The 61026-nt window shown below is 39.5% G+C and overlaps 3 protein-coding genes, 1 long non-coding RNA gene and 1 pseudogene across 5 annotated transcripts; 4 read left to right on the top strand and 1 right to left on the bottom strand.

Annotated features, from left to right (window-relative positions):
* Positions 1-10091: 10091 nt before the first annotated feature.
* On the top strand, positions 10092-11876 carry LOC113335885. Its single transcript, XM_026581906.1, has 2 exons — positions 10092-10863; positions 10981-11876. Exons 1-2 carry the CDS (start codon positions 10092-10094, stop codon positions 11874-11876), a joined length of 1668 nt encoding a protein of 555 aa, XP_026437691.1.
* An 11571-nt stretch (positions 11877-23447) lies between these two features.
* On the top strand, positions 23448-27577 carry LOC113335994. Of its 2 annotated transcripts, none has more exons than XR_003353579.1 (2): positions 23448-24699; positions 26750-27577. It is a non-coding gene; the product is annotated as an uncharacterized LOC113335994 (long non-coding RNA). The 2 variants fall into 2 exon arrangements; XR_003353580.1 differs by having other exon boundaries at positions 23448-26046.
* Positions 27578-36438: 8861 nt separating this feature from the next.
* Positions 36439-42882, top strand: LOC113335884. Its single transcript, XM_026581905.1, has 4 exons — positions 36439-36508; positions 41455-41868; positions 41966-42215; positions 42399-42882. The coding sequence occupies exons 1-4, from the start codon at positions 36439-36441 to the stop codon at positions 42880-42882; spliced, it is 1218 nt and encodes a 405-aa protein (XP_026437690.1).
* Positions 42883-43946: 1064 nt separating this feature from the next.
* LOC113335883 lies at positions 43947-45659 on the top strand. The gene is made up of 2 exons (XM_026581904.1): positions 43947-44622; positions 44818-45659. Exons 1-2 carry the CDS (start codon positions 43947-43949, stop codon positions 45657-45659), a joined length of 1518 nt encoding a protein of 505 aa, XP_026437689.1.
* Positions 45660-50365: 4706 nt separating this feature from the next.
* LOC113335882 lies at positions 50366-57614 on the bottom strand (annotated as a pseudogene).
* Between the last annotated feature and the right edge of the window lie 3412 nt (positions 57615-61026).

The following is a 61026-nucleotide window of genomic DNA, read 5'->3' as shown; positions in this document are numbered from 1 at the left end:
ACACCCAAGGGTTCACTTTATTCCATCTCAAGAGGGATCCAAGATCAACGGCAAGGGTTGGTACAACTAAGGGTTGGTACAACTGACGCGGATGTGACAGGATGTGACAGGGGTGGCAGGCAATTAGCTGGAGTGTGCAGACGACCCAACCATCCGCATTAAACACCCTAGATTAGCATACTTGTCAACCAACCTGTGGAGGGTGAAGAGGCGATTCATCGTCACAAAGTATAAACCGCTGGGGCATCGGCTCAGAACGAGAATATCAGCGGGATCTGCATAAAGAACAAGAAGATAAGATCAACTGTCTCTGACGGTGGACCCCATGTACCACTACTATAAATCTCCTCTGACGGTGGTGGATCCCATGTACCACTATTATAAATATCCTCTTCACCAAGAAAGAAGGGGTCGGGCGCGGATCTTATGTCCCAAAAGCCCAAAAATTCCCAATCTCTGTCCCAACTAATAAAATTTCGGCATGTGTTTTACTTGAAATTGGCCAAAATTATTAGTATTTTGGTTATTACCAAATTAAAAGGATATATATATAGTAATTACGAAATATTATTTTTTATTTTTATCTTTCCTTTCTCGCGGAATTTGTTTTATTTGCTCTAAATTAAAAATCGTTCTTGTTCAGGGAATGGCTAAAAAAGAATCAGTCCATTACCTCCAAGTAAAAGGGATAAAGGTGAAAGAAAAAATAGTTCCTGCTACTGCTGTAAGGCCACCGAATGCTTTGGAAAAGATCAATCAAAAGAAGAGACCTCGAAGCGCAACATCTATTCCACAGAACACCAGTATTGGATATCAGCCGATTCTCAATGGGCAAAGTCTCACCTTCCGATGACACCCCAGATGGGAATGGTATGGTTATATTTTTTAAGTTATTCCCAGTCTGCATAATTTTCTTGTATTAAAATTGAACAATTGCTCATTGTTTACGATTAACATTCCAGATACGATTATGGAGACAAATTCATGCACCCATATTTTCTTTTGATCAGTTGGATGCTTTTCTTGATATGAATTATGGGGGAACTATTATGGCATAGTATCAGTTTGCTTGTGCGACAGATCTTAAAAAGATAACTTCTCGCCATTACTGTTGTCTTTGAAAATAAACATAAAAACAACAATAATAAAAATGAAAATTACTAAATATATATATATATATACATATATTTCCTTTTAATTTGATAATAAATACGGTTTCCTTATTTTGTGTAACAACCAAAATACTAATAATTTTGGTCAATTTCAAATAAGACACGTGTCGAAATTTTATTAGTTGGGACAGAGAGATAGGGAATTTTTGGGACAGAAGATCCGTGCCCGAAGGGGTCGACCAATTGAGAGAAAAACTAGAGAAGAGTTTAGGAAAGAGAAATAGGAAGAGTAAGTATGGTTTCTATTCCCCATAACATCGTTATTCACCTAAAAGTCATTCGACTATCTTTGTAATCTCTCCATACATAGTGAAACCCTCAACCCGATGATGTAGGCTTTAGTGCTGAACCACGTAAATCATTGTCTCATTCACATTCCAGCACTTACTTTCTGTTATCATTATTATGGCTTGTGATATATATGCTTCGGAACTGTGTAGAATAATTGAATCGATCCCTCACGACTAGACAAGGACGAGTCTGAAGACTCTTAGTCGATGAGTCAACGTGATCCGCGCAATTTTATATTTACATTATTCTACGTATTGTTTTATCGGCTCAAGCGAATATTGTTTGTGAACACGTGGATGCCTTCGTAATTTAGGCACGCCGACGCCTTGGCATACATATCATCCATGCTGAAAGATGAGAGTGTTAAAGCCATAAAAATATCAAGGGTGTGTGAACCTTCGATCACCCTACAACAGTCCTTTGCTACAAATCGTGAAGACGATGTAGGGGAGGACATTGGTGACGATGATGTGGGGGAAGCCATTGTTGAAGACTTCATCGAAGACGAGATCATGACAAGGGCAAACGAAGACTTCAGCAATGAAAAAGACTGGAGAGCCGAGATTCACCGTTATCTTGAAGAAGGGACGTTGCCAACAGAATTGAAGAAAGCTAGGAAAATACAATCAAAGGCAGGGAGATACGATCTTCGTGATGGGATATTGTACAAGAATCCCTTTATTGGACCACTGCTACGATGTCTATCCAGAGAGGAGGGGCATCGTATTTTGAAGGACATCCATTACGAGGACGCAGGTAACCACAGCGGAATGACATCACTGGCGGATAAAGCAAAAATGCAGGGATACTATTGGCCCCAGATGATCCGAGACGCAGCCAGAATGTCCAGGAGATGCGAAGAATTCCAGCGGTTTGCTAAGAAAATTCACGCTCCTGCCACAAAGTTGAATTCGGTGGATAGTCCCTGGCCATTTTCAAAGTGAGGTGTATACATCGTTTGCCCCTTTATCGAAGGATCAGGGAAAAGGCGATTCTTGATCGTAGCCACAGACTACTTCAGCAAGTGGGTAGAGGCCAAAGCCTTAGCTAGAATCCGAGACGTGGATGTGTTCACATTCATTTTTCAGAACATCATTTGCAGGTTCGGCATTCCTGCAGAAATTGTCTCGGACAATGGCAAGCAATTACAGGGGAAAAACATAGATATGCTCTTCGACACTTTCAAAATCAGGAAGAACAAATCAACCCCCATTTACCCCCAGAGTAACGGCCAGAACGAGGCTACAAACAAGACCCTTGGCCTCATTCTCAAAAAGCAATTGGACGAACATAAAGGACGATGGTGCGAACAATTACAAAACGTTCTATGGGCATACCGAACAACACGAAGATTTTCCACAGGTGAATCACCTTTTCTCTTTACGTTCGGAGCCGAAGTAGTCATCCCGACAGAAATAATCATGCCAACTACGAAAACCGAAGCCTGGGAGAAGAACCTCACCACGGATATGATGCTGGAAAGGCTCGATGATCTAGAAGAAAGAAGAGAGACATCACTTCAAAGGATGGAAAACTACCAACGAAGGTTAGCCAGAGAGTACAACAAGAAGGTTATGCTTAGGAACTTTGTAGAAGGACAGTATGTGCTGAGAACCATACCACAATACCAGCGAGAGAAAAAGTGGGGCAAGTTAGCACCATCATGGGAAGGACCGTTTATAATACACGACATTGTCGGGAATGGATCCTACTACCTGGGTAATCTAAAAGGAGAAGTCCTTAGACACCCATGGAATACTAAATACCTTAAGCCATACTATCCGTAAGGCAACGCAGTTCTGCACCTGGGTGAAGAGTACCAGAAGAAGAAGATGACATCATATCCGCTCGACGTGTTTCTATCTCTGTACGAGGCGTAGCAAACCTCAACCTATCAATTAAACGAACGAACTTTTGCAAAAACTATTGGGTAAAGTAGTCATATACTATCTCTCCGGACTCCCCTGTCAGCGTCCATAAGTGTAGGAACATGGGGAAGGCATCCAGCAGAAAGAGATACCCAACCAATTACAAGGCAGTGGTTCAGCGGAATGAGTGCATGTAAATATTCCTATAACGCACCACATATCCGAGGACACTGCCCCGACCCCCACCGTCTAGAAATCCTCTGGACAAGGATTAGCCAGCGGGGTGACAGGTCCAAAGACGATCACGAAGGTACATACCTTCAGCATCGTTATCAAACACTTTTTGTCATTTTACTTAGTTCACTTCTTATTAGAGTTACCTCTATCAGAAAAGAACAACCTGAACTAACAATGCAGGTAAAATTTAAATTGTACATACTCAAGCAAACAATGATCTATTCCATAAAAGTTGATTACAAGATCGGGAAATGTACATAAGAAACACAAGATATATCAAAAAATGGCCCGAAGCCGAGTAATCAACAAAGATCAACTTTCTGTGACAAACAAGAGAATCTACTTTTATTTTGATGTTTCAACATGACCTGCGGGGTTTTGTTTCTGCGACGAAGGTACGCTTCCACCCGAAGAGTGAGTCAATGGCTCAGGCATACGACGACGAGGGGTAATTCTTGACGATGTCATGTTCTATCTGGAGGTCATGCTCAATCCGTGCAAGAGTCTTGTTAATCTCTTCGGTCAGCTGGCAGCGAGCCTTATAACCAATAACGATGTTCTTCAGCTCAGCCTGCGACAATAGAGATGACAGTCGGTTGACTTCTTTAGCCGCGTCCTTAGCCGCTGTATCCCTAGACCCTGCTAGACCCTTGTAATACGTAGTCTGGCTCTCCTGCTGCACTAAGGAAGATTGAGCTTTTTCAAGTTTTTCATTTGCAGCGAGAAGATGTCCCTCGAGCTCTGTAGAGAAAAAAGATAACACCAAAGGTTAGAAGGCTGGAAATACAAAACCACACACGACCAAATAAATGTATACCTTCGACATGGGCCGAAGCTATTTCATATTCGTTAACTACAGCGTCCCGGGATTCGTCAAGGAAATCATACTCATCTGATACCTTCTTATAATCCAATCGAAGGGTCGTGAGAGCAAATTGACACTCATATAACTCTACCTGCTTCATGGAGTCCAAATGACGAAGGTGGTTGACTTCACTATTTATCTCTTGTATCCCTTTACTAAGCATGTACATATTCATTTTCATACTTCTTTCAGACTCGACTAAACGAGCAACATCGTCCCGGGAAGAGGTCAAAGCATTGCTAAGGGCAAAAGCCTCAGCTCTGGCATCATCCCTCTCACGAACAAGTCGTTGTATATAATCCCGGACTTCAGGATCGTGGGAGGATCTATCTTGATGCAACTCTTCTCCCAAGCCGGCTACCTTAGCTTCCAAGCAAGAAATTTTCTCATGGACCTCACGAAGATTTTCCCGAGTCCACAATAAAGCACCATTAAATAAGCGGCGGTCAGAGTTATACTTATTCTGCATATCAACCATCTGTTCCCGCCTTTCTCGATGTCGTGCAACCAGTTCGTTATGTTCATCAGCTCGGGCATCCCACTTCTCAGCTTCACCCTTAATCTTCGTCACTAGTTCCCGAATTCGAGAGGCTTGGCGAGTCCTCTCACTTTGAAGCCATTTTAACTCTCTGACATCACCCGCTGAAGATAGCGCGGGGAGACTCAGACAACGTGCTAAGAAGACGAAAGGGAGATGAAGGGGAAATTTGAATAAGAATACAAATCTTTAAAGGACGAAGCATCGTCACGAGCCTTCTCCAACTCACTACGAGCCTTGGCAAGTTCAACACGAAGCTTTTCCTCTTCGGCTCCAAGTTGTTCTTTCCCCTTCAACTGGTTCTTTAGTTCAAGTATCTCTTTATTTCTAGCAGAGATAACAGCCTCGTCGGCGGACAATTCTTCCTCCCTATGACAAAGCTTGGCCTCCAATTTTAGGGATTTCGCCTTGAAAAACTGATACAGAGTATGGTTACAATGTTCGCTTCTCATCACCTGCGTTCCAAATAAGTAGATGATGATTATAAGTGATCACGACAGAACACCAGGCAATTTATGAGGAATTACGATGACTTACCTCAAGCATCCGTTGCTGAGGACAACCATACTGATATCCATCAGCTATGGCCATCATATCAGCAATGGAAGACGGGGGATCAACTAGAATGCTAGCGGAAGTGGCCCTCAATTCCTTGTCCCACACTTCCACAACTCTCCCTTCAGAAGATCGTTGCATCATCTGGCGAGTAAAAGCATCGGAATTCTTCTCACCAGGGATTATTGGAGCAGGATTGGGCACGAACATCAGGTTCTTTTTCTTCAACCAGTCAAGGATGGCATCATCACCATCACACATTAAGGATTGTGGAAAATCCTCGGAAGTAACTCCAGCGGAAGTCTCAGTAGCAACGACATTATTTCCATCATCGGAGTCCTTCTTAGCTTCGGGATTTCTCCCAGCCTCTGTTTCCTTGTTAGCAAGAGCCTCTGCATCCTCGCCATCAGAACTCTCTTCCGCCTCAACATTTTTCTTACCAACGGTCTCACCAAGAACATCCCAATCATCATTTTGGGAAAGTATAGAAAACTCTGAAGCAAGCCCCAAAGCAGCGTCCATGTCAATCAGCTCACCCACAAAATAGATCTTGCCAAAGGAGAACTCTTGACATGCGACAGGAACAGATAGCGGAGGACCAACGTTTTCGTCCATTGGTTCCGTAGAAGAAGTCAATCCGACGCCTCTACCAGGGGCAGCTTCTGTCTCTACAACTCCACTACCTCCAGGGGCAGGCTTTTTTTCCACATTTTCACCATCACCAGGGGAAATATTCTCCTCAGCAACATCATCATCAATGTTCCGGCCATCCTCGTGATTAGGAGGAGAAGTATCATTACGTTCCTCGTCATCAGTAAGATCTTCATCTTCCACGATGAACTCTTCGTTCACGGGGCTGTTAACCTCCTCAGGAACCTCTGTTTCATCAGCCGCAGTAGTGGAAGATTGAAGAGGCCCGATTTTCTTCTTCTTGGTCATCTAGAAAGATTACATGGAATTATTACGACGGCTATTTCCTCCTTATTTTGATTAAAAATCCAAACAAAGAAGAAAAGGGGCAAGTATACGGTGTAACAAGAAGCCATACCTTGACAGCAACATTACTCTTTGAAGGAAGAGTGGCATCAAAACTTTCTTCTTCATCCATATCAGCGGCATCGCAGGCATAGTCAAATTTCATGCCTTCAAAATTCAACTGCTAAGGGAAGAAATTACCATAACGAGTCGGGGCACTCTCACGAGCTTGACTGTCAGTAGTGGGACGCCATCCATGCGGACCAGGCACCCAGCCATAAGACCAAGGACCAACAATCTCGATAACGGTGGCATGCCACTCATAGTCATGATCACGTTTTATCCTCTCACGAGTAGGAAAAATCTTCCTGTGGGGAGTCCCTTCGGTACCAGAAACATACTTCAGCTTTGAATCACTTACTTCACTCAAGAGCCTAATCTCACCACGAGGAGCAGCAATGGTTCGAAGGCCAACGCTCCATGGTTTACGGTTCCTACCATTAACATAATTCCTAAAGGAATTATTGAAATTCTCAGGAGTATACCAGTCTCTATCATCAGGATCATGAGTGTAGCAGGTCATTATCGTTTCTCCTTTGCGCCGAAGATAACACTCCTTAAGTGCACGAAGATAGTTTCCAGTCAGCTGCACCACCGAGCGGCAACGGGTGTGAGGGGTGGAGCCCTCACGATGAGCCAAGACGTCATAGTAGAAATAATCTCCCGACTTGTACAAAGGAAACATGAGGCCAGCTTCGAAGGCTCCCACCGTAGTTAACAGGTGGAACTCATCGTATTGATAATTCGAAATCAGATCATAAGTGAGATCATCATCGGGAGCGTAAAACCTAACATCAAAAGCCTCGAGTTCATGTTTCTCCTTGAACGCTGCAAGATCTACGTGCTTGAAAGTAACCTTCTTTTTGCCAACTGTGACGCTTCGTATAAGTGGGGCAGTGTCTGAATCGTCAGTAGGATCCGACGAAGGTCTCTTCGGGGGACTCATATCTGAAGCTTTCCTTTTGGTATGATGATTCCTTGATAGATCATCCTTCGGTGCGAGACCCTTAGTAGATTTTCCTCTCACAGGAACGGTAGAAGGTGGAGCTGTAGGTCTCTGTATGGGCATCGTAGGTGGAGCAATAGAGCGAAGAGGCTGGACGTTCAGCGGCTCAGTACGATGAGGCGAAGGGGTCTGCGTATTTGATGGCACAACACGTTGAGAAGCAGCAGGGAGATTAACGGCATACCTAGAACCCTGAGGACCCTTCGTCTGATCCCCTTTCTTGACAGATGAAGCTCTTGGACCATTAGTAGATGAGGTCCTCTGAGCATGAGGGTCTAACTGCGAAGGCCTAGACGAAGCACCCTTCGGCGGAGATATATCAGGACTCCTATGTGGGGGAGACCTATAAGGGCTCGGTGGCGGTGTTTGATAGGGAGCCCGCTGACGATCAGCCATATCTACGAAGAAGCATAAAAACAAGATAAAGATACAAGTAGAGAAGCAAATGAAGATCATAAAACGTGAAATTTGTCAAAACTTCTACCGTCAAAGATATCAACTGAAAACCCTAAATTCATCAAAAATGAAAAACCCTAACTTAATTGGGAACATCGTGGACAAGCTTAAATCTTCGAGTACGAATCCGTTAGTTTTGTGATAAAGAACAGAGGAAAGTATATATACTTTGTATATTTGTTCTTCATCACAAAACTAAAAACACAGTAACAGAAGATGAATAAACAATCGAGATCGAAGAAAAAATAATCTAATACCTGTATCAAAAGCCTTATGAGCTGAAGCGTGCGATGTGAAGACAATGAACAACATCAACAGTCAAACTTCGAAGAATCCTAGGAAGATCTTACCCACAATATCAGCAGCAGAAGTGAATGGCTAGAAAACAAGAAGAGAAGAATAAGAAGATTCAAAGGAGAAAGAATTATGAACTGACAAGAGAATGAAGGAATGAAATTTATTTCAAATTTTTAGCATTCTCTTTCCTATTTATAACATTAAAGAAGATAGAAAACGTCCCTTAATCCAAGAAGAAGTTATTACCAGGAGTTGGAAACGTGCCCATAATCCACGGAGAAGTTATTACCAGGAGTAGGAAACGTTCCCTAAAATCTAGGGGAAGTTATTATAGAGAGATGGAGAATATGTGAGGACGATTTTCCTCTAACTTCAACTGACACCTTAGTCAGAAGAAAAGGGGTGGTCCAACTGACGTAGATGTGACAGGGGTGTCAGCCTGTCAGGCAATTAGGTGGTGTGTGAAGACGACCCAACCACCCGCATTAAACACCTTATATTAGCATACGTGTCAACCAACCTGTGGAGGGTGAAGTGGTGACTCATCGTCACCAAGTATAAACCGCTGGGGGCGTTGGTTCAGAATGAGGATACCAGCGGGATCTGCACAAAGAACAAAAAGATAAGATTCCAACGGCCTCTGACGGTGGACCCCATGTACCACTACTATAAATACCCTCTCCACCAAGAGAGAAGGGGTCGACCAATTGAGAGAAAAACTAGAGAAGAGTTTAGGAAAGAGAAATAGGAAGAGTAAGTATGGTTTCTATCCCCCATGGCATCATTATTCACCTAAAAGTCATTCGACTATCTTTGTAATCTCTCCATACATAGTGAAACCCTCAACCCCGTGGATGTAGGCCTTAGTGCCGAACCACGTAAATCATTGTCTCATTTACATTTCAGCACTTACTTTCTGTTATCATTATTATGGCTTGTGATATATGCTTCGGAACTGTGTAGAATAATTGAATCGATCCCTCACGACTAGACAAGGACGAGTCCGAAGACTCTAAGTCGATCAGTCAACATGATCCGTGAAGTTTTATATTTACATTATTCTACGTATTGTTTTATCTTCAAGCGAATATTGTTTGTGAACACGTGGATGCCTTCGTAATTTAAGTGTTCACACTGCCAAAGTTCCAATATTCGCTTTAACACTCGTCTACAATGTTAGGCCACTATAATTACCATTGTTTCTGAACTGGTTCAAAGAGGACACTAAATTTGCTTCATATACAAACTGGAAATGACCACCATACACTGGTAGTTTGCACTTGAACTGCAAAAGCAATTTTTGTTACTGAGTTGTGAATTGCCAAAGCACCAAAGCTACAAATTACTTATAAATAATTTAAAGATTCAACTATGTACTGAGTGGCGAATTGCCAAGGACCGACCCGGATTGAACATTGTTCTGTTACAGTGTTACTGAACCGCGAAACTAATTCCAAGGAACTTGGGTACTGCTCTAGGTATTAGGGTTTTATGCAAATTCCCCCGGGTTTTATGCTCACGTGATATATCAGCCAAAAATAGAGATGGGTCCATAGGCCCGTATTTTAACCGCAGGACCATATATACCATATATATAGGTTTATCCTTTCTTTGGCAGCAAGTTGCTGGAGTCGCATTCCTCTTCAGAAACGGAAGTAAGATCATCTAGGTCTAGGGTTTCTCTAGTTATTGAGTTTTTGAGCTATATATATACTATTTAGCTTGGTAGATTAAAAAGGTTGAGGTATTCTGCAACTTTGGTGTTTAAGAGATGGAGGGGATCCGGTGGCCACCTACATTGGTTATACCTGAATATATTCTTGATCCAATATTTCATACTGCATATTTAATCAAATCTCTTAAATCAGAAGAATACCTTGGGAACAATAACATCTGTGGAGATTTAATCGAAGCTCTTAAATCAAAAGAATACCTTCAACATAACACCTATGGAGATTTTGATTGGTACGAAGCTTTGAGGATCAAGAAAGCCCCAGCTGAAGCCCTTGGAATCGAACAAGCCCTTGACATGCTTATTGAAACTTGTAAAACTCCTGAGGGTCGCTTCAGACTTGGTTGCGTAAAGTTCCTCCCTGTAGTTGTTGAGCTTGTAAGATTTCTGACTTCCGCAAAGCCCTCAACTCATTATCCTCTTTACTTGTCTTTAAAACTTCTAAGAAACCTATGTGGTGGAGAAATATTGAATCAGAATTGTTTATTAGAAGTAGATGGGCTTGACGTTGTTGCTAGGGCTGTTGACACGGTGAAGGGTAAAAAGAACTATGGTTTAGAGGTTGTCAAAACTGTGTTGGAGCTTCTAGGAAATTTTTGTCGGGCAGGAGAAGAACATATGAATGCTGTTTGGTTTCGGTTCTTTCCTGGTGCATTCAAAAAGATGGCTAAAACTCGGGAACGGGATTTTTTGAACGTCTTGTGCATGGTTGTCCATACTTGCTGTGATGGAAGTTATGAAATAATGGGACAGCTTCATGGGATTGAAGGGGTACAACTTGTTGCTGAGATGCTTGGAACTTCTCGATTTGGTACGTTTTTTGTGTTAACTATGTAATCTTTTGTTTTCTGATATATATCTATCTTGTTGAATTTTAGAGTTTATGTTTTGTACACTAACTTTCTTGTTTTTCTTTTTCTTATTTAAGCTGGAGGAATCTTAGAGGATTGGCTGCTGGAGCTTCTGGATACAATCTGCCTCAAAGGATCCTGTTTAGTGCCATTGTTTAAAGAATTGAAAAGGCAATTTGATGCGTCCATTGATAATGCTGTCAAAAAGTTGGGTGATTTGAAGGATGATGACATTAAACATGCACATACATATCTATTGCATGTGCTCACTACCAGATTGAAGGAGGAGAAACGCTCAGAACCTAATGTGTCTAAAGAGTTTGCCATCTTTGTTCTTCGATTATTCAAGACTGCAGGAGCTGATTACTTTGCGAAAGTCAAACATGGTTTAATTTATATGAATCCTATGGATATTAGTCTTACACACAACTACAATAGTACCGTTCAACTTGTACGACATTCAATCAGTATTGTGCACCATTTATATAAAAGTGATTTGAAAGTCATTCCTTCACCTGGTACAAGTAGTTCAACAGATGAAGATTCAGTATTCGAGTTGTTATTGTCGTCAGGGTTGGTAGATCATCTTTTATATTATCTTGGTCAATTTGGGCCTCCCTATGTCAAGAGATTCATCTCTTCTGAACAACTGGAGGAGATCACTTTTGAAACGTTGCGTGTTAGTACAGTTGCACTTATCGGTAACTGTTTGGAAGGAAGAAAGCACGTACAAGATGAAATGAGGCAGAAAGGTTTTATCCTTCTGCTATTGCAACAGTGTGATAAAGATCACCCGCTGTTAAGAGTGACTGGACTAAAGACAGTGGTGAATTTGATTGATGGAAACATAGAGAACCAGCAAGAAATGATTAAATTGATGAAAGATGGAGGTAACGGTGTGCCTCCACTTACTGGACCCGGGGGGTTGACGATTGAAAAGGAGACTGGACGTGCTAGGATAAGAGATTGCTAACAACCAGTTAGAACTGGTAAAATTGCACTCCCTTTTCCTAGTAATGATTTGCAAGAATGAGGTGTAGGAAATTGTACAGTTTCATGTTATTTTTCTTTCGTTACTTGGCATTTAGCCTTGAGAAAATTTTGTCATCTTGTTTTCTCTTACTCCTGTGATAAAGTTTGTATGGAAATTTTTGTCTTGGTTATGTCGGTGAATCCATAGAGTGCCCAATGGATCTAAGTTATCATTATCAACCCACATTTTTGTAGTACTTCAAAATTTTCAAGATAATTTGATAATTTACTTAAGATTATTTTCTTCTTAAGACTTAAGATATGGGTTGATTAATTAGCTCAATAAAGTAAACGGGTCTATTTATAAGCCCGTATTTAAGATAACAGGCCCCTATTTAAACCGAAAAATCCACAAAATAGATTCTCTCTATAAATAACATATATAGGTCTTTTTTTCCTTTTAAAATTACCAAAGTCGTTCTTATTGAAAAAAACACAATAAGATTATAAGGCTAACGACCTCACCAATTCTAGGCATCTGCATGAAATTCATGTAAGTTACCGGATTCTTTTTGTGAAAATGAATAAGTTAATCTAGGGTTTCGCTAGTGGTTGAGTTTTTCAGCTACATATATATATTGTGTTTAGATTGAGGTTGTCTGCAGTTTTCGTGATTAAGAGATGAAGGAGTGTAGTTATGAGCAAGAGAGAGGAGAGCACACGCAGAAGCAATAAAACGATTACATTAATTATCAGTTTGGTGTTGTCTATGTGCAAAAACCGTTTCTGCTGATTTTGATAATTTCGGTGAGTTGGTGAGAAACAAAGCTAAACCCTAAAGAAATGTACTGCACGGGAGTACTTTAGATTCGATAGATCAATCTATACAAATCTGGCCTAAATCAAGAAATTGCCGTTCCGGATTTGCTTCGGTCACAAAGAGGAGGAGAAGGGCTGGTTTAGGGAGGGAAGCGAAGAGAGTGTTGAGACCAGAGCAGTTCTGGAAGAGTAGTACTTGACTTGTATCAGAAGATGAAAGCTTTGACAAAGCTAGCAAGAGTTGCTTTTCTGAGTGTTGTATTTCTCCCTGACCAAAAACTTGTGTCTAGGTGGAAATAGGTAAAACCTATTTATACAAGTCCAAGTGAAACGTACTCTGGCCCCGTAAGAAAATAAACGGATGAGTTAAATGGGAAGAGGTGGTAAAGCCTGTATTGATGGAATTGATGTTCCACAATGAAAGAGAGTTTCACCATTACTTCCTACATTTACTAACCGTTTTATTCTTATTACACTTTCTTGAAACGGGCATTTGTGTATGCCACACGTTGTAGACCGCCAAACCAAAACCCTAATGAGCATCCCCAAGTTTGTGACATACGTTTTGATGTCTCGAGTGTTTTTGTGGAAAACATGTAGCATGTCGCTGGTGTTCGATAAGTCGAGCTTGAGAGACTTGCCGGCTCAGTGGCGACCTTCGACGGTTGAGATTTTGCATAAGAGGAATCGTGGCCTTTGATGTAGGCGCGGCATGCTAAAGTGCAAGGGTTGCACGACATGTGCCAATGGCATGTGTGGCATGCCTCGGCCCTGGGTTGCATGTCGGGTGCAAGTGGAAGTGCCAAAGTGCAAGTGTTGCATGGCATGTGTCAATGGCATGTGTGGTATGCCTTGGCCCTAGGTTGCACGTCGAGTGCAAGTGGAAATGCCAAAGTGCAAGTGTTGCACGACATGTGCCAATGGCATGTGTGGTATGCCTTGGCCCTAGGTTGCACGGCTTAGCATGCCAGGTTGCAAGGGTTGCACGGCATGTGCCAATGGCGCGTGTGGCGGATTTGGCCCTAGGTTGCACGGCTTGGCATGCCAGGTTGCACGGTATGTTCCAATGGCGCGTGTGGAGGCTTTGACCCTAGGTTGCACGGCTTGGCATGCCAGGTTGCAAGGGTTGCACGACATGTTCGAATGGTGCGTGTGGCGGCTTTGGCTTAGCATGCCAGACTGCAAGGGTTGCACGACATGTGCCAATGGCGCGTGTGGCGGCTTTGGCCCTAGGTTGCACGGCTTGGCATGCCAGGTTGCAAGGGTTGCACGGCATGTGTCAATGGCATGTGTGGCGGATTTTGCCCTAGGTTGCACGTCTTGGCATGCCAGGGTTGCAAAGGTTGCACGACATGTGCCAATGGCGAGTGTGGCGGCTTGGCATGCCAGGTTGCACGACTTGGCATGCCAGGTTGCAAAGGTTGCATGACATGTGCCAATGGCGCGCGCTTTTGGCATGGTTGTCATTTTGTGCAATGGTGGTGCATTTGGATTTTTGGCATGGTTAAAGTGATGATTGCGCGTTGCTTTGCGGTTTGGCATGGTTGCCATATTTAGCGCAACAGTTGCGCGTTATTTGTAGTTTTGGCATGGTTGCCATATTTTGCACAATGATTGCATGGTACATGCAATTGCTATGTTTTGTGTGATGAGTGCACGGTGCGTGCATTTTGCATGTTTTCCATGATTTTGCGCAATGATTGCACGGTACGTGCAATTGCTATGTTTTGCGCGATGTTTGCACGGTACCTGCATTTGGCATGTTGCGCGACATGTGTGAGTGGCATGATTGCCATGCTTTTGCGCAGTGGTTGCACGGTACATGCAATTGCTATGTTCTGCGCGATGATTGCATGGTGCGTGCATTTGGCATGTTTGCCATGCTTTTTGCGTAATGCTTGCGCGGTATGTGTGAATTTAGGGTTTCGCGCATCGAAACCCTAATTTAGTATTTGAAAAAGGGTGCCTTGGTGATTTTACATAAGCGCGTTAAATGTTCTAATAAATCTGCTGATGTCACTGGTGACGTCATGCTATACGTGAGGTTTTACGGTTTTACCCTTTGTTCAAAAACCACCATCAACATTAAGTCCCATGCTTAGCTTGGAACAGGGGCCTTGTTGCGAGGTAAGCATAAGATGGTGACAGACGAGGATAGAACTGAGACAGTAAGTCGTGAAACAAGCCGAGGATATTTGTCTGACCTTTTTCGAGATGTAAGTAAGAATCCACAATCCTCGTATCTGGCAGCTTTGCACGAATACCAGTATGACTAGCTGTTGTTGGGGCCAGGCTTTGGAACGCGAGGCGGAGCTGCTAGCATAGAATTGACATGGAAGGGACTTGTCAGCACCAATAAGATTGGAATGGGTGTGGGCCACTTGACAGAGCTTGGCGTTGGCAAAGGGAAAGCGCGGATTGGCAAGGCCGGGCGTTGATTAGCAAGGGAGGCATGGATGACACAGTGTCGACGTGGCTAGCGTTGAGCGATGATAATGATGGCGCTGGAAGGGAAGCGCTGGTATGGAAGGGCATGGACAGTGTTGAATGTTGGTAAGGCCGGTACCGATAAGGAAGGTTTGGCTTGCGCAGAATGCATGGCCGGCACGGACTGGCATGATTAGCGCTGAGCGTTGGTAAGGCCGACACTGGCAAGGAAAGTGCGTGCGTTTTGGAAGTGGCGAGGCTGGCTATTGCGGTTCCGACTGCTTTTCTTCATGCGTGGCTTTAGTAGAGAATTCTTCCCCTTTTACAAAAAAATCTGGAAACATTACGTCCATGAAAGCGCGTTACTCTCCCTTTACCCTTTTTAGGGTTTGTGTATATATACTGTTGGTGAAATTTCAGCATCTCCCTCTTTCTAGTTGTTTGTTGGTGCAGGTAAGGTAAGATTCGTTCTTCTCCCGATATCGTGATGGCGTCTCCTAGTAACGGTGGCACCGCCAGATCTTTGGAGAGATGTTCTGGGATTGGTGAAGACCGATCTTCTTCCTATGAGGAGTCATTGGACAGGATCAGGCCTCTGTTTTTCGAAATCAGAGCAATCATCCAGGATATTCCTTTGATCTACCCATGAGAGGCACAGGCGAATGCCCAGACTTCTATGGATTCCGACATGGATGAGTCAGGGAACCCTCCTCAAAAGGCTGCTGAGAAAACCTCTGGGATGTACGACGAAAAATTTGTTGGTGATGCTGGGGGAATCATTGCGGCGTACATCGGGTCAACTGCTGGAGCGGAAGCTATGAAGAGGTCGGATATCTTCGCTGCTGAGTCGGTGTCCAGGTGGGACATGGAGGTTGTTGTTGTTGACACGTCTTCCGTATGGAATCTTTGCTGCCCGAGGGATTGCTGGGGAAAGTGTTTGAAGAAGCTCTGATAGGGGCGTCAAGGATTCGAGCTTCTGCCGGCGAATAGTTTTCTTCTTTTTACTACTTCTTCTTGTTGCCTAGTCGTTTTGATGTCTTGCAAATCCCCTTTTTCTTGTACTCATGCTGAACTTGGTATTTTGTTGATCAGTGTACCTCTTGTGTCTTTGTATTGAATAAAACTTATAAACCGGAGACTTCTACCGGAAAGGATTGTTTTGCTTTTTGTGTCATTTTTTCTGGAGCTTCCAGTTGATTGAAAATGGTCTTCTTGGCATGGTTCTGATTTCTGATTAGGTTTGGACGGGTAATTTTTTTTTTTTTTTTGAGATTCGGAAATTTTACTGTAGGGGAAAGATAAGATTGCTTAATAATAGAAAAACTGGAACCCTGCTGGAAAAATGCAAGTGGTGCATTTATCTCGGAGGAATACAATTATAATGGTGGAAAGGGAAATTGCTGGAGGAAATGTCAGAGGGTGGATGTCGGAGGGAGAGGCAGTATGAAATTTCAGGTGCTGAAGGGATCGAGCCATCATGAGTGAACCACCACACCTTCCAATTTGTCCGTGTTGATGAGCTTGTAATAACCGCCTAAAAGGATGTCAGCCACCAGATATGGTTCGTCTTCCTTTCCTTCATGAGGGTTCTTTTGAACCGTCATATCCACTGTCATCTTTCCGACTTGAAATGAGGTAGCCCTGACCACCATATCTCCGATCTGGAACGGGTTTGGTTGTTGTACGATTGCTCGGTTTCTGCTTTCGTCATCTTCGAGGGAAATTTTCAAGTCCTTGGCGAAGCGCTTGAATGTCCCAGCGTTCCATTCACACCTCTTGACAGCATCGTTCTCGGTAATTGCGCCGAGTCCCCATGACGGGTTACGACGAGGAGTGACTGATTGTATAGAGGGTTGTTCAGTCAGACTTACTTGAGTTCGGAGTTCGTGAGCCAGCGTCGGCAGGCTTTCCCCAGGTAATTGAGTTCCGTCAGTAAGTTGTTGACACAACAACAGGTTGGCTGGTTTATTGGATACCCTTTCGGGCGTTGTCATGGGTAGAGGGGATGTTCCTAGTTTTGTTTTGTTGTCGAGTATCGACGGGCGTCCCAGGACCATGACGTAACTCAATTCTCTGACAATGTGGAACCTTCCATGTGTCGCAGTATTTCCTACGTTGGTTTCGAGATTGACGTAGCCGGGTGCGTTTAGGTTTCTTCCCTCAAGGTCCCTGATAATTGATGGAGAACGGACAACCTCTTGATTTGTTATTCCTGCTGCTTTCAGGGTCTTGAAAGTAACAACGTTGAATTCTGAGGCCGCATCGATTAGTGTGTTGCTAAATTCGGTGCTTTTCAAATGGACCGTGGTTAGCAGTCCCCAGTTCCGCTTCTCAGTAGCATCCTCGGAGAAGACTTGTGCTTTTGGTGCGGCTTCTGTAGCAGGAAAAAGCCGTTTGCCAGACACTATTCAGTTGAGGGCCGCGAAAATGTCTTGGTGTTGTACCCTGGAGAAGTAGAGGATTTCGCATACGTGTTGCATCATGGACTGTACGGTTTCATGTACGGAGTCCCCAGAGATTCCGCAATTCCTTATGGGAAGCGGGTCTCTATGTACTGATTCGTTCCCCAGACGAATCTCTCCTCCTTCTACCTTTTCCTTGAAAATGTGCTTCAGCTTGTTGCAGTCGCTAGTCGGGTGATGGAAGAACCTGTGGTAGTGGCAGTATTTGAGGTTTGCCACCTCGGTCTCAGTTGGTGGACGTCTGAGAGGCGGCAGTCTGATGACATCATATTGAACCCATGCTTCTAAAAGTTCGATTACTTCCTCGATTGGAAACGGGAAGTCCAGATCATCCTCTCTTGTTTCATGATGAGATTCGGGAGCCTTAGTCGCAGCTTTCCGCGGTGGAGCTGCCTGTCGTGCCGGGGTTGTGCGTTTAGGGTGCTGATCCATCATCGGGGCTTTCCTCTTCCCTCTTTCGTCCACCATGCTTACAGAGGATGGGACAGTGTTGTACGGGTTGTTAAGGAGGCGCGCGCTTCTCTGGACTTCGCGCACATCTTCACCTCTGGATGGTATGGTTCTTTCTAATAAAGCCGGAGTTGTCGTGGCTGATCGTTTGGCAGCTTCATGGAGTTAGGATAACGTATGGAATCGTAGGTTCTCTAGTAAGGCGCGGTAGATGGGAATCATGCCATTAATGCATGAATTCACTAATTGATGTTCGGTCACATTCGGATCGTGGAAGTCCAGTGCTTGGATCCTGAATCTCTTGACGAACTCATTTGGATGCTCGTTATTTTGTTGGAACATCCTCCCTAGATCTGAGAGAGTGACTTGTTCAAACATGAAGAAATACTTCCTCTAGAATGACGTAACCACTTCACTCCAATTGCGGATGCTGCCTGGTGTGATACTGTTGTACCACGTGTATGCTTTTCCGGTAAGCGATTTTGAAAACTCCCTTAAGCGGAGAACGTGGTTGTACTCGTGTTCTCCCAAGGCCTCTAGGAATCGTGAGATATGTTCTCGTGCATTACCGGTTCCATCATACAAAGCGAACTGAGGAGACGAGTACCCTCTTGGGAGGGGAGTTCTTTGGATCTCCATTGGGTAAGGAGGTTGATGCTGATGTGTATCCGTCTCGTCGTTTTTGATTCGGGTTTGGAGAAGCCGCTCCAAATCTTCTCGTGTGACAAGATTGGACGGATGATTTCTTGCTATCGAGGCTCCAACACGAATTTCTTCGCCTATGTCAGTGCGCTCTGCTGAGGTGCCGGCCCCAAGGCTATTGGGAGTGTCTATCCTTGACTCTGGTCGGCGCAGTTCCCGTAGTGTTGAGGTGCTCTCCTCAGGGTTGTTGGGAGTGTCAGTCCTTGATCCCGGCTGGCTGACTCTCGTGGCAGCCGTTCTGTTAGGGCCTTGAGAAAAACAAGCATCTCTTTCTGGGTCGAAACCATGTATGTCTGGGCTATAGCAAGAACTTCTTTTCTCTCCATCATATCGACGATGGTGACATAAGGTCTGCCTCCTCTGGTTTCTCGCCCTGGTGGTGGAGTAGACGCTGTTCGGGCGGCAGTTGGAGGTGACATGCATGCTGAAGCGTTAGGGACAGTAGCGGCGACTCGAGCTCTGGTGACTGGTGGTGTAATGCTTGAAGGAGCACCTTCCGTACCGCTTGGTTTAGCGGACTGCGTAGGATCATTCGGAGTGGAGGCGGCCCTGGCTCTGGTGACTGGTGGTGTAACGCTTGAAGGGGCGCCTTCCGTGTTGCCAAGATCAGCAAGTGATGTAGCAGTGCCGTTGGAAGAACCATCAGCTCCAGGAGCAGTTTCCATATTAGTTCTTTCAGAGTTTGTCGCGGATCCAGACCTTAGCTCTACCATGCTGAAAGAATAGAACTAGAAAGGCAATGTTGGAAACCGCAAGTCAACTTTGCAACTGAGAGATTAATCTCCCACTGTGGTCACCAATTGTTTATGGGAAAAAACTGCTTCTGCTGATTTTGGTAATTTCGGTGAGTGGGTGAGAAACAAATCTAAACCCTAAACAAATGTACTGCACGGAAGTACTTTAGTTTCGAGAGATCAATCTATACAAATCTGGCCTAAACCAAGAAATGGTCATTCCAGATTTGCTTCGGTCACAAAGAGGAGGAGAAGGGCTGGTTTATGGAGGGAAGCGAAGAGAGTGTTGAGACCAGAGCAGTTCTGGAAGAGTAGTACTTGACTTGTATCAGAAGATGAAAGCTTTGAGAAAGATAGCAAGATTTTCTTTTCTGGGTATTGTATTTCTCCCTGACCAAAAACTTGTGTCTTGGTGGAAATAGGTTAAATCTATTTATACAAGTCCAAGTGAAACGTACTCTGGCCCCGTAAGAAAAGAAACAGATGAGTTAAATAGGAAGAGGTGGTAACGCCTGGTATTGATGGAATTGATGTTCCATAATGAAAGAGCGTTTCACCATTACTTCCTGCATTTACTAACCGTTTTATTCTTATTACACTTTCTTGAAACGGGCATTTGTGTATGCCGCACGTTGTAGACCGCCAAATCAAAACCCTAATGAGCATCCCCAAGTTTGTGACATATGTTTTGATGTCTCGAGTGTTTTTCGTGGAAAACATGTAGCATGTCGCTGGCGTTCGATAGTTGAGCTTGAGAGACTTGCCGGCTCAGTGGCGACCTTCGACGGTTGAGATTTTGCATAAGAGGAATCGTGGCCTTTGATGTAGGCGCGGCATGCCAAAGTGCAAGGGTTGCACGGCATGTGCCAATGGAATGTGTGGCATGCCTCAGCCCTGGGTTGCATGTCGGGTGCAAGTGGAAGTGCCAAAGTGCAAGTGTTGCATGGCATGCGCCAATGGCATGTGTGGTATGCCTTGGCCCTAGGTTGCACGTCGGGTGCAAGTGGAAATGCCAAAGTGCAAGTGTTGCACGGCATGTGCCAATGGCATGTGTGGTATGCCTTGGCCCTAGGTTGCATGGCTTGGCATGCCAGGTTGCAAGGGTTGCACGACATGTGCCAATGGCGCGTGTGGCGGCTTTGGCCCTAGGTTGCACGGCTTGGCATGCCAGGTTGCAAGGGTTGCATGGTATGTGCCAATGGCGCGTGTGGCGGCTTTGGCCCTAGGTTGCACGGCTTGGCATGCCAGGTTGCATGGGTTTCACGACATGTTCCAGTGGCGCGTGTGGCGGCTTTGTCCCTAGTTTGCACGACTTGGCATGCCAGGTTGCAAGGGTTTCACGGCATGTGCCAATGGCGCGTGTGGCGGCTTTGGACCTAGGTTGCACGACTTGGCATTCCAGGTTGCAAGGGTTGCACGGCATGTGCCAATGGCGCGTGTGGCGGCTTTGGCCCTAGATTGCACGGCTTGACATGCCAGGTTGCAAGGGTTGCACGGCATGTGCCAATGGCACGTGTGGCGGCTTTGGCCCTAGGTTGCACGGCTTGGCATGCCAGGTTGCACGGCATGTGCCAATGGCGCGTGTGGCGGCTTTGGCCCTAGGTTGCACGGCTTGGCATGCCAGGTTGCAAAGGTTGCATGGCATGTGCCAATGGCGCGCGCTTTTGGCATGGTTGTCATTTTGTGCAATTATGGTGCGTTTTGGATTATGGCATGGTTAACGTGATGATTGCGTGTTGCTTTGCGGTTTGGCGTGGTTGCCATATTTAGCGCAACGGTTGCGCGTTATTTGTAGTTTTGGAATGGATGCCATATTTTGCACAATGATTGCATGGTACATGCAATTGCTATGTTTTGTGTGATGAGTGCACGGTGCGTTCATTTGGCATGTTTGTCATGCTTTTGCGCAGTGATTGCACGGTACGTGCAATTTCTATGTTTTGCGCGATGTTTTCACGGTACGTGCATTTGGTGTGTTGCGCGACATGTGTGAGTGGCATGATTGCCATGCTTTTGCGCAGTGATTGCACGGTACGTGCAATTGCTATGTTCTGCGTGATGATTGCATGGTGCGTGCATTTGGCATGTTTTTCATGCTTTTTGCGTAATGGTTGCGATGTATGTGTGAATTTAGGGTTTCTCGCATCGAAACCCTAATTTAGTATTTGAAAAAGGGTACCCTGGTGATTTTTACATAAGCGCGTTAAATGTTCTAATAAATGTGTTAGTGTCACTGGTGACGTCATGCTATAGTGAGGTTTTACGGTTTTACCCTTTGTTCAAAAACCACCATCAACAGGTGTACAATTCTTATGGCTCAATAGCCTACTTATAGTCTCACAAACTTGACGATCACTCAAAGTACTTTCCTAATAAAAACAAACTCTAAATAAAGCACACTTCTAGAAACACAATGAAACTTTAAACATAGTAAAACTCTAAATACAACAACCGACACAACTTGCTTCTCAAGTTAGCTCCAACTTCCAAATATCGCACAATGTGTCAACAACGTATGTTGATCCAACTTGACTACGTCAACTGCAACAGTTGATCCACTTGGAATTGATCAACATCATATGTTGAACTCCATTGTTTAACAAGCTAGAAACACCTCATTGTGCTCTATAAACTTGCTAACCAAACACAAAAATCTCATCAAACTTATCACCGAGCATTGTACCTCATCATCTTCTTTCAATCTTCACTTCACATGTTACTTTGACAAGAGTCACAACCGTTAGTTAGTGATGTCTGCTAGAACTGATCTTTTCACAGTCCACAAACCTTTCTTCTCTTCTAAAGTACACATGGTGCCATATATTCACGATCACAACCTTGTTAATTGTTGTGATGTTCTCCTCAACTCATAGGTATTATAACCTCCTCTTGTTGATCACTCTCTTCTCAAATTGCAGCACCAACTACAACTCAACCAAACACAAATTCCACACTGGAATTACTTAACTTCTCTAGACAAATCCCCACACTGGGATTGCTTCACTTAACACGATCACACCCTTGTGATGTCTCTTCTCAAGAACACCTTGATTTCTCTTCACGATCACAACTCATGGGAAGAGAGTTATTAACAAGTTTAGAGAAGTTAATAGATAATATATAATTTAAAATTATTTCAGAATTTATTTCAAGTAAAATAAACAAGTTTTCCAACTATATAGTCAAGTATATAGAGGTAATGACATTATAACAACAATATTGAGATATATTTTCCAAATATGTAGGTATTATATGTGTTGTTATAAAAATAATCTAGCATAAAATGTTAAAAACTAGCTAGAATAGTAACTTTTTTGTGAAATGTACACAAAATTTGATGTATTATACCTTGTTATATTATGTATAAGTACATGTTATGACGTGTTTTCTTAACGCGTTGTGCTGGGTTGGGCCACATGCTTATACGTGCCGCGTGCTGTGCCGATTAGGCTAACCCAGCACAACCTACGAAACTAACGTGTTGGGCCGTGCTGGGCTAAATCACGTGCTGGGCTGGGCTGAACTCCGATTTTAACGTGCTGGGCTGGACTGTATTCGTGCTGGCACAGTCCAATTTACACCTCTAAGCACACGTATAAGAACAAAAACACACAAGGAAACTGTGATGATCAAATTAAATTTGTGATGTTCGTCAATAGTTCATTTGAGTCGTATGTAGAAAAAGAATTTGATCAGATTTTCTGTTAAACTAATTGTTTATTATAATAAATATCTAATAATTAAATCGGTAGAAAGCTTATGCAAAAACACTCCGAGTCACCATGTAACATGCCTTCTTATTTGAGCTTGCAATGTACTACTGCAACGTGGACGCATGAAATTAGCCAAGGGTAACATATTGTGCTTTTTCAAAATCCCTTGTACAGAATTGTCTTTTCGCACTAACCCGTAAATGAATATAGCTCTAGTCTCCAAAATCCAACCCCATTTTTCCTTCAAGACCCTGTAAAAAGAAATTAAAAATCACTTTACAGTCTCCCTCTTCTGCAATTTCCATTTCTGTTCTCTAATCACGGATTTCATAATGGGGAGATTTGACGATCTACCAAAAGAGATCGTGCTAGACATTTTAATTAGGTTACCAACCGAATCTATTTTGGAGTCTAAAATGGTGTGCAAACCTTGGAGAGATCTTCTTCGCCAACCATCATTCTCTAAGTTACACTTCAATCACCACCATCTTGATTCTGGTAAGCCGATTTTTTTTTTCCGATGAACAACAAGGGCATACGGAAGTTTACTTTAGTGAGTATGATGAGAATTGTCATGAGGCACACTTCCATAGATATACAAGGATGAATTTAAGACTTCCATTTAACAATTCTTCTATTGCTGGTTCATGCAATGGCTTGATCTGCTTCAATGTATGGGTTAGAGGTCATTTTACTTTTGGACCTGGTTATATATGTAATCCAATCACCAGGGAATACATTATTCTTCCAAAAGTTGAAGAGTTTTATAGGTGGACTGGATTTGGTTACTTCCTTCAACCAATGAGTACAAGGTTGTTAGGATAAACCTCTGTAGGGCAATCCCAAATGCTGATATGGATAAAGGAATTTTTGAGGTATACACTCTTGGAAGTGTTAAAGGATGGAGAAATGTGGGAACTATGGACGTCCAGATGCGATTTTTTGAATAAAATGCTGGTGTCTTTGCAAATGGAGCTCTTCATTGGGTGGACGATGTTGGAACCGTTATTCTTGCTTTCCATTTGGCTGATGAAAAGTTTACTTATCTTCCACCACCACCTCCTTGTTTGACACGAGTTGTTGATCCACGTTTTGGTACTCAACTAGGGGTTTTGGGAGATTGTTTAAGTGCTACTTATTATCCCAATGTCAATCGTAGTGAAATATGGTTAGTGAAGAAGAATAAAGATAATAATGACTTGAGATGGAGTAAAGAGTTTTGTTTCGACAGTCACATATCGTGCCCATTTGAGTTAACAAAGAGTGGTAGGATTCTGTGCTACGGAGATAAGAAAATTTATAGTTATGATTCAAAAGCTTCGTCTGCCGAAATGAATGTGAGTTTTGGCAAGTTTATTTCTGAAGCAATACCTCACAAGAATACTTTAGTTTCATTTAAAGTATTAGGAGAAAAGGATACAAAAACAATGGAATCAGGTGAAAGAGCTAGTTCAAGAGAGGAGACAGGAAACGCTGAGAAACTGAAGAAGCTGCAAATCGGAGTCAGGGATCACTAGGTAAGTGTCATGATAATACTCCTTCCTTGAAATTTTAAGCATTTTGTGATTAGATAATGATCAATCTTTCTGAATCTAATTACTTGACAATATGTGATGATATTATACCATGTATGAATTACTCTTATCGATTTTTATTGCCATGTTTATCAAGCATTTTGTGATTTGGTTTAGTTAGTATTTATAGAGAATGTAACGCGAACTTTTAAAAGCTTATTTACTTGTATCATATAGAATTAAAATTGGAGTCTGACAAGTATATGCAGGAAATACTGTAGAAAACTGAAAGCTTCACCAGTAGTATTAGGCTTCTAACCCTTCTAGGAAATCTGTTTGGTTGTTAGTTCTCAGCTTATTTATGCTTTTCGTACTGTAATTTCGAGATTTAGTTTATGATTTGAGTTGCTTTATTTGTTCAGTTGAAGAAAGAATTCAGATAAGAAACAAGAGAAACGTGTCTTCATTATAGTAAGTAAACCTAATAAGAAAAAGAACACTAGCAGGCAGTAGGCAAAACCTTGTCACATTATACGAAGGGGGTGATATTGTTTAGAAAGAGAAAGGAACTTTTACTTTGAATTCTGAAAACATTTTCCGTGAGACCTAATTGTTTATACATGCTTTTTGTTGTAACCATTGAGTTCAAGTGTTAAGTCTATGTTCCTGCAATTCAAGTAAGATACTTCTCACTCTGCCAACATTTGTATGACAAATTTATGCTGCCGAAGTGAGGATTTAGGCATCCTTTTTTCGTTAGATGAGTTCCCTCACAGTATGTTACAACACGTTATTGGTAAATGAAGTTTTGTCCTCTTGTTTAAATGGTTTGCTGTTTTCGGTTTGATGAGATGTCTCATGATAATCTATTTCGAAATGTTATAGTTATTCAGTGGCGTGCTTTACCTATTAGGAGTAAGAGCTAGAAGTTGCAGTTTGTGAGAGCTTTCATTCCGACCATGTTTATAGCAATATGAGTTTTAGTGCTAATGTGGATGATGAGGATTGTTTGTTCTAATGGTAACCATGGGACTCGGTCTTAGAGTGAGCCCCAATACTACGCTTAGTGTGAGCCTAATGTCAAGCTCAATCTTAGGTATCATATGTCGTCGGCCATTGAGATAGAGTCAGTCTGATTCATAATTTGAATCTCTATCTGCCCCAATTGGTTTTTGTAAGTTATCCAATACAAGCGCTATAATTTGTGGCTATCTATACTACAGGTTCACCGCTAAGCTAAAGCAAATTTATTGACTACTAACCTTTCCTGTTTTGAAGCATCTCTCATTCATGCTTAGACAAATTCAATGTCATACGATCATGTGTGACAGAATTGAGCTATGTTGCTATGTAAGTTCACTATTCGTTGTTTACTTGTAGTTAATTTTGATGGAAATTGTGATTCTTGCTTTGGTAAACTTGTTTTGTGTATGAAAACAAAATCTGAGAAGTATATGCAGGAATAAACATGGAAAATGGAGTGCTTTCCTGATGGTCATATCCTTCCCAGATATCTACAATCTATTTGGTTCTTATTTCTGAGCTTAATGTTCTTAGGATCTTATTCCAATATTTAATACGCGTTTTGAAGTTTCTGAGTTTGTTTATAATGAAGAAATATAATGCTCCGGACAGGAAATAGATAGTCGGTAAAGTTTATAAAAATAGCAAACATTTTCAGGCAGAACCTTGTCATAGTATCTGAATTTCTTCCGTCATTGTTTTGTTATCTGATAATGCAGCACCTTTTCTTAACATTATCCACTAGTGAGTCAGTGGCTTATTAAGTGCCAATTGATCAATTTTTGATTTTTCCTACTCTTTTCTGTCTTACGTTGTCTGATTTTATATTGGAGACGACCTAGCTACCTTGCTTTCTTATTGTACATTTTGTTAATGTTCAACCAGTAATTCCCACCTCAAAAAAAAAAACAAACAAACAAACAAACCAGTAATTCATTCTGAGCATCGTTTAGGACTGGCAGGAACCCATTTGCATTTGCTGTTGTTTACGATGTCTCCCGACCCATCTGATCTCCATCATTGTTTGCAGGGGACAGAAGCAGGCTTCAATTTTGCTGGGAGGTCGAATTACAGTCTCCCTCGTCTTAGACTGATCTATGTGTGCTGGGAGGTCTAATTACAGTAGCCAGTGCTTTCTAGTGAGCTTTAACCTATCTTAAAGGAAATTAGGAGGATGTGATCTGTGGGTGCATTACCCGCTATTTTGGGTAACAGCATCAAGTTGGTGCTTAAATGTGAGATCTTGAAGTTGAATACTTATCTCAGGTTTATCAATTATCTCTCGTGTTAGACTAGTTGTCTTATTTAGAACTTCAGAAAGCACGACTGAAGCCAAAGATTCCAAGAACTAGTAAATTAGCTTTTTTAAAGCTTTTCTTCTGGTTTAATGTTCCAATTCTATTTGCCATTTGTCTTGTTTGGATTGTTGTGCACTAGCAGCATTGTCGAAGAAAATTTTTAGGTGCAACTTATTTGGTCAATGATGGTTAATTGGTCAGCCATGTGTTCAGCAAAGTATACACACTTGCCAAAGGCTTTATCGTGTGTGGCTCATGCGAACCCACGCAAGGGATTAGATTTTCCTAGAGGGTGAATTTGGGAAATGTGGTACAACAAAAGATTCGACTTATTTTTCTAGAATTTGGAGAAAAAATAGAGTCGACAGGGGTTGAAGAAATTGAAGTGTCGGTTATTGATTTATACATCGAATATTTTTTTTTATAGCTTGGTACAGTGGTCTCTAGACTACTCCTAAATCTCATTCATTTATGCATCGAATATAAGGTGACGATAATTAAAGGTTTCCATATCGAGTATTTTTGTACTAATTAACGGATAAATATGTTCTAAATTCTCATTCTCTCTTTTGGTTCAGACCACTTAATTATCATGATGTTATCTTATGAGCATCTATGCGATTTTTTTTTTTATTTTTGGTAAAATAAATAAATTTTGCTGCTGGTAGCCCATGTCGGACTATCAAGTGGGCATCCAAACCATTGCTAACTGGCCATCTATGCGATTTGGTTATTTGCTCTAAGGTTCTACTTGATTCGTACTTAATTCACTTCCTGCTTTTGAGCTTTTCCCACAATGGCCTTTGTAATCTGGGATTGGCTAGCTTAGTCTACTAACAATTCTCCATTTCTTCTATAAATACGTACCCAGTGTCTTAATTAGTCCGAATATATCTTAGTCATCTGTATTCAACAAAAAAAAAAAAAAAAAAAATCTACCCATTTGCCTCCGAGCAGTGTGTCATGCACCTCTTTTATTTCGTTGCTTCTCTTTAACTTAGTACCGTGGGTGCCCTTATAGTTTTGCATGTTTGCCTATATCCCCATTCACATGTTGTACGTGATGGGTAATTGATATTTTGGCCAGCTTTATATTTGTTGGTTTGTGGCTGTAAGGAACCATTGAATTATTGAATCTAAGAAACCTTTTCCTCCACTTATCTTTTTCTCTCTCTTCCTACCTGGTTCTCTCCCGATTTCTTCTTCTATCTCAAGCTCATTTTCATCTTCTTCCCGGCTTAAAGTTCTCTTCCTTCTCTAATAATCTTCTCAACTCCTGAATCCTTCTCTTCTGTGTATTATCTTACTCAATTTGTTCTAACCTTGTAGTGAGTTCACTACAATTGGTATCAGAGAAGTCGGTTCTCTGACTGCTTCCATGGCTAACAAGGCTGCAATTGATGAATTAAATCGGAAGATCGATGAACTATACAAATCTCGGAAGGAATACAACCAGAAACAAGAAGAACTAGCTCTTAAACATGCAAATCTACTCAAAAAAAGTGGATCATAACTATGAGCATCCATCACCTAGACTTCTGCAATCCATCAAAGAATTACTACGAGAGAGTAGAGAAGAAGGTAGAGAAGAATAGAGACACATTCCAGTGGGTCATATTCCAATACCAACACAAGGAGTCTTAGGATCATCTCCAGACTCAAGTCATACGGCAAGAAATGGTGAGCTCATGATAATACACATACACATTCCCATGAGCAACAATTTCATCAGTCAAAACCTAAGGTAGAGTTTCCTAAATTTGAGAATGTCACACAAAACACCATCAAAATTGTGGGAGTGCATAAGAAGAAGAGATTGTCTATACTTATTGACAGTGGAAGCACTCATAGCTTCATAGATCCTGGAGCAGCTAAATTGTGTGGAGCATACATTGAACCAGCTGTGACTCTTCAAGTAGTAGTAGCTGATGGGAACAAGCTTGAAAGTGATGCTAAATGTCATGCATTCAATTGGAAAATGCAAGGTTATGACTTCCAGTTTGACATGAGGCTGTTAAGTTTGGGTGGATGTGATATGGTATTGGGAGTGGAATGGATGAGAGGAGTAAGTCCTATAGTCTTTGACTTCAACAAATTATCTGTGACTTTCACTCAGGGAGAGCAAAAAGTGGTGTTGCAAGGAGAAAGGGAGACAATCAAGGTAACGCCAATTTCTAGATCCTCTTTGCATAAACTTATTAAGAAGAACAAATATGGTATAGTTGGTTGATTATACTCATTATCTGCTACCAAGGTGGAAACTGAAATTCCTCCAAAAATTTCCAGTTTGCTTGATCCATACCCAAAATTATTTAAAGAGCCTACAACATTACCACCTCCAAGAACTCATGACCATCATATTCCACTCAAACCATTAGCATTACCTCCTAACCAAAGACCATATAGAGTTCCTTATGTTCAAAAGGAAGTTGTAGAGCATCCGGTTAAGGAAATGCTTGCTGCATGAGTCATACAGCCAAGTCATAGTCCCTTTTCATCTCCAATAATTCTAGTCAAGAAAAAGGATGGAAGCTGGAGGTTTTGTGTGGATTATAGAAAGTTGAATGAACTTATTGCCAAGGATAAATATCCAATTCCCATTATAGAGGAACTATTGGATGAACTTAAGGGAGCTAAGGTGTTTAGTAAAATTGATCTCAGGGGCAGGGTATCATCGAATCAGAGTGAGTCCAGCTGATGTGCACAAAACTGCTTTTAGAACACATCAAGGATACTATGAGTTCTTGGTAATGCCATTAGGTTTAACCAATGCTGCCGCTTCTTTCCAAGCCCTCATGAATGATGTTTTCAAACCTTATCTCAGAAAATTCATCCTTGTATTTTTTGATGACATTCTCATTTATAGCCCTGACATGGAAACCCATTTACAACATCTGGATACCACATTGTCACTCCTACAAGAGCATTCACTCTTTGCTAAACGTAGCAAGTACTCGTTTGGACAATCACAAGTAGAGTATTTAGGGCATATCATTAATGAACATGGAGTGGCAGTTGATCCTTCCAAAATAGAGAGTATGCTCAAATGGCCAACACCAAGCAACATCAAAGAATTAAGGGGATTTTTGGGGTTGACAGGGTATTATAGGAAATTTGTGCAGCATTATGGGTTGATCAGTAAACCACTTACTGAGCTCCTTAAGAAGAACAATTTTAAATGGAACTCAACAGCTCAGTCATCTTTTGAGCAACTCAAGATAGCCATGTCATCTACTCCAGTTCTAGCTTTGCCTGATTTTTCACAACCTTTTGAAGTAGAAACATATGCTTCTGACAGTGGTGTAGGTGCAGTCCTCAAGCAAAACAGACAACCCATAATATATTTCAGTAAAAGCCATACTCCACATATGAGAAAGAGTTAATGGCCATTGTCATGGCAGTTACCAATGGAAGTCATACTTATTAGGTAACCATTTCAAGATTTACACTGATCACCAAAGCATTAAATTCTTTATGGAGCAAAGATTACATTCATTATTGCAACAGAAATGGTTATCAAAGTTATTGGGATTTGACTATGAGCTAGTGTACAAGAAGGGAACTGAGAATAGAGTTGTTGATGCTCTTTCTAGAATGTCTCACTAGACAACTGACAGCTGTAGTGCTATATCTGAGGTGCATCCAAGTTGGATTAAGGATGTCATTTCCATCCATGAGAAGGATGAACATTCACATGGCATTATACAGAAACTTCTCATTTCAGCTAATAGTATCCCACCTTATTCTTACTCTCAAGGTGTACTCAGGTATAAAGGGAGGATATATGTTGGAAAAAATGGAACTCTAAGACATCAAATTATATCTAAGATTCATTCTTCTTCTGTTGGTGGACACTCTGGAACTCAAGATAGTTACCAGAGAGCTAAATCTTTCTTTTATTGGCCACACATGAAGAAAGAAATTTTCCAATTTGTAGCTGAGTGTGAAGTATGCCAACATCATAAGGGAGTAAAAACTTTACCAGGAGGGCTTCTGCAACCTCTACCAGTACCAAATCAAGCTTGGCAACATATCATCATGGATTTCATTACTGGGCTTCCTAAATCAGAAGGTAGGGAAGTCATTATGGTCATAGTGGACAGATTTACTAAGTACTGCCATTTCATAGCTATGAGTCATCCATATACTGCTCAATCTGTCTCAAAGATGTTTCTTGATAACATTTATAAGCTGCATGGGCTTCCTCATACAATAATTTATGACAGAGATAGTGTTTTCCTGAGTAAGTTCTGGCAAGAGTTGTTCAAGAAGCTTGGTACATCTTTACATCTCACCACAGCCTATCATCCACATACAAATGGCCAAAATGAGAGAGTAAATGCTTTTCTGGAAACTTATCTGAGATGTATGACAAGCTACAGACCAACTAAATGGGTCAGTTGGTTGTCCTTAGCAGAATGGTGGTTTAACTCCACCTATCACTCCAGCCTACATCTTACTCCATTTCAGTCTCTTTATGGCTATTCACCACCACAATTTGGAGTGATTACTTATCCACCAGCTATCAATGCCAAGGTTGATGATTACTTACAGCAGATACAAGCTATGAATATCTTACTTAAATCCACCTTGGAGGAAGCTCAACACAGAATAAAGCAGCAAGCTAACAAGAATAAAATTGAAATATCATTTCAGGTGGGAGATTGGGTTTATATCATGCTACAACCTTACAGGAAAACTTCAGTTCAGCTAAGAAGAAATCTCAAATTAGCAGCTAAGTTTTTTGGCCCTTATTAGATCATAGCCAAAGTGAGAGAAGTAGCTTATAAGTTACAACTACCAACTACTTCAAAGATCCATCCTGTCTTCCATGTTTCACAACTTAAGCTCAAGGTAAAACAGAATGTGACTCTTCGGACTACTCTTCCAACTCTGGATGGTGAAGGATGCATGAAGATAGCTCCTTTACACATTCTTGACTCCAGTTTGATTAAAAAGAACAAGCAGACAGTTACACAAGTACTAGTACATTGGACTCATTCCACTGCAGATGAGGCCACCTGGGAAGACAAAGAAACTATTCTAAAGAATTTTCTTAAGGCGATCCTAGAGGACAAAGATCATTTAGAGGAGTAGGCAGTTGTCATGCACCTCTTTTATTTTCTTGATTCTCTTTAACTTAGTACTGTGGGTGCCCTTATAGTTTTGCATGTCTGCCTATATCCCCATTCACATGTTGTACGTGATGGGTAATTGATATTTTGGCCAGCATTATATTTGTTGGTTTGTGGCTGTAAGGAACCATTGAATTATTGAATCTAAGAAACCTTTTCCTCCACTTATCTTTGTCTCTCTCTTCCTACCTGGTTCTCTCCCTATTTATTCTTCTATCTCAAGTTCATCTTCATCTTCTTCCCGGCTTAAAGTTCTCTTCCTTCTCTAATAATCTTCTCAACTCCCGAATCCTTCTCTTCTGTGTATTATCTTACTCAATTTGTTTTAACCTTGTAGTGAGTTCACTACACAGTGAAGTTGTTTTGATTCAATAGATTACGAACAAGATATCCATCACCGCAAGATTCAAATCAGGTTTTTATGAAATTGCCACCATTTTGTAGGAACACTATTAGGAATAGTGAGATACAGAATAGTAGTCGGAAATCTGATCAGAAAGAAGTGGTGGCCGAGAAAGCAAGACGCTATAATAATACTTATGAGCAAGACTCAAGTAAATCTGTTATGTTCTAGAGTTCATGGAGTCGCACATAAGTTATTTTATTAATTACTTAAGCTCTTTGACGACATATATTTTACCTCTAGTTTTACTGATCAGTGTGTGTGCGCTACACCAAAAAAAAAAAAATCTTGTACTCCCTCCGTTTCAAAAAGACAGTCCGCTTTGACTTTGTCAAGATGTTAAGGACACCATAGTAGTTTACATGCATACCCTTAATTACTTGCCTAATTTATTTCAATAAAATTTTTAGTAATAAAAGCTACCAAAAATTGTTATGGGATTGTAAATTGGAAATACAAAAAGGAATGAAGGATATATTTGTTTCCTTAATTACACAAATTTCATTAATATTTTATATTGGGTCCCATTAAAAAAGATTATATAAATATAAAAACTTAAGGGTATATTAGAGAGTTCATTGGAAAAATATGACTAATTATAGAAGCTGGACATAATTAGGGCTGCACATGGGAGGGTTTGGCTAAAACCAACCTCGCACCCACAGGCTGCAGATTTTTATTTTCATAACCAACCCCGCACCCACAAATAGCGGGCCCGTTACTGGTTGGGTGGGTTTGGGTTTAAACCCTCTTTATATTCAATAATCATTCACACACATGTTTTAAAGTTTAAATAAACTACTTAAATTCTTGATAACTTAAAAAAACAAATCATAAACATAACTACATAAGTCTTCATTGTTAAACTTAAACAAGTACTAGTGTACATTGTACACTAGTACTTCCAAGAAAAACAAGTTTAAACAGTACGACTACTTTAAAGTTCAGATTAAAACATAAATAATAAAAGTTTCCAGATCAACAGTAAGTCACTCATAACTACTAGTACCACTAGGGAAAGAGGGTTATCTATCTTATGATTCTTAGCTACAATCTACTAGTACCACTAGTGTTTTAATAACAGACGACTAGGATTAGTTTTATCAATGGTGTATATTTAGCGGGGTTTTCGGGAGGTTTCGGGAGGGTATTAGCTAAAACCAACCTCGCACCCATAGACAACGGGTTTTTATTTTCATAACCAACCCCGCACCCACAACGGGAGAGTTCGGATTAAAACCCACGGGTTTAGCGGGTACGGGCGGGTTTGGGTATGATGGGCGGGTCTTGTGCAGCCCTAAACATAATTTTGAAACAGACCAAAATGGAATAGAGGACGGTCTTTTTGAAAGAGAGGGAGTATATATTTCTCTCATGCATGGAAACCTTCTTCTGGATAGCCTTGTGAATGCCATCGACTTATAGGCTCTCATGCATGTTGCGTCTCATTCATACTTCATGGTCGAACGATCAAGCGTGGCAAAACTGAACGTCCCATTGATAGAAGCGTGTGGGCTTCCTACTCAAAACCAATTGGCAATGAGGGAGTGGCTCTACATCTTATATATTAGGATCTAGATTAAGGAGTTAGCTATGTGGGACTATTTTAGTTCTCCAACATGCCCCCTCCACGAGTAGGGCTCTGTGAGTCCTCTACACCGTGGACCACCGCCACTGTATGGTTGTCCTGCCTTTTTGGATCTTATTGGGTCTTACATCTCATACAAGGCTTAGCTCGCCACTGTATGGTTGCCCTACCTTCTTGGGTCTTTCTGAGTCTTACGTCTCATACAGGGCCTAGCTCTGATACTAAGATAGAAATGGGTGGGCTTCCAACTCAAAACCAATTGGCAATGAGTGGAGTGGCTCCACACCTTATATATTAGGATCTAGATTAAAGAGTTAGCTATGTGGGACTATTTTAGTTCTCCAACACGCACTTGCAGATTTTGGCACACGATCCTGCTGAAAAACAAGTATAGACATACAACTTTATGTTAAAAATATCGTTGATGTCTTCTTGTTGATCAAAAAAATATCACTGAAGTCTTCATCGATACCTTTTCTTGTATCTCCACTTTGACTTCCAATCCTTGTAATTTTCTATATCTGCTGCAAAGATGCTTATAAGTAATCACTGAATATATCTCTTTGATGTTTATATGTAGTCACTGAATATATCTCTTTTTCTTTGCCGTCAATTGAATGTGGCTTAACACGTAAACAATTGAACGTGAAAGGTATATATGAATTAACACGTAAACAATGGTATTACTAAGCTTAATTTACATAACTTAGATTGACAGATAGTTGATCTTCTTTGATAATTTGACAAAATATATCTGGTACACAACTAGTATAATCAAAAGAAGATCTGTCAACCCTTGATGTCTTTGCTATAGCATGAGCAGCATTGTTAGCTGTTCTCTTAACATAACTAACAGAAAACCAAGAAAAAATAGACAACAGATGCCTTATTTCATCTATAATTCTTTGATTCAACCAGTGAACTGAGGAGATGGCCTACTTGATGGAGTTAATTACTTTCAAACCATCACCTTCAAAAATAACTTTCTGTAAACTGCATTGCGTAGCCCATAATATAGCTTCTTTCATGGCCATGCATTCAGCTTGTTCTGCATCTATTCCTCCATTGAAATATCTCCCTCTGATGGCGCAACATTTCCATGATGAGTCACGAATAATCAGACCAATTGCAAATTCAGAAGTATAGGGCTCAAATGAAGCATCCATATTAATTTTAAACACATGTAGTGGAGGAGGTGACCAGGATTGAATGACTCCCTGTTTAGACACTGGGTAGGCACCAAACATTCATTAACCATGTACTTAATAGATGCTACTGTAACAAACATATTTTGATTTTTGTTTTGAAAAATAAAACAAAGATCTGAACTACCTTAGTCTCAGAGCCTATAATTATTCTGAAATCTTTATTCTGAATGACCTCCTTGCTTTCTGATTTGAGAGTTGCCCCTTTCAATTTGTATGTTTAAGAAAAGATCCAGTGTACTGATTGAAGTTGTGGGTTTCATTCCATTCTTGATACTGTCTAAAATATTGATGAAAAATCCCAGCAACATTTTCCTTGTAAGAAGGATGAGCAGAATGTCTAATTACAGTTATTTGTTCTCGACTATGTTGGATCTTAAGTGTTGTGCAGGCGCAGCTTAAATACTTGAGCCATTTGTATGTGAAAGATTATGCATTTCATGCCGCTTGCTGTCAACGCATCTACTACAGAAAAATACTCATTGATATCTTATGAAACACTTATGTAGTGATTTGCAAGAATGAAGTGTAGGAAATTTACAGTTTCATGTTATTTATATGCAGTCGGCTTTTGTTATTACTTGCCATTTAGCCTTGAGAACATCTTTTCATCTTGTTTTCTCTTACTCATGTGATAAAGAAGTTTGTATGGAAATATTTGTCTTGGTTATGTCAATGAATCAAGGGGATGATCTACACAATTTTGTAGTACTTCAAAAAATGCATTTATCAAAATTTTCAAGATAATTTTTCTTAAGACTTGAGATACGGGTTGATTAATTAGCTCAATAAAGTGAACGGGCCTATTTATAAGCCCATATTTAAGATCTATACACTGGCCCGTATTTAAACCGAAAGATCCACAAAATAGATTATTTCTATAAATAACGTCCAGGTCTTTCTTTCCTTTTAAAACACAAATTACCAGAGTCGTAACAGTCGTTCATATATAAGACTAACGACTTGACCAAATTTAGGCATCTGAAAGAAATTCTTGATATTGTAAGTTACCGGAGATCTATTCCTCTTCTGAATAGGAATAAGTTCATCTAGGGTGGGTAGATATTGATGCAACTTTCGTGTTTAAGAGATGGAGGAGGATAGGTGGCCACCTACATTGGTTATACCTGACTACATTCTTGATCCAAATACTTCATACTGCATATTTAATCAAATCTCTTAGAAAAGATGAATACCTTGACCACAACGTCTATGGAGATTTTGATTGGTACGAAGATTTGAGGATCAAGAATGTTGGTTAAACTTCAACATAGAAGTCACTAACAAGATGGTTAGGACAACATTAGGAAATTTCTGTAATCCTAAGGGAATTAGAAGTCATCTAGTTCTAAGAAAAGGAAAGACATGTAATAAGGTAATAGGACTAGGAAAAGGAATTCATAGTTCTATATATATATGATCACCAAAGTTGTGGTTGATCATATGAGCAAGATTAGAGCTTGTTTTTAGTTTTGAGAGATTTTCTAAACATCAATAAAGAGAGTTGTCTTTATATAAGCTAAGTTTCATCCTGCAGTTGCCATTAATTGGTATCAGAGCTTGTTTCTGAGCCATGGAAAACGAAACCACCATTGTGGGTGCAAAACAGTTCACGCCACCATCAATACAAGTTCCAATCCTAAACGCCACAAACTACACAGTATGGGCCATGAGAATGAAGGTACTGATGAAAATCTACAAATTTTGGGAAACAATTGATCCTGGTACATTGGACCCAGACAAAAACAATGTTGCCATTGGATTACTCTTTCAAGCAATACCAGAATGTCTTGTTCTACAAGTTGGTGAACAGGAAACTTCAAAGAAAATTTGGGATGCAATAAAGGCACGTAATCTCGGAGCTGATCGAGTTAAAGAAGCCCCTCTACAAACCTTAATGTCTGAATTTGAAAGAGTGAAGATGAAAGACACTGATACTATTGATAGCTTTGTAGGAAAGCTATCAGAGATAGCCTCAAAAGCTGCGTCACTTGGACAATCCATTGATGAAGATAAACTGGTAAAGAAGTTTCTCAATAGTTTACCAAGATCCAAGTATATTCATATCATAGCTTCTCTCGAACAAGTCTTAGATTTAAAGAAGACTAGCTATGAAGATATAATTGGAAGATTGAAAGCATATGAAGAGAGAATCCTTGATGAAGAAAACAATGGAGAAACTCAAGGAAAACTCTTGTACACAAACTCTTACCAACAAAACTCTTCGACAAGAGGAAGAGGTCGTGGAAGAGGTGGTAGAGGAAACAGATGCCGAGGAAGGGGAGGAAGGTTTAACTCACAAGATAGAACAACAAGTCAGAATGATCAAAACCAAGGGAAAGAAAAGAAGGATAGATCAAACATTATTTGTTACAGATGTGATAAACCAGGACACTTCTCCTCTGTATGCCCTGAAAGAATACAAAAGATGGAATAATCAAACAAGAATGAAACAAGGGAAGCAGATACATTTCTTTTCATGCACGAAGTTGTATTCTTAAACGAAGGGAAACTAATACCAAAGAACTACGAATCAAAGGATGGAGAAGAAGGAATATGGTATTTAGATAATGGAGCCAGTAATCACATGACTGGTAAGAGACACTACTTTTCTGAACTCAATGAGAAAATCAAAGGACAAGTGAAGTTTGGGGATGGATCTTCTGTAGAAATTGAAGGAAAATGATCAATTCTATGTCAGAGAAAGACCGGAGAACAGAAGCTTGTCACAAACATCTAATTCATCCCAAACTTACAAAGCAACATTCTACATTTAGGATAAGCTACAGAAGTTGGATGTGATGTTAGAATGCGACAAGATTATCTAACAGTTCATGACCCAAGTGGAAGACTTTTAGTTAGAGTCTCACATTCACAGAATAGACTCTACAAGATAAGTCTCATGATTGGAAGGCCATTGTGTCTGAATATGAGACTGGAAGATCAGACATGGAAGTGGCATGCAAGATTAGGACACATAAGCTTTAGAACTTTAAAGGCAATGTCTCAGAACAAGATGGTTCGAGGGATACTACAGATAAACGATGAATCAAGGATCTGTGAATCATGTTTAGTTGGGAAACAAACGCGTCAAGGTTTTCCAAAAGCAACAACATTCAGAGCCTCAAAGCCATTAGAGCTTCTTCATGCTGATTTATGTGGTCCTATTACACCACAAACCCTTGCAAATAACAAATACATATTTGTTATTATAGATGACTTCTCAATATATATGTGGTCTATTCTTATGAAAGAAAAGAGTGAAGCATTTGACAGATTCAAAGCTTTCAGAAATCTGATAGAAAAAGAGTTAAAAGAGGAGGTCCAAATGCTTAGAACTGATAGAGGAGGAGGGTTCACTTCCTTAGAGTTCAACAAGTTCTGTGAGTCAAATGAAATCAAAAGGAAACTCACAACACCATATACACCACAACAAAACAGAGTGGTGGAGAGGAGAAACAGGACTCTAATGGAGTTGACAAGAAGTTCTTTAAAGGATATGCAGGTACCTAATTATCTATGGGGAGAAGCTGTACGACACTCCACATACCTAATAAACATGATACCTACGAAAGCTCTAAAAGACGTGACTCCATATGAAAGTTTGCGAAAGAGAAAACAAAACATAGATCATTTAAGAGTGTTTTGGTTGCAAAGCATACGCAAAAGTTGATTCTGCAACTCTTAAGAAACTGGATGATCGATCTCAGACTCTTGTGAATCTAGATATTGAGCCTGTATCCAAAGCTTACAGATTATTCAATCCAACAACGAAAAGAGTGATAGTGATTCGAGATGTGGTATTCGATGAAAAAGCAAACTGGAACTGGAAAGAAACTAATGATGGACCAAGTAGGGATCCAGGAATGTTTCACATGAGATGGGGTCAAGTAATTGATGAAGGCGAAGGACCCATAATCATCAATACCAATGGAAACAATGATGTTAATCAAGAAGAAGAAGAGAATAATGAAAACACTGAGAATAACGAAGAAGTAGAAGAAGAAGAAGAGATCGATGAAATAACTCAACCCAATCCACTGCGAAAATCAACAAGACAGATACAAAAGCCACAGTATCTGGAGGATTATGTTCTTCAAGCTGCAGAAGAATGTGAGATTATGCTACTTTCTGTTAATGATGAACCAAGGAATTTTCAGGAAGCAAAGGTCTCGACTAAATGGACACAAGCATGTAGAGAAGAAATTATTTCAATCAACAGAAACAAGACTTGGTTTCTAGTTGATAAGCCAGGTGGGGTAAAAGTGATTGGTCTTAAGTGGATCTTCAAAATAAAACGGAATGCTGATGGTACTGTCAATAAATACAAAGCAAGGCTTGTAGCTAAAGGATATGTACAAGAATCAGGCATAGATTTTGATGAAGTTTTGCACCAGTTGCTAGAATTGAAACAATACGCTTATTAATTGCAGAGGCAGCATCAAACTCTTGGTAAATACATCATTTAGACGTTAAGACAGCATTTTTACATGGTGAATTGCGAGAAGATGTGTATGTTGAACAACCAGAAGGTTTTGAAGTAAAAGGACAAGAGCATAAGGTTTATAAGTTATCAAAAGCTCTATATGGTCTAAGACAAGCTCCTCGAGCCTGGAATACAAAGTTAGATCAAATCTTAAGAGAAATCAGATTTGTTAAGTGCTCTAAAGAAACATCAGTATACAGAAGAGAAGAAAAGGGAACGCTTCTTGTGATTGCAGTCTATGTAGATGATCTATTTTTGACTGGCAACTCCCTTAAGGTGATCAATGAGTTCAAGAGAGAAATGTCATCAAAGTTTAAGATGTCAGACCTCGGAAAACTCACTTATTACCTTGGCATAGAAGTCCATCAAGGAGTAGATGGGATTCAGATTAAACAAGAAGCTTATGCAAGGAGAATTCTGAAAGAAGTAAGACTTGAAACTTGTAATCCAACTAAGATACCAATGGAGTTTGGACTTAAAGTTTCAAAGGCACAAGAAGAAGCTGAGATTGATACAACGAGTTATAGAAGAAATGTTGGATGCCTTAGATACTTGTTACACACAAGACCAGACTTGGCTTTCTCTGTGGGTGTAACAAGCTGTTATATGCAGAGTCCACGCAAGTCTCATGGTGATGTAATAAAGAAGATATTGAGATATCTAAGAGGAACAATCAGCTATGGATTGAAGTATGGTCGAGGAGGATCAAAAGGAATTGTTGGGTATAGTGATAGCAGTCATAATATTGACCAAGATGATGGAAAAGGTACAACTGGTCATATATTTTATCTAGGTTAAGCACCTATTACATGGTGTTCACAGAAGCAAGACACTGTAGCCCTCTCATCCTGTGAAGCTGAGTTTATGGCCGCAACAGAAGCAGCTAAACAATCAATATGGCTTCAAGAAATGTTGGGTGAAATCAAAGGAAGAGAACCTGAAAAAGTTCTCATCAAGATTGATAATAAGTCTGAAATTGAACTCACTAAAAATCCAGTTTTTCATGGGAAGACGAAACACATTCACAAAAGGTATCATTTCATACAAGAATGCATCGAGAAGGAGGTCATTAACGTTGAACACATACCAGGAACTGAGCAGAAAGCAGATATACCGACAAAGGCATTGGCTCGGATCAAGTTTGAAGAAATGAGACAATTGATTGGAGTACAAGATATGTCACGGGTAAGGTTGAAGCTTAACGGGGAGAATGTTGGTTAAACTTCAACATAGAAGTCACTAACAAGCTGGTTAGGACAAGATTAGGAAATTGCTGTAATCCTAAGGGAATTAGAAGTCATCTAGTTCTAAGAAAAGGAAAGACATGTAATAAGGTAATAGGACTAGGAAAAGGAATTCATAGTTCTATATATATATGATCACCAAAGTTGTGGTTGATCATATGAGCTAGATTAGAGCTTGTGTTTAGTTTTGAGAGATTTTCTAAACATCAATAAAGAGAGTTGTCTTTATATAAGCTAAGTTTCATCTTGCAGTTGCCATTAAAGAAATCCACAGCTGAAGCCCTTGGAGTCGAACAAGCCCTTGACATGCTTATTGAAACTTGTGAAACTCCGGAGGGTCGCTTCTGACTTGGTTGCGTAAAGTTCCTCCCTGCAGTTGTAGAGCTTGTAGGATTTCTGACTTGCGCCAAGCCCTCAACTCATTATCCTCTTTACTTGTCGTTAAAACTTTTAAGAAACCTATGTGGTGGAGAAATATTGAACCAGAATAGTTTGTTAGAGGTAGATGGGGTTGACGTTGTTGCTAGGGCTGTTGACACGGTAAAGAGTAAAAAGAACTATGGTATAGAGGTTTTTTGTCGGGCAGGAGAAGAACATAAGAATGCTGTTTGGTTTCGCTTCTTTCCTGGTACACTCAAAAATATGGCTAAAACTCGGGAACGGGATTTTTTGAACGTTTTGTGCATGGTTGTCCATACTTGCTGTGATGGAAGTTATGAATTAATGGGACAGCTTCATGGGGTTCAAGGGGTACAACTTGTTGCTGATATGGTTGGGACTTCTTATTATGGTAAGTTTTTTGTATATGCAATTTTCTATGTTTATTTATTAAATATTTCTTGCAATCAAACACACGTTAATTTTCTTGTTTTCTGTTTCCTTGTCAGCTAATGGCCTGGTGGAGGATTGGTTGCAGGAGCTTCTTGATACGCTCTGCCTCAAAGGGTCCTATTTTTTGCCATTATTTAAAGAATTGAGAACGCGATTTGATGCGTCTATAGATGCTGCTGTCAGTTCTTTCAAGAAGTTAGATGATTTAAAAGTTGGTGACATTAGAGACGCACATGTATATCTACTATACCTGCTATATTCGAGATTGAAGAGAAAGAAACGCTCAGTATCTAATGTCTCTAAAGAGTTTGCCCTCTCTATTCTTCTATTATTCAGGAGTGCAGGAGTTGATTTCTTTTCGAGAGCTAAAGCTGGTTTAATATCCATTAACCCTCTTGATGTGAAGCTCAAATACAAAAACTCAAGTGCAGCTGATCTTCTAAGACATTCACTCAACATTTTGTGACATTTATATACACATGATTTCAGAGTTATTTATCCACCTGGAAGATGTAGTTCAACAACTGAAGATTCAGTAGTTGAGTTGTTATTGTGGTCATGGCTGGTGGATCATCTTTTAAATTTTCCCAAAGAACTTGGGCCTCCCTCGAAAATCAACAAGTTCAGCTGTTCCGAACAACTGAAAATCTGCCCTTTTGCAGGGTTTAATACTAAGATACTTTCATTTATCGATTTATGCTTGGACGGAAGGAAGCATGTGCAAGATGAAATAAGGCAGAAAGGTGCAATGCTTCTGCTGCTGCAACAGTGTTTTGAAGATGAAAATCATCCAACGAGACGATTAACTGGACTAATGACAGTAGCGAAGTTGCTTGATGGAAACAAAGAAAACCAGGATGCATTGAAGGAATTGAAGAAAACTGAATATCTTCCCAAATTCGCTGGAGTAGGTCCTGGGGTGAAAATTGACCCGGAGACTGGACATGCTATATTTATAGTTCGCCTAGAGTGATTTGCAAGAATGAAATTAGCCTAGATAAAGTAATTTTTGTCATCATGTAAGTATTTCTGAGATCCTAGTTCTGTAACTCATGTAGATTTTTGTCCTGGTTATGTTTATAAAGCAAGGGACGGATCTACCAGCGGGGGCTGTTCAACCCCGCTAACTTTTTTTTTTATATCAATACAAAAAAAAGTTTAATAGGTAAAATAAGAGACTCCATCCCACGAGGTCAGGTGAGACTAAACAAAGTTAAGAAAATCACAGAGCTACACACTGATAGCAAGAGATCAAGGTGAAGTTAATAAATCTATCTCCTATGCCCACGAAGATCGTGATAACTTAAACCTCTGAATTCCACATTCGGACCAGTCCAATCCAATACAGAAGTCTAAATGTTATGGTTACAAATAAAATTTCTCCCTTGGTGAAAACAACTTTCATTGGAAAAAAATATATATGTGTCTCTGAGCATCTGATAATCTGACTAATCCATGGATTCAATTAGCTCAACAATATGGCACCTTTGTGACGATCTACCAAGTCAAAGTGTATGTAAAAAAAAAAAAAAGGTACTCCAAGCCAGCAAGTGTGTTTGAGCGAAGGTAATTAAAACGGGCCGGCCCGTATTTAATTAATGTAATTTATTAAAAGGTCGAGCCCGTATTTAAGACGAAAGATTTGCAGAATCTATTCTTTCTTTAAATACATAGGTCTTTCTTTCCTTTTAAAACACAATTATCGGAGGCGCTCTTCTTCCGAAAAGACCTAAAGGAAGAAGAAGAAGATTCAAGACACAAACAATCTGTATCAGGTGAGTCCACCTTCTTCTTAATCTAGCTACTTTCTTAGATAACATTTCACCATTATTGGTTGCTTCATAAGATTACGAGGGACTTTACCATTCTACTGTAGAGGCATCTGCCAGAAAATTTTTATTTTAATTAATGGTAGTTAGGTAGATTTTCTTGTCTACATGTTTTATGGTAGTTGATATTTAGAACTTTATTGCTGCATGCTTCTGCAGGTTATCATCAGATTGAGGTCTTGCTAGAGTTTTTCCGTGTTTTAAAAAGATGCATGATTCAGGCCCACTGACACTGATTATACCTGAACATATTCTTAAACCTATACTTGTTACTGCAGAGTGTATTAGATTAAACAAATCAATTCTTGAACCATTATCTGCTACTGCAAATTGTAGAAAAAGGAAATTAGTCCATGCCCTAGAAATACACCAAGCACTTGAGTTACTTACTGAAACTTGTAAATCTCCGATTGGTCGCCATGACCTCGCTGGCATAAAGATCCTTCCCATTATTATTAACCTCACAAGATTTCTTATATCCTCTTCGAGCCGTAACCTGCTTTACTTGTCTTTAAAACTTCTAATAAACCTTTGCAATGGGGAGATACTGAATCAAGATTGCTTCTTAGAGGAAGATGGTATCGATGTTGTTGCTAGGGTTTTCGATTCGGTGAGTTTTAAGACAGACATAGAGACTACCGTATATGGGTTGCAGCTTTTAGGAAATTTATGTCCAGAAGGGGAGGAACATCGGGCTGCTGTGTGGTGTAGATTCTTTCCTGTTGTGTTCAAAGATATTTCTAGGGTTCGGGTAAGAGAAATTGCTGATGTATTGTGTATGGTTCTATACGCTTGCTGCGATGGAAGTAATGCACTAATAGGACAGCTTTGTGGGGCTCAAGGGTTACAAATCCTTGCGGAAATTCTTACAACTGCTTCAACAGGTAACGTATATTTTTACGCATATTTGAATGTTTCGATCTCTTATTGATATGGCAGCATACGAACATTATGTGATCATTTAAACAACTATGTAAATCCACAATATGCATGTGTATCAATATCTTTGTTGCAGCTGTGTGAACACATATTAATGTTTGGTGTACACTCAAATTCTTCTTTCTTTGTATTATTGGTAGATAAAGGAGAAGATGAGTTTTTAGTGGAGCTTCTTGCAAAAGTTTGCCTCGGGGGATCCTATTTTTGGCCTTTACTTTCTGAACTGAGCATACCTGCAGGTGCTCTTGAAAAAACTGATAGTTTGAGTGCTGCTGAAAAAACTTTTACACCAGTGAATTCATATTTATTGAAAACGCTCTACGAGTACTTGTTCAAAAAACGTCATGAAACTGTTTTTCTGTCTAAAGATTTTGCAGTCTCAATTCTTGGATTATTAAAGAGAGTTGTTCGAGCAGTTGATTTCTTATCGAGAGATGAATCTCATCTACCTACTTATTCTCCTACAGTTAATGTTCTTGGTTATACAATCAGCATTATAATGATCATCTGTATAAGAAGTGAAGATGCAGTAGTTGATTTGTTACTATCGTCCGGACTTGTAAATATTTTCTTAGGTTTACTCCGTGAGCTTGAGCAGCCTGAGATAATCAAGAAATATAATCGTCAGGACCTTACTGGTGTAGAGCAGAAGGTATGCCCTTATAAAGGGTTTAGGCGGGATTTAGTGGGTGTTATAGGTAATTGCCTGCACGAGCGGAAGCATGTACAAGATGAGATTAGGCATAAAAATGGCATTCTTTTGTTATTGCAACAGGGTGTCGAAGATACTGAGAATCCGGGTTTGAGATCTTTTGGAAATGTGGCAGTGAATAATTTACTTTATAAAAACAGAGAGAACCAGCAAGTAGTTGAAAAACTGAGAAAAGGTACTGCATTTGTGCCTGCACTTGTTGAACTTAGGAAGGGGGTGGTGGCTGTGAACTCGTTAACTGGACGTCCTACACTTGTCAGCCACCAATGACGTTATCCTTTGAACTGGTAAATTGCATTCTTATTTGCTAATAAATATGTACCCGAGTGTATTTTTAATGAAAGTGTGCAATGAAAGTGTTTCTTTTTAGTTCTAATAAAGCATATCTACATATTAGAAATTTTATAATATGCTTAGAAACTGTACAATTTGAAGCATATCAAACTCTGCATGAGTTTCTACAAATTGTGCAATGAAAGAGTTTCTTTTTAAACGACAGATCGAATGTAATTTTTTCTAATGCGATCATTTCTTAAAGCACATAAATTGCGGTCCAGAATAAGCTCTAACTATAGACATTGGCATGGAGCAATCTTCAAATTATATATCTTGAGCTTCTCATGTGCGCCATGTATGACCTCTAGAATTAATTACTTCCTTGCGGAGAGAGACAATTATCTTATATTAAGAAAAAGTACATTGGATTCATAATTTTTTACCTTTTATTATAATTTTTTATACGTTTTATCCCTTTTCCTATTAACATAATTTTCTATGTATCAAGAGTGTACGTGGAAATATTCATCTTGAAAATAGTAATCCCCAGAGTGTACGTGGAAATATTCATCTTGAAAATAGTAATCCCCTGTCCAGTGAGACAAGCAAAATCTAAAATTCCAACGATATAATGGAGTATGTTTGAAACCGAGAACTTCTTGGGATCTAGGTTGATGGTTGTCTTGTTGATGAATCGAAACCCTCATTTTCGATATACCATTACCATTATCATCCTCATCTAACGAGGATGATAAGTTAGCCATGTCAGTCAACGCTATTGATGATTCCCTAACCTCGTAATCGAGGAGAAAAGATTATTTTATTGAGTTCCTGTAATGGTTTGCTTTTATGAAATCAGAAAACATAAATCTTAGCTATGACCTCTTAATCATATGTTTTTGAACCTTTTGATTCAAAGAATGACAATTAACTTAAAAAATGGTAAGCCCCATTTGGAGTTGACACAATATCATTTTTATTCTTACTACACAATTAGTCATAAAAACCCAAGGTGACCAAATTTGTGGTATAAAAATCCCATTCAAATGTTGGGATCCATTAAAACTTGATCTTAAACAAAATTGATACAAGACCCCCAAATTTTCAAAACTTGATACAAAAATCTCAAATTTCAAAATTGGTTTCATCAAATTCTTTGGGGTTTTTGTGTTATTTTTGTTTTGATGGGGTTTTTGTGTTACCTTTGTTTTGATGAGTTTTTTGTGGATGGATAGTGACATCTTTGGGGTTATAACTCGCGGACGGAATTGTTCTAACTTGTTTCATTCTCAGAGGGTTTATCTGGAACGGAGTTAAGACAATCTAAGGAACTAGCACATGTGTATTCCGATCTCAGACCAAATTGTTTGATCAAAATCCACTGGTCAATTTCCTGAAGTGAGAAGCTGAATAAGCCCTACATACATATTTTTCCATGTAATTAAAGCTTCGTGAAATGCATCAACAACGTTCGCTCCAAATACATGATCTCCAACTTGATATTATAATCCTTCTTACAAATTTGTTCGATAATTTAGTTCCTCACTTTGAGTAATTCTTTTGTTTCGACTTGGATCGCAGTTTCTCATATAACGACAAAGACAATGAAGAAGAAATCAACGTGATTGATAAATGGATGTTCATACATATGCCTTTGAAGTCTTATCAAATCCATAATCATATAATCCTATATATCAGTTCAAATCAAATCCATAATCACGCAAAGGTGTTAATCTAAGAGGTTGACTCCAGAAATCGGGATTTTGAGAAGATGATAATAACAAAAGGAGAGTAAATCCGGTTGCACAACATGAAAAAAAGAAACGGAGAAACAGGATGATACACAAGACACCCATAAAAAGAGAGAGACAAAGATATCAACACAGTAATTAATTATTTTTGCAGAAAATTGTTTCTCCAATTTCTATAAGGTGGACCTACTTTATAAGTTGATAACTAAGGTTAATCACCAGCCAATAGTACCGGGAGGAATGCGCACCCCTAGTTAAGTGGGGGTGCACATAGATGCACTCAAATCTTTCTGTTCTTTTGTTTTTCTATGTGTAATCCCACACTTAGAATTGATACGTATACATGCAAGAGTTATTGGAATATATCCCGTTCATATATATGTCTTCAGAGATAAGATGGGCGGCCATCGGAGCTTTGATGAAAAAAGAAAGAAGAAAAACTTGAAAGCAAGAAACTAGGGTTTATGTCATATGCCAAAGACTATACACATAAAAATGAACCGGGTTAAACTGTGGCTAAATGAGTGTGATCGTGGAATATTCTGATATTAAGAACTGTTATCTTCTGTAACCAATCTGTTTATTAATGGAATCCTGGTGGGGCGAAGTGAAAAGAAGAGAAAGAGATATTAATACCATAATTAATTAGTTATCTTCTCTAATTTTTAATTTTTATGTAGTTGACCTTATTCTAAGATACTACTACTAACTAAGGTTAGGCCTGTCAATGGATACCGATTTTCCGTTAGTCGATACCGATAATCCGTTAGCCGTTACTGCTACCATCCGACATAGCGGTAAACGGATATCCGATATCGATAAGCTAACGGATAATCCCTTCTTAACGTAACGGTAGTGGAACCGTGTATTTCCGTTAGGTTTAGTTCCGTTATCCGCTAACGTGCGTACTGCATAACTGGTTATGCACATTTTCTTTGTACTGCATAACTAGTTATGCACATTTTCTTTGCATCTGCAGTGATTTATGATAAGCATAACCTTTGATGCATCTACATAACTAGTTATGCACATTGTTCTGTACTGCATAATGTCTTATGCATCTGCATAACTGGTTATGCACATTTTCTTTGTACTGCATAACTAGTTATGATGATTTCATTATGGAAAACAATATGTTTGAGGTTGAGAAGTCAGAATTGGAGACATACTTAGCAGAACCAGTTCTTCCTAAAGGCACAGCCACTTAAGAAATGAGGTTTGATATCTTAAGTTGGTGGAAGAATAATGCTCCTAAGTACCCAATTCTCTCAAGGATTGCAAGAGATGTATTGGCAGTTCCAGTGACAAGTGTAGCATCAGAATCTACGTTTAGTATTGGTGGCAGAGTTCTCACATCTCACAGGAGTTCATTAGCTCCAGATCTTGTTGAAGCTTTGCTTTGTTTGGGTGATTGGCTGCCAGATCTCACTCTCAGTGACAGTGATAGTTGTGTTACAGGTACATCTTAATCTTTCTTTTCTTTTTTTTGCAATTTATTGGCTTATTGCACTGACAATGACATTGCCAGCTTAAAATGTTTAACACTTTTGATTTTTCTTTCAAAATACAGAAGTTCAGGACTAAGGAGTAAGGTAAATGCATTTGTAGATGCAGTTGGCACTTGGGACTTGGCAGAGGAGAATCTGGAGATGGAGGAGGAATGCATTTGCAGTTGTTGACTCAAATGGAGATGGAGATGTCTTTTTTTTGCAAAAAAAAACATGAAGATTATGAACTTGTTTTCTTCTGTGGCAATGGCATGAACATCTGTATGTCTTTTTTTGGTGTGACATGGATTTAGAACCTGTTTTCTTGGATTTTAAAGTTGTTATGTGTACTTGTTCTGTGTTTTTAGCCTGTTTTGTGGCTGTCCTGTGACTTATCGGATGGCAGCGGAAAAATATCCGTTATCCGATAAGTCCAACGTAACGGTAACGTTTTTGAATTTCTTATTTCCGCCGGAAATGAACGGTAACGGATATCCGCTAAATTTTAACGGAAACGGCAGCGGCAGAGACTATTTTCGTTACGTTAGCATCCATTGACAGGCCTAACTAAGGTTAATTATTATCCAATGCTGAGAGGGGGAATGTGCACCCCCGGTTGAGTGGGGGTGCACATAGATGCACTCGAAAGATTTCTTTGGTAAAAAAATAAAAAGAGTTGTTTACTGACCTAGATTTATCATCAAAAAATTTCAATAAAGGTTTACCATAGATCACTTTACTATTAAGATAAACACACGTAAACCCTAAGCTAAGCTTCTTCTCTGCGATTTAGGGTAGACATGAAAATTCAGAGATTAGCCGAGGCAGACCTTCCCGAAGATCTAATCATCGAAATTCTCATATGCCTACCTCTAATTTCTATCGTAAGATTCGGGTGCGTATGCAAATCTTGGTATAAGTTACTCGATCATAATTTTCTTAATACGAAATTTAGTTATGACATCAAGAATGAAACTTGTAACCAAAAGAAAATCAGTAAATTTCAGATATAATTACAGCATAGGTTGATATTGTGAAAATTCACTTGGAAGAGACGAAAACACACCAAAATATAAGAGGATATGAATACATGAAAAATATCTTAGCGATGGAGGCTTATTATGTGGAGAGTCTAGTTTCAGTTAACTCGGGTACTTTTGTTGGGAATGAAGAAAAAGATTACTATGATGTTCCTAGGTTATGAAGAACTTCCAGAGCAAGATATAATATAACTGAGTTTTGCCAATGAAGTGTCAAGTGTTTGTCAATTGTCAGAGTTATATTCCTTTATTCAGCGCTCCTGCCTGCCAATGAATTATGTGATCAGCATATTTAAATGCTTCTTTCCTTACAAGTAGTATTTTGTTAATTATTTTAACGCCTATATACTGATATTTCCCTATTTACTGGATGTAAATGTGTAACTGTACCGGCTTAAGTTAAGCCGCTTAACTTTTTTGTATCACCACCTTACAGTAGTTTTTATCTCCACATACTTATCTAACTTCTTCAGGTTGACAGATGATAGGTTTATTGCAAAATATGCATCTCTATGTCCTCCTCCACGGGAAGCTCTGGAGATGACAGATAGCATGACGAAGTCGTTCTGCTGACCTTGAAACTTGTTAACTGAGGTATCCTGATAAAATGAACAATAAGTTCCAAGTGAGTTAGAGCACCAGAATCATAAATAAAAGACAAGAAAAGTATGGATTTGAGTATAAAATAGTTTTTCAAAGGTACCTTGTTAGGTGGGCAATTGAAGGGATGTGAGCAATGTCTAGAGACAACATCACAAATCAGCAGCTTCTGACCGTCGTGGTTGTTCATATGGAAATCTTACTTGCAGGATAACCTAGCAAACGCATGTAGATGTAGACACTTTCTATACACTCGGCCTCTCCTACACTTTGATAAAACCAGGGAGATGGAGAACTTTCACCTTTCTCGTGATAGTCGTCAGGAACATCTGCTAGCTGTTAATCATAAGAAACCCAGCATTTTCTGTATGGAAAATAGCTCGCTCCCGCACAATTGGCAAGTCTCCAAGATCCCTGTATCTTCCGTTGTACAGCTTGGCTATATTTGGCCTGGCTCTACTTTGGGCGTTAAGCTGAATATATTGTATGTCCCTAAAACGAATAAATCTTGCAAACAGGCTCTGGTCCATGTGGCTGTATTTCTGGAAAGCCATATTCTTCACAACTGGAAGCAACTGGTGGTGATCACCAATCCATACGTAGCGTTTGGGATGTGCATAACCATCCCCCTGCCTCTGAAGTCCTTCCTCTTGAGAGCCGCATGGGTGCAGGTCATGGCCATAATCTTTGCTTGTTTGGTCATCAGATAATTTGTCCGGTCAGCCGTAGACTTGAGCAATTCAAAAGCCCTACGTTCTTGAAACATTGTTTGTAGATGGCGGGAACATCCTTCTGCTGCATGCATGTCTTGTTCAAAAGACTAGACTGAGAAGACCAGCTGAACTGTGTTTGACAAGAACTCACCAAATGGGAACCACTCTTTAACAAATGAGGGGCTTATCTTGATTTTGTGCACAAGCTGCTAAGAACTGTTCCCACCATGAGTAGACATGAAACAACCAAAAGTATCCAGCAGTTTCACATGTGTATCCCACATCTTCTGGCAGTTGAAGTGATCTTGCAAGCCTTTCCACTTCAGCAAGCAGCTCTAATCGTCGAAGAAGCATTGCGTTTACTCTGCCTTGCCGACTAAAATCAAGATCAGTTGCTAATTCTGGCTCCGCTTGACACAAACGAAGACGGCAGGGACATCCTTCTGCCATGGTAAAACAAAAAATGTTACAAATGTGAAGGTCCACATTTAACAGAAGCCATTCCTCTCCATTTATATTATGTTATCACGTACACTTTGGTGAGTAGTATATCTTTGTCCTTAGAGGGGGGGAAAAATTGGTGACTTGTCCCATTAAAAAAAAGACTCCTAATCTCTGCTGCACTATCGGAATCCTATGGAAAATGAAACATTGTGGCGATTTAAACTACGCCAGGATTCACAATACTGAATTCAGCACTTGAAAAACGAAAAAAAAAAAAAAAAATTCTAGCTGATAATACGAGTGACCTGGGTTTGTCAGCACCAAACTCTTTATCGATAAAAAAAAAACTAAAATCTTTGAAATGGTTGATCTATCACACTCAAAGCTAATTCTAACATACAAAAGCATCAAACAGTGGTTTATTCAAACTATAAAACCTTAACAAAGAGCCAAGCATAAGCCTCCTAAGTGGACAGTAATAGAAGATTATATTCACAGGAAGATTTTCAACAAAAAGTCATTCAGTAGTCTCATACCCACATTATCTTTTCGAAAAGATCGTTCAGAGCCTGATTTGAGTGAGAATTTATCAATGTTCTTTGAGATGGACAATTATGATAAAGAACGTTCAAGATTTGTATGGCTCCAACCTGCAACGCAGTAAAGTAAAATGAATGATTATTTTTGAAGCATTCAGAACCACTATGTGACTATTTTTGAAGGTTACACACTCAGCAGCAATTTGAATGAATAGTAATATATACAATACTAAACATAAATGGTTGCCCGAGTACCTGGATGGAAGTAAATCTAACAGAGTTCTTTCTAGGCTGCTCTTGGGGATATGGACCTGGATCAGGGGACATATGCCTCAAGAATAAGCTTGTCAACCTCGAAACCTTCATCCACCATGTGCACATCATTCTGTGCATCTGTCACTGATTTTGTATTCACTGATAACGCATGAGTACTACTTTTCAGGGCCCACGGAAACTTCAACAGAATCGGCGATTCAGGATGTGAAACTTCGTTGCCATCTGGACCTGTAAAGCGAACTACAAAATAACTGAAATAAATAAGAATAGGTCTTGCAAACAATTGAATGCTAATGCACGCAAATAAGATAAATGCAACTGACGAGATCCTCTCAAAAATAGACCAAGAGCACTACCTGATAATCTGGAAAACTTCCTCTCAAATGATCTGCGTCAAGAATCGCATCTTTCAAGTCCACTGTATCAAGAAGATCAGGCATATTTGTCCATTGTGACGCAGAAGGGTTCCCATAGCCCAAGCATATATTGTGCAACCAGTCGGGAACAATACAAGATTCATTTATAAGGTGTCATATGGACTCCAGGATTGCTTTGAAGTTATCTTCTTTGGGTTTCCTTCTCATTTGCATATTAAATGTTCCATAAACATCTTCTAGACTTTTCTCTGCAATGTCGTTCACATCCATGAAGTACTGTGGCAACAGTAGCAATTCGTAATTCACCTTTAGGAGGATTCCATTCATCTCTTCCGATTCGCCCAGTAAAATCATTCATATGACCTCCCTCCTCATCGTGGATCTCAATAACTTCACAGCCACATATAATCTGAAGGCTGAGCCTCTCTGGTACAGCTTCCTCTGAACTGAGAGGCTCAGATGAAGAACTGATGCAGAGTAAAAATAACACTTCATGCTCGTTGAGTGAATTCCATTTGGACCTAATTTGTTCTTTATAATAGAAACACTGAACATAACATCTGCAGTTATAGAGGCTGGCTTGACCTCTCCTATACGGTTGCTCAACCTCTTTGATCCGAAATTCCTTGATGGGCACTCCCCTCCTTGATCAATCTCTCCCTCAACATTTAGGTATCCAAGAAGATATGGAATGGCCTCCTGAATGTCTTCTCGAATTTCATATGTTGATTCAAGATGGAAAATTTTGAAGTTTCTCAAAAGATAACCATGAAGAGTCGGAAACTGAAGATTTAATTTTGGGAGTGCCAGGCACCCTTCCCCAGAGTAATCAATACTTGGAACAAGGGTTTCATCCCACATTATCTGTTCATTTGGGTATAAAGGAAGGGCATTTATAGCCTCCTTTTGGGACTGATATTTCTCAACAAAGGAGACCATGACTTCAAGAAGAAAATCAACCCTCTTTGCCCAGGTATCTTTGCTAGACACCAACTTGAGCTGTGACGAAAAAATAGTGTTAACCACTACATCAATAGTTGACCAATATGCAAATGAATGAGGAAAATAACAAGTAGATCAGACCTTATGACTAACCAAGTCTTGTAGCTCCTCAGGAGAAAGCACAGATAATTTCTTCGTCAGATCAGAGCGTTTGTGAATTGAGCCAACATTAGCCGATGCAAGTTCTTTCAACTACAATGTCAAAACAAAACATAGTTAATTTACACTATCAATAAACATAATTTTATGACCAGTGTGCAATTCGTATCTGGAATAAGGAAAACATTATTTGCATATGAACACTGATCAACACCTTGGGAACTTTCTTGGACGCTAAAAACTGGAAAGCTTCTATGAGGAAATGGTGAACAAGAACAACATTGTCGTCAAACAGCTGTATCCAATATGATCATTAATCTCAAACTCCTTCATAGAACTGGAGCAGATCAACCAACTGTGCAAAAAGGCGTCCCTTGGGTGGTTATAAAGAGCACTCAAATGACATTTAGGAACAACCGCAACATCAGTAGCAACAGACCTCAAAAACCTGCAAACACACAGAGAGAATTTTGTAAATGAACAGTGTACCACAGAAGCTTTACTTATCTCTTTGGATTTCTCCTTGGGGTTATCGAAACAGTAGATGATGGTTTATTTTTCTCCAGTGATAGATCTGAAAATTCTTCTGGATACTCACCGACTCGCTGCCGATTGAAATTGTATGAATGTGTACCAGATTCATGAATTTTAATAAGAGTTTTTAGTAAGAGTTTGAATGAAGAAAATGGTGGTGATTCTGGTGAATAGAAAATTGAGTGAGTATGTAAGAGATTGGACATGAAAAAGACCAGGACTGACTGCTGAGTCGACTTTGGTTTTGAGAAGAATATTATATAGGCACCCTGCGAACACCTGTTGGGGTACCACGAGGGAGAACTGCCTGGCCGGTTCATGGTAAAGTGGCTAAGTGGTAAATATCCAGTCAGCTAGCAGCCATAGAGACTTTACCGAACTATGAAGGACCGAGCGACCTACAGTATTAGTGTAGCACAGAACAGGGGTAACAGGGATAGGTTTAAGTTTCGTCAGAAACTTAATAGAAAACTGATTCTAGGATCAAGATTATTCTAAGACAAAGATTGATAAACAAACTTTATAATAATATTGATAATAAGATGTGTCTTGTAAACAAGAGTTCCAGCCTTTATATAGACTTACATGAACTGATTAAAGGAAAGAATTTGACGAAAACTAGAAAAGGAAATACTTGCGAAGAAAACTAACTTAACCTGGCGTAATGGATCAACAGTCATAGTTGATCCAAAAGCATGATGTCAACTGTGACAGTTGATCCAGAAGAAAGGGATCAACAATCATTGTTTATACAGAGAAAGATGTACTACATCAGTCCCTCCTTCTTGAAAGAAACTCGCCCTCGAGTTAAAGTATAGAAAGAACTTCATTCTCTCTATGGAATTTGAATATTTCTTGCACATTGAAGATATTAGAGATGTTCCAAGTCGATGGAAGATCAATAACATAAGCATTGTCACTGATTTTCTTCAAAATCTTGAATGGTCCATATTTCTTCACCTTGGTCTTGTTATAAGTACCAGTAGGAAATCTTTCTTTTCTGAGATGAACCATAATCAATTCTCCTTCACCAAAAGTTTTAAGTCTTCTATGCTGATTGGCATCGTCTTTGTACTTGTTGTTAGAATCTGCAAGCTTTGACTGTACCTCTTGATGTATGAGTGAAGCTTTCTCAACAAAGTTATCTGCCTTAGCATTTGATTTACGCAGCTTGGGAAGTACCACCAAATCTAAAATATGATTAGGAACCTTAGAATAAACAATCTAAAAAGGTGTCTTACCTGTAGATCGATTAACTGAAGTGTTATAAGAAAATTCCATATGTGGAAGGAGATTATCCCATTGCTTCTCTTTTCCTCCAATAACCTTGGCTCTAATCAGATTTCCTAAAGATCGATTGACCACTTCAGTTTGTCCATCTGTTTAAGGGTGAGCAGTTGTACTATATTGAAGTTTAGTACCCAAATGCATCCAAAAAGACTTCCAAAAGTAGCTCAAAAATTTAGTGTCTCGATCAGAATTAATTGTTTTGGGAATTCCATGCAAACGTACTACTTCTTTGAAAAATAAATAAGCAACGTTGGATGCATCAGTTGTTTTCTTGCATGCTATGAAGTGAGCCATCTTTGAGTAACGATCAACAACTACCATAATAGAATCATTCCCCCTCACAGTACGTGGTAAACCAAGCACGAAATCCATGCTAATATCCACCCAAGGAGCTTCAGGAATTGGTAGAGGAGTATACAAGCCAGTGTTTTGAATATTACCTTTAGACTGTTGACAAACCATGCATTTTTGTACGTACTTTTGAACGTCTCTTTTAATAGAAGGCCAAAAATAACGTTCTTCAACCAAAGCTATTGTTTTATCACGTCCAAGATGTCCACCAAGGCCACTGCCATGTAATTCTTGGATGAGATGAAAACGTAGAGAACATTGTGGAATACATAAACGATTTCCTTTAAAGAGAAACCCTTCTTGAATGAGAAAATCATCAACACTTCCTGTTGAAGAACTACACTTGTCCCAAAGTTGCTTAAATTCTTTGTCTTCACTATATAAATCTTTTAAGAAATCAAAGGCTAAACTCTCATGTTTAAGAGTAACCAGAAGATGAGCTCTCCTACTCAAAGCATCATCAACTTGATTAAGTTTCCCACTTTGATGTTTAATGGAAAAAGTATATTTGTTAATAGTAGATAACCATCTATCATGCATCCTATTGACCTTTGCTGAAGTTTTCAAAAACTTGAGAGCTTGATTATCAGTATTGACAACAAATTCACTGTGAATAAGATAAGGATGTCAATTCTTAAGAGCTTGAACAAGAGAAATTAATTCCAACTCATAAGTAGACCACTTCTTCCTTGTATCTGAATTCTTTTCACTATAGTATGCAACTGGATGTCCTTCCTGAGATATCACAGCACCAATGCCAACAACATAAGCATCACAATGAATCTCAAAAGGTTTATCAAAAATTGGCATGGCAAGAACAGGTGCACTGCACAATCTTTCCTTAAGAAGATTAAAGCTCTTATCTGCTTCTTCAGTCCACTCAAAAGTATCACACTTCAAACAATCTGTCAAACCAGATGCAATGGTACTAAATTTTCTCACAAATCTTCTATAGAAAGAAGCTAACCCATGAAAACTTCTTACTTCACGAATAGATGTTGGAGTAGGCCAATCCACAATTGCCTTAACTTTAGAATCATCCACAGAAATACCAGTATCCGACACAACATATCCCAAGAAAGTGACCTTGTTTGTAAAGAAAGTGAACTTCTTTAGATTCACATACAAAACATTGTCCTGCAGTGCCTGAAAGACTTGAGATAAATGTGAAATATGCTCTTCTTCATTGTTGCTAAAAATCAGTATGTCATCAAAATATACAATGACAAACTTTCCAAGAAAAGGTTGCAGAACTTGATTCATGAGGCGCATAAAAGTACTAGGAGCATTAGATAATCCAAAAGGCATGACTAACCACTCATATAAACCTTCTTTTGTTTTGAAAGCTGTTTTCCATTCCTCACCTTCTCGAATACGTATTTGATGATACCCACTACGTAAATCAAGTTTTGTAAACACTTTAGAACCCGAAAGCATATCTATCATGTCATCAATTCTTGGTATGGGAAACTTATATGGTATAGTAACACTGTTTAATGCTCTACAGTCTATACACATACGATGTCCACCATCCTTTTTGTCTACTAAAAAGGCTGGACTAGCACAAGGACTTTTGCTAAGTCTTACCAAACCTTTTTATAACAAATCATCAACCTGACCTTGTAAAATCTCATGTTCTTTAGTACTTAACCTATAATGAGGTTGATTAGGAATAGAAGTTCCAGGTATAAAGTCTATCTGATGTTGTAGATCTCTTAATGGAGGCAAAACATTGGGTAATTCAGTAGGGAATAAGTCATTGAAAGAAAATAATAAAGGTTGTACCTTGTCTGGAATTTCCACCATTGGTTTATCAGCTTCATGAGAACTCAAAGAATGATTTGGTTGTAAATAATGAACAGTGGTAGCAACTAGTGCATTTGTTTTCTTATCTGATGGTTCCTTGACTGAATTAGAAGATTGTAAAGGCCATAGAACTTTAATAAACCCTTCATGAACAAAGGTATAAGTATTCTCATAGCAGTTATGAACAACACGAATATCATACTGCCATGGTCTTCCCAATAATAAACTTGTTGCAGTCTTGTTAATAACATCACACAAAACATAATCTGAATACCCAGGGAAAGAAAACTTCACCAAACATTGATGATTAATTTGCTGAGTGGAAGAGTTGTTTATCCATCCAACTGAATACGGTTTTGGATGAAGAGTAACAGGTAAACCAAGTTTCTCAACTAACTTTGCAGAAACATAGTTTTCTGTACTTCCACTGTCAATGATCATAGTGCAAAGCTTCTCTTCAATGAAACAATGAGATCTGAAAATATTATGTCTCTGAGTAGGACATGGTTCAGTGATTAAAACTGGTCGAATCATCCCAAGGAAATCTGCATCATAAGTCTCATGTTCTTGAAGATAAAATAATTCATCATATCCTAATGATTCTTCTTCTTGTGTTTCGTCTGAAATTTCATTAATGTAAGCATGGAATTTGCGACAATCACTAGAAGTATGGCCAGTTTGGTTGCACTTGTTACATTTATCTCCTCGAAATTTTGAATAAGGGTTAGAGGGTTTATATAATGGTGGAAAATCTTGTTGAAACTGATTACCTTTAGTATTGCGAACAAAATTTCGTTGTGGAGGAGGCTGAGGTGGCTTAGCAGATGAGATATGCATTGTAGGAGCAGGTTCTGAAGGAACAGAAGTAGGTTGTTGTTGCTGATATGGTTGGTTTGTACTTCTGTCATGTGGATCAACAAAGACAGTTGATCCCTTTTCAGCTTGGTAACCATAAGAATAATTATATGGTCTGGCAGTTTTAGAAAAGTGTTGATAACGAGCTTGACGTGGAGTTGCTTGTCTAGAGGTACTGAGTACACGCCTTTCAACTCTAATAGCTTGTTGGATGGCTTCAACCATTGTAAACACGGACTGCATCAGTCCCTATTGAATTAAATTATTCAAACCAGCTATAAAATGTGCAACTAATTGCTCTTCAGTTTCATTCAATTGGTTACGAGCAACTAAAGTATATAACTCAGCAACGTATTCTTCAACTAATCTGGCCCCTTGTCGACAGTTTTGAAGCTTAATAAAAAGTTGTTGCATATAATCTCTAGGTAAGAATTTATCTCTTAATAATTGTCTCATTCTTTGCCATGTACGTATAGGAGGTTTATGAGCATTGCGTCGATCTTCACCGAGTTTTTCCCACCAAGCTGCAGCTCCACCTTTTAATTTATAAGCTACCAGTTTAACTTGAGAAGATTCAGGAACTTCCATGAAAGTGAAAAAGGAATCGACTTCATAAAACCAATCCAGCAAGTCTTCAATATGTAAACCACCATGAAAACTAGGTATATCATCCTTCAACTTATATTCTGGTAAAGTTCCATAAGGATTCATACCAAATTTTAATCGTTTTTCATCAACCCATTGTTGCTCTTTGAGTTCTTCAGCTTTGTCATCTTCATCATAGTTGAGGGGTATGGTAATCTTATTTTTGTTAACATAACCTTCCAAGGGTTCCTTGTGGTAAAGGGTATGGGAAATATTCTCAGGAATATTATCATTCTGAGTAAAAGAAGGTTTATCTTTTTTGGTTTCATCTTCTTCTTTTTCGCCAGAGCTTTGGCCCTCTTCTGTATCATCGGTTAATTTAGGCATCACCAAGTCACCAAAACCAGCATGTTTCCATAATTTGTCTAAACAATCTCCATGCATAGCAAGTGCATATTTTAGAGAATTTGTAGTTGAATCAAGCTTGGTAGCAAACTTGGTTTCTAAGGAACTAAAAGACGTTTCAATTTTGTTGCCGAGCTTGGTTTCGAGCTTGGTTTCAAGTGCTGCGCTGAGCTTGGTTTCAAGTGCTTTGACAATGGCATCAATTTCAGTTGGTGTTAATTTGTCTCCCATTGTAACGAAAGGTAGGTGGGTGAAAATTTAGGGTTTTGAGTTGTTGCGGAAGCTGTGCAAATGTTTCTAGATAAAAATCTAAAAACTCTGTATCTGATACCAACTAGTGTAGCACAGAACAGGGGTAACAGGGATAGGTTTAAGTTTCGTCAGAAACTTAATAGAAAACTGATTCTAGGATCAAGAATCTAAGACAAAGATTGATAAACAAACTTGATAATAATATTGATAATAAGATGTGTCTTGTAAACAAGAGTTCCAGCCTTTATATATACTTACATGAACTGATTACAGGAAAGAATTTAACGAAAAATAGAAAAGGAAATACTTGCGAAGAAAACTAACTTAACCTGGCGTAATGGATCAACAGTCATAGTTGATCCAAAAGCATGATGTCAACTGTGACAGTTGATCCAGAAGAAAGGGATCAACAATCATTGTTTATACAGAGAAAGATGTACTACATCAGTCCCTCCTTCTTGAAAGAAACTCGCCCTCGAGTTAAAGTATAGAAAGAACTTCATTCTCTCTATGGAATTTGAATATTTCTTGCACATTGAAGATATTAGAGATGTTCCAAGTCGATGGAAGATCAATAACATAAGCATTGTCACTGATTTTCTTCAAAATCTTGAATGGTCCATATTTCTTCACCTTGGTCTTGTTATAAGTACCAGTAGGAAATCTTTCTTTTCTGAGATGAACCATAATCAATTCTCCTTCACCAAAAGTTTTAAGTCTTCTATGCTGATTGGCATCGTCTTTGTACTTGTTGTTAGAATCTGCAAGCTTTGACTGTACCTCTTGATGTATGAGTGAAGCTTTCTCAACAAAGTTATCTGCCTTAGCATTTGATTTACGCAGCTTGGGAAGTACCACCAAATCTAAAATATGATTAGGAACCTTAGAATAAACAATCTAAAAAGGTGTCTTACCTGTAGATCGATTAACTGAAGTGTTATAAGAAAATTCCATA

This window comes from Papaver somniferum, unplaced genomic scaffold, assembly GCF_003573695.1.
Source record: "Papaver somniferum cultivar HN1 unplaced genomic scaffold, ASM357369v1 unplaced-scaffold_150, whole genome shotgun sequence".
NCBI classification, from domain to species: domain Eukaryota; kingdom Viridiplantae; phylum Streptophyta; class Magnoliopsida; order Ranunculales; family Papaveraceae; genus Papaver; species Papaver somniferum.
Note: the sequence above shows the minus strand (reverse complement) of the source record. Positions and strands in the feature narration are given on the sequence as shown.

Excerpts from the sequence above, each read along its gene's own strand:
- LOC113335884 (XM_026581905.1), top strand. The coding sequence starts at position 36,439 with ATGGAGGAGGATAGGTGGCCACCTACATTGGTTATACCTGACTACATT. Across the intron at positions 36,509-41,454 it reads TGATCCAAATACTTCATACT|TTGTAGAGCTTGTAGGATTT; the intron begins GCATATTTAATC and ends TCCTCCCTGCAG. Across the intron at positions 41,869-41,965 it reads GGTTGGGACTTCTTATTATG|CTAATGGCCTGGTGGAGGAT; the intron begins GTAAGTTTTTTG and ends TTTCCTTGTCAG.
- LOC113335885 (XM_026581906.1), top strand. The coding sequence starts at position 10,092 with ATGGAGGGGATCCGGTGGCCACCTACATTGGTTATACCTGAATATATT. Across the intron at positions 10,864-10,980 it reads GCTTGGAACTTCTCGATTTG|CTGGAGGAATCTTAGAGGAT; the intron begins GTACGTTTTTTG and ends TTCTTATTTAAG.
- LOC113335883 (XM_026581904.1), top strand. The coding sequence starts at position 43,947 with ATGCATGATTCAGGCCCACTGACACTGATTATACCTGAACATATTCTT. Across the intron at positions 44,623-44,817 it reads TCTTACAACTGCTTCAACAG|ATAAAGGAGAAGATGAGTTT; the intron begins GTAACGTATATT and ends TATTATTGGTAG.